Below are 72,089 nucleotides of genomic sequence, written 5' to 3'. Positions count from 1 at the left end.
CTTGATTAATCACGGGCCTCATTCAAGATTTATCTGTTTATGTCTGGCAAATGATCGTGACTCAGCAGAGGTGTTGCCTTTTGCAACTTGCTTGGACTGTTAGAGAACTACCAGAGGGTTGTACTAAGGCTACCAGACAAAAAAAAAAAATCTAGACAATCACTAGATGGCAGCAAAAACAGGAAAAACAAACTCCTCTTTTTGCCGCCTTCTAGTGATCTATATTTTGATAGTCTGGATCAGTTTGTCCCAAGCGTATGCAAACTGACTAAGAGATGCAGATTGTCTTTTGGCAGCATTTATTTTTATTTTATTTATTTATTTTGTCCAATACATAATACACATTGAAGAGAATAGATATGTAATAATATGAATAAAGAAAAGAATAGAAGAAAAGATATAAAAGTATAGGTGAACATATTTGAAAGGAAGAAAAGATAAATGAGATAAGGAGATACAATTGGACAGGGGACAGAAGGCACACTGGTGCACTTATGCACGCCCCTTACTGACCTCTAAGGAACCTGGAGAGGTCAATCGTGGATAGTCTAAGGGAAAAATGTTTGGGGTTAGGGGTTGACACTATTGAGTCAGGTAATGAGTTCCACGCTTCGACAACTTGGTTGCTAAAGTCATATTTTTTACAGTCAAGTTTGGAGCGGTTAATATTAAGTTTGAATCTGTTGCGTGCTCTTGTGTTGTTGCGATTGAAGCTGAAATAGTCATTTCTATGGTACCCTATCAAAACTCAGATCTATGTAATAGAGAACTATTATGGGTATTGATACAAGGTCCGCAGCAGCCATCTCTGCCTATCAAAAACATACTTCAAAAGCATAAACATGAATGCAAGTACAGCTGGAATCCAAGTGGGTGGGGGAAGACTCAGGATGCAAGCAACCCAGTAGGCTAGAGAACATTTCAAGCCCTATTTTTCAGTGGTGGAAGCAAAGGAAATGTACTTTTCTATGTATTTAAGGGTATCTGGGTAGCCATCTGTTAAAGCAGTTCTAAGACTGATTAACTGCATAAGGAAACGGGTTAAGTTAAACTAATCAAAGCTTTTGATGAGAATAACAAGTTCTAAAATCCAGTTTGAATGACATTCTTGTTATAGACAATGCTCCTGCTATTCCTATGATTTTTTTAAAATGTAAAAGTAGTTTTTGGACATAAAAATGGGTAAAAGACCTGTTTAGTTGGAGGAGGCAATGAATGTAAGTTGTGATAAGCTGTTTCCAGAGCAAAAGCTTTCTTTACACTTCTTGGCTTTTTTGGCAGTTAGTTGGAATTGCTGCCTCTGAAGAAGAGCTGTTCCCAGGTCCTTGTGTTAGCTGATGCTTAGCCTTGCTTCCCGTGGTGTTTTAAATCTACATGGAAACACTGGGCAAAGTCACTTAAGGACTTGAACTGCCATGCTGTAGGTGTGATGATAATTCTCAATTCTATTTTGTTTTCTTCCTTGGGTTCAGGTGTGGCCCAGATGTTTTGAGCAGGTGTCTGGAATCAGATGGGCTAAATGGCAGAGGAGTGTTGGAGGAGATCAGATTTTCCTCCTGAGTGCTGACACACCAAATACAACATCCCACCTGTAGGAAAAAAATATATAGTACACAAACCTGATGTGATCATTAGTATACTGTTAAGCATCTTAGCTTATTACTAAGGTCAACTTAGTAATATCAGGAACACATTCACATAGTTTCCTTCATAGCAGTGTGGAAATATTTTGCCATTGCCCCTCTGTGTGTGTGTGTTGCGTATACTCTACAAATCTACCCTACGAATCTAGACTTACAATCCTGGGTCTAGAAAGCTTACAACTACACCGCCTTAAACATGATCTAAGATCATATGCTGCAATGTCCTGCCTGTCAATGACTACTTCAGCTTCAACCACAACAACACAAGAGCACACAACAGATTCAAGCTTAATATTAACCGCTCCAAACTTGACTGTAAAAAATATGACTTTAGTAATCGAGTTGTCGAAGCATGGAACTCATTACCGGACTCTGTAGTGTCATGCCCTAACCCCTAACATTTTACCCTTAGGCTATCCACGGTTGACCTCTCCAGATTCCTAAGAGGTCAGTAAGAGGCGTGCATAAGTGCACTAGCGTGCCTTCTGTCCAGTCCTATAGTCTCTCCTATATCTCCTATGTCTTCTCTTCTATACTTATATCTTTTCTTCTATTCTCTCATTGATATATTTTATTCCTATATTTTCTCTTCTCTTCTTTCTTTGATATATTTTATTTCGAGTGTATCCTCTGTAACCTTCATTGTGTATTATTGTTTTGGAATGAATGAATAAATAAATTAATTAAAATATTTTACTTCTCATTCTTGCCCACAGCCCTGAAGCCTCCCATCTAAGTACCAACCACACCAAACTTTACTCCAACAAGGTCAGTCAGGTGCTGTTTCCCCTACATAGACATCTGAACTGGGCTTCTTTGAAAAGCATTCTAAAGTACTATAGAACTGATTTAGAAAACTGGAAAGAAGTCTTATTTCTCTGGCATGTTTTCTTTGCTAAACCTAGTTTGAAGTGCAGCGCCCCCTACCTTAGTCCCCCGGAATCTTTTGCAGATTACAGTACATTTGTGGGAGGATCAATTCTTCTCTCCTTTAACTGTGAACCCCCCTCCTCCCATGATATAATTAAACACCACAAATCCTCTACTGGAACTAATGGAAATCTTATTAATCCTATTTCTTGCAGGGGGTGGGGAAGAAGTCAAGCATGCAAGATGGGTAGTTCTTCCTTTCCGAGCAGTAAACCGCAAGACTGTGACTCCACAGAGCTGGGGGGGGTGGGTTGATTTAACAACTATATTAAGAGATGAAAGCCGAGAGCAAGCTCTGTAGGTAGAAAGTCTATACCTCTCTTATCTAAATAGTCTGCAGTCCTTTTTTAAAGTGTAAAAAAGGAAAAAAAATCCCATTTGGTCCCCAGTGATTACACATCCGTGTCCATACTGTTTTCTGGAAACAAGAGAAATGTGATTTGAGATTACCTTCTACCAAAATTTTGTTTTTAATTCCCACTCAGAATATTTGTGTGCATGTATGTGTTTATATGAGAAAATATTATTTTACTGAAAGAGTAGTAGATGCTTGGAACAAACTTCCAGCAGACGTGGTTGGTAAATCCACAGTAACTGAATTTAAACATGCCTGGGATAAACATATATCCATCCTAAGATAAAATACAGAAAATAGTATAAGGGCAGACTAGATGGACAATGAGGTCTTTTTCTGCCGTCAGACTTCTATGTTTCTATGTTTCTATATGTGCATGTGAGTCATGCCTCTATTATGTTTGTAAACTCAAGGTATTGGACATGCCTAATAATCTTTCCTCATCTTACTTTTCCCATAACCACCAACCTGTCAGCTGAATTGAGCTGAGAGAGTGGCTGGCCCAAGGTCACACCCAGATGGTTTTCAAGCTAAAGTGGGATTAGAAATCATGATCTGCTTTTTTGCTTAAAGCATCAATCAATCAATCAATCAATCAATCAATCAATCAATCAATCAATCAACATAGAAGTGTATTTTCTTCCCCTCCTTTTAAAATAGAATAGAATAGAATTCTATGTTGGCCAAGTGTGATTGGACACACAAGGAATTTGTCTTTGGTGCATATGCTCTCAGTGTACATAAAAGAAAAGTTACATTTGTCAAGAATCATGAGGTACAACACTTAATGATTGTCATATGGTACAAACAAGCAATGAGGAAACAATATTAATAAAAATCTTAGGATACAAGCAACACGTTACAGTCATACATTCATAAGTGGGAGGAAAAGGGTGATAGGAATGATGAGAGAAAACTAGTAGTAATAGTAGTGCAGACTTAGTAAATAGTTTGACAGTGTTGAGGGAAAAAATTATTTAGCAGAGTGATGGCATTTGGGGAAAAAACTGTTTTTGTGTCTAGTTGTCTTGGTGTGCTGTGCTCTGTAGCAACAGTATGAAGGTAGGAGTTGAGTTTATGTCCAGGATCCATTGTCCAAGATCTATTGTCAGGTGGATGCACTATACATGGGGGTCCCAAATATAAGTCTATAGGGTTATGTGCTCATATAGAAGGTCTATTAATGGAAACTGTATCTTTCAAGAGATACCTCCACCTGCCCTCTGTTAAAAGGAAAACAAGTTGGTGCTGAGAAGGGGGCATAAAGAAACAAAGCAATGCTCTTATTGGAAGCTATGGAAAGAGTAGATTCATTACGGTAGGTCCAAAATATAGAAAGATTCCAGAAAGGAATTTCATTTCAAGGGCTTCACTTCTAGCGGGTTCATCCACATCTGGCCCTAGGGCTGTCCTTATCCAACCTGCAGCAGCATCAGTGTGTGGGGGGAGGGGCTCTCCACAACAGTCCCACATTCATATGTCGACCATTGAAAAAATTAATTCCTTGTGTGTCCAATCACATTTGGCCCATAAAGAATTATATTCCATTCCATTCTAATCCATTGTATTCAGTTTAAGTTTCTGTTTAAAATAAAATATATGGAGTTCCTCGCTTATAAGCACCACTGAGAATAAATTTGATGTGTAAGTGGCCTGCAAATTTAGACAGCAGCACATCTCTGATCTTGACTATCTTGAAAAAACTAAGTAGGGTCAGACTAGGATAGGAGACCACGAGGAAATTCCAAGAATGTGAAGTAGAACTTCTCTCCTCTATATATACCAATGACTGCATCTCTAATGATCCATCTGTTGAACTACTGAAGTTTGTAGATGACACAACAGTGATCAATCTCATTCAAGACAACGATGAACCCGTATATAGATGGGAGGTTGAACAACTAGCCTCATGGTGCGACTGGAACCTGGAACTAAACACACTCAAAACTGTAGAAATGGTGGTAGACTTTGAGAAACTCTCTCATACAAATCTAATAAGTAAATAAATAAATAAATAAATAAATAATACTACCACCACTTACAATACTATACAACACAGTAGCAAGAGTGTTGTCAAATTTCAAATTTCTAGGCTCTACCATATCTGAAGACTTAAAATGGACACCTAACATAAAAAATGTCATTAAAAAAGCACAACAAAGAATATTCTTCCTGTGCCAACTCAGAAAATTAAAATTGCCCAAGATGTTGCTGATACAGTTCTACAGAGGAATTGTTCAGTCTGTCATCTGCACCTCTATAACTGTCTGGTTTGGTTCTGCAACTCAGCAAGACTGTCACAGACTTCAGAGGATAATTAGAATTGCAAAAAAACCACACAACTAAGTTGCTACCATCCTGCCTGATCCTATTGAGATCTGTATACTGCAGGAGTCAAAAAGAGGGCTGTGAAAATATTTAGACTCCTTGCATCCTGGACACAAACTACTTCAACTCCTACCCTTAAAATGAGGCTATAGAATACTGCACAACAGAACAACTAGACACAAGAAGAGTTTTTCCCGAATGCATCACCCTGCTAAACAAATAATTCCCTCAAAACTATCAAACTATTTCTTAAGTCTGTACTACTATTAATCTTCTCATTGTTCCTATCACCCATCTCCACCCACTTATGACTGCATGACAGTAACATTGTTGTTTGTATCCTTAGGATTTATGGTGACTGTTTCCTAATGTGATTTGATTGCTTCTTTACACCCTATATGACTATCATTAAGTTGTACTTTGTGATTCCTGACAAGTGTATCTTTTCTTTTATGTACATTGAGAGCATATTCACCAAGACAAATTCCTTCTGTGTCCAATCACATTCAGCCAATAAAGAACTATATTTTATTTTATAACTAGAAGTCAAAAACTCATTCTGGAAAGCGGTGGCAAACAATTTCTATATCTTGCCAAGTAAAGAATGTGACATGTCCCTGTAAAGGGCAGGACCATCAGTTTGACCCAAATGTTTTTATCTTTTTGGAATACAAAAAACAAAAATCACATATTTTATTGAGGATGTAGTAGTCAGAAGATATATTTCTCTTTGTTTCATAGCTGGAATGAATGAACAGACTTCATTCACAGCTTTGCTTCTCTGTCTTTCTAGAAAAAGGCGGCTATTCTACCTTCTAAGAAGATTCTGAAGGAAACATGAACAAAATAGGCCCCAGGTGGCTAAAACATGAACACAATAGTGTTTCCTTGTTGCCTCTAGCTTCCAGTCTGAGCTTGATCAGTTCTGCCTCCAGACTATGCCTATCACTGTCCCTGAATTATCATATAAGAACATAAGAAGAGCCATGCTGAATCAGGCCAAAGCCCATCGAGTCCAGCATTTTGTGTCACACAGTGGCCCATAAATTGTCCATGGGGATCTTTATTATTATTATTATTATTATTATTATTATTATTATTATTATTATTATTATTTAGATTTGTATCCCGTCCCTCTCCGTAGACTCGGGGCGGCTCACAACAGTGATAAAAACAATACATGGTAACAAATCTAATAATTAAAATCTAAAATAACAGTTTTACATTAAAGTCTAAAAAGAAAAAAAAACACCAATAGATAAAATACATACAGTCATATCATGCACAAAATTACATAGGCAAGGGGGGGATGTCTCAGTTTCCCCAAGCCTGACGACAGAGGTGGGTTTTAAGGAGTTTACGAAAGGCAAGGAGCAGAAAGAGAAGGCAAGACCCTCCCTTTCCCTTGACCCCCAACAAGTGGTACTCAAGGGAATTCTGCCTGCCTCAACCAACATAGAGGCAGCACTTGGTGATCCGTTTCAATAACCATCTATATGCTTGGCATCCATGAATTTGTCTAATCCTGCCTTAAAGCTATCAAGGCTGACAGCTGTCATGACCTCTTTTGGAAGTGAATTCCATGAAGAAATATTTCCCTTGATTTGTCCTCACTTTCTTACCTATGAGCTTTAGGGAGTGCCCCCTAAAGCTCATAGCCCCAAAGACAAATAATCTGAACCAGAAATCCTTCTTTTGGCTTTCTCTTCATGGCTCAAAGTGCTATCTTCCTACTCTGGAGAGAATTATGCTGGCATTAAATTCATTCTATGCATTGCCCAATCCCTATCTGACTTTTACAGCCTCTGTTCTGGCTTGCCATTAGACAAGGCCATCCTGATTTAAGCTGTGCAGTATGCGCTAAACCAATGCATTGGTTCAATATTTTGGCTTTTGCTAGAAGAGCCTGATCTGAAAGAGTTGGACTTTCAGCTTTACAAAGAAGACTGCCACTAAAAGGGAACAGCCAGAGATTGCCAGGACAGCCTCTGGCCACACCAGCTTGAAATGTTAAAAGATGCCAGGTTTATCCCATCCCATTTCATTGCTAGCATCTGACAGGCATTATGTGCAGGCTTTGAGACTGACACAGGTTGCTATCATCGGACCAGAATATCTCCGAGACCACCTTCTGCTGCACGAATCCCAACGACTGATTAGGTCCCACTGTCGGTTGGGGGGCCCCAGGGGAAGAGCCTTCTCTGTGGTGGCCGCGACTCTCTGGAACCAGCTCCCCCCAGAGATTAAAACTGCCCCTACCCTCCTTGCCTTTTGTAAACTCCTCAAAACCCATCTTTGTCGTCAGGCATGGGGGAATTGAGATATCTCCCCTGGGCCTATACAATTTATGTATGGTATGTTTGTATGTATGTCTGCTTAAAAATGGGTTTTTAAAAATATTTTAAATTGTAAATTATTAGATTTGTTATGAACTGTTTTATCGTGTTGTGAGCTGCCCCGAGTCTACGGAGAGGGGCGGCATACAAATCTAATAAATAAATAAATAAATAAATAAATAAATAAATAAATAAATAAATAAATACATACATACAAACATACATACATACATACATACATACATACATACATACATACATACATACATACATACCAGGACAGTCAATGCTAGTGGCAGGATGAAGGCAAGATCACAGGGACGCAACAGAAAAAGGTTAGTCTTGCATTTTAATCCAAGTGGAGGAAGACCCTTCCCTTAGAGAGGGCTGCCAGGCATCCGTGTTTTCCGATACAGGACAAAATATTTTCTATTTTTTGATAACTGCCCCAATATGTAAAGTCTGTTTCAGCTATATTAATTAAATCTATCTCTTTTTTTTATTTTATTTTTTAAAACTAGGGCTGAGGAATTCCGAGAGCTAGTCAATTCGTTTATTATTTGACAGGCATTCCAAAAATGACCCTGAAAAACAACATTTCTAAAATATGCTGGGCTTAAATGAATTGGCGCCTGGAATTCCTCTTTCTTGGCGCTTGGGATTTCTCTTTCTTTCCTTGGTTCCCCATGGTGCTGGCCGGCCCCTCTTGTTCTTGTATTTTAATTTGCATTTTAATTTTATTGTGTAAGATTTAACCTACTTCATTTTATCAGAATTTTGTTACTGTCTGGCCTATATAAAAATAACTCTATCTCCGACCAAGCCTTGGCACATTTGAGCCAAACAGCTGCATATTCTTCTCCTGTTTATTCCTGCTGCCCCCAGTTTTTCTGCATGTTGAGGTTCAGATTGCAAGCTTCTTGGAACCCAAGGTTATCCTTCTACAGCCTATGAATTGTTAACACAAATTTAAAATGTCAATTTTGGGAAAAAAATTGTTAATTTATATGGCACCTTTCCTCTAGAAGCTCAACGGTGTTTCATATTTGTGATCTGTCTTCATTTTAAATAACAGCTATAGGCTGGGCTGAATGACTAGTTCAAAGTCAGAACCAAAACCAAGTTTCTGTGGTTGAAGATCAACTTGAATCAGTGTCTCCCTGATCCTTAAGCACCGTCTCTGAGCTTGGGAAGATGGGAGATAATCTAAAAACATATATTTTAAGAATTCCGCCTGCCCAGCTTAATAGATATGTTTTCAATACTAAGCAAAGCATGTATGTAAACACTGACAATTTATGTCTTTTAAAAATAGCAGTACATTCCTATCTAAATAGTTTACTTCACTTTAATTGGGGTCAGCAGGATGTTGGATCTTCTCACTGGAACGGTAGGGTATGTCTAATTCAAACATAATCTATAAAGATTTATGGTGGCAGAAGAGACATCTTGGTTAAATAAGTAAGAGCAGCAACAGAAGATAAATGTGGGGAGGGGGGGAGAAGAGAGAGAGCTCAGATTTGGAAGTCCTCTGATAGAGTCCAAGGATGGAATGATGTTTCATGAACAGCTCAACAGCATACCCTATTGGCTCATTTCTAGAGGTGCAAGTAAGTTTGAAAATACAAATTAAGCACAGAGGTGGGAGGTTTCCCCTAATTTTGGTGCACAGGTCACCTGCAAAGAAATTTAAAGTGACAGTGAGCTTTTTTCATTTTTCTTCTTCCTACCTTTTTCTTAAGTTTATAGTATCCACCACCCTTCTTTCTGCCCTGTTGGGGATAACCAAATGTACACTACAAGGTTTTCAGCTGCCTCTACTTTCTTGTGGAATTAAGTGTAAGTTTAATCTTCTCAAAACTCTAATGCTTTTTAGCAGGTCACTCTACATATATCGACCTTTTGAATTTTGCAAATTTTTAAGGTTTTGGAAAATTCAAATCACGCGTGAACTGACTTCAAACTAATCAGAAAATGCTAAGCTCCCCTAAATAGACAGCAAACATTTGAACAACTGCTATTGGATTTATGCCATTTATGCAAAATGTAGTGTACATTTGGCTATCCCCAACAGGACAGAAAGAAGGGTGGTGGATACTACAATGTCAATAAACCTAAGAAAAAGGCAAGAAAAGGAAAAATGAAAACAACCCACTGCCACCTTTTTAAATTTCTTCGCAGGTGACCTCCTCTGTACACCAAAATTAGGGGAAACCTCCCATCTGTGCTTCATTTGTATTTTAATAATTGTAGCTTGCTTCTTTAGAGATTCCTGGGAGACGTTTTAAGCAAACTCTGTCTAGATAGTTGCCTCACTAAAATAGCTTTATAAGGGTTGATTATTCCATTATCTTTACCAATTGAAGATGATAATGTGTACAGTACAAAGATACAAAGATCATCAAAAGATCTCACACGGGGCAATGTTTTCTTTCTGAATGGATCTGGAGAAGGTTTAAAAGAAGTACTAAGCCTCCTCCCAGGTCCATCTTTACAAGTGTTATTAAAATACCCATTTCCTCCCATTTATGACTGTAACTTGTTGCTTGTATCCTTAAGTTTTATTAATATTGTTTCCTCATGGCTTATTTGACCCCTATGACAATAATTAAGTGTTGTACCTCATGATTCTTGACAAATGTATATTTTCTTTTATGGACACTGAGTGCATATGCACCAAAGACAAATTCCTTGTGTGTCCAATCACACTTGGCCAATAAAGAATTCTATACTCTATACTGGTTGATCACTTTCACCATCAGAAAGTTCCTCCTTATTTCCACGTTGAATCTCTCCTTGATCAGTTTCCATCCATTATTCCTTGCCTGGCCTTCTGGAGCTTTGGAAAACAGCCTGACCCCTTCCTCTCTGTGGTAGCCCCTCAAGTATTGGAACAATGCTATCGGACCAGAATACCTCCGGGACCGCCTACTGCCGCACGAATCCCAGCGACTGATTAGGTCCCACAGAGTTGGCCTTCTCAGGGTCCCGTCGACAAAACAATGTCGTCTGGCGGGACCCAGGGGAAGAGCCTTCTCTGTGGCGGCCCTGGCCCTCTGGAATCAACTCCTCCTGGAGATTCGAACTGCCCCCACCCTCCTTGTCTTTCGTAAACTCTAGAAAACTCACCTATGTCACTAGGCATGGGGATATTAATATACCTTTAGCTGTTTCTGTTTATGCATGGTTTTCTTGGGTTATATGATTGTCTTTTAATAAGGGTTTTTAAAACTGTTTTAATATTGGATTTGTGTACGATATTTTGCTTGTTGTGAGCCGCTCCGAGTCCTCAGAGAGGGACTGCATACAAATCTAAATTATTATTATTATTATTATTATTATTATTATTATTATTATTATTATCATCATCATCATCATCATCATCATGTCACCGCTGGTCCTTCTCTTCGCCAGACTGACCATGGTCAGTTCCTGCAACCGGTCACTGTGTGTTTTAGTTTCCAGTCTCTTTATCATCTTGATTGCTATTTTCTGCACTTTCTCTAGAGTTTTAATATATTTTTTGTAGTGTGGTGACCAAAACTGGATGCAGTATTCTTAAGTGTGGTCTAACGAAGGCTTTATAGAGTGGTATTAGTACCTCCCTAGTCCTAGATTGTATCCCTCTGTTAATGCACCTTAGGATTGCATTGGCTTTTTTGGCTGCTGTCAAAAGTCATATATAAACACTAGAATCAAGAGATTTTGAATTTGGAAAAATTACCGAAAGGAAATGAAGTATGAGAATGCTTTGATCTCAAAGACATTGAGAGCTTTGGAGAAAAACAATAAAATTGCCATGTGAATTCCTGTTAAATTCCTGTAAAAATGATTGTAGGGACAGACAACAAGGAGGGAAGAAACAAAGGCAACAAAGCTTGACTCCAGGCCTCAATTTTTAAGTGAATGATTACAAAAATAAAATCATATAAAAGGTGCAGAATCAACATGACTCGAAGTAGCATAGCATTAAATGAACTGTGGTAAATACATTTTTAACCATTAGATTTCTCTAACCTTACAACAAATGCTGCCCCCAGGACAAAGCAATGAGAGTGCTTAGCAATTCAAGGAAGGTTTTAAAATGTACCTAAATCAAGCATATCATACCTAAGGAAAGGGTCTCAAAAGATTTTGGCACTCTTTTTGTGCTGTTCCACTTATGCTAATGCTGCTTAGCCATTTGTTTGCATTAACAGCTAACAGTCTTCATGCCAGCTGGAATTTTCAGGAAAATTGGCATGTAAAAAAAAAACAACACATCTTTTTGTTGTAAACGGGATGAACAGAACCTCAGGAATCAGGAAGAAACCATCTGGGAACTCTCGCAACATCAACCCACCACCTTGGCATTAGCAGACAAGATTAGCACTACAGAAACAATACCACCGCTTGAGAAATAATACATTAATGGCACCCTTTACCTATGAGGTTTTCTTAGAAAGTACTTTTAAAAGCATGGTACATGGCATTTCTCCTTCATTGCACAGAAAGTAATTTGGAAGCACTTTCAGGTGGTCTTACAGGCAAAACAGAATTGAATGACAAGCCACCTTTAGCTTTCTACTTGTCCCAATAAAGTCACATTCATTCATATATATATAGATTCAGATTTCTATTTGTGTGCATGGAAATGATACCCCTTTTCATTTCTATTGCTTTCACATCAGAATCTACGTGCGTTACATCACATCTCCGAGTCTGCGTACATCCCATTGATTAGATAGTCCACTTGAGTGTAGTCCTTCTTTTTGTAGCTGTCATAGGCTTGTATGGCAAATAAGATGACAATTGTCACAAAAAACAGAACACCAAAAAGAAGCACTGCTACGAGCAAACTGACGTCGACTTGTGGAAAGCTATTTTCTCTTTCTGTATCTTTCTGGGTTTTGCTTTGTATTGTACTTGTTGGTTTGGTTAACATTTTTGGATTTGTACTTGGGAGCACTGACAAGGGCTGTGCAGAGGTTTCCCCCTTCATTGGTTGACTGGTAGACAATATCTGCTGTGAAGTGGCAATGCCAGCGGCTTTAGTAAAGGCAGGAGAAACTACCTTGTCGGAAGTAGGCTTTATCCTTTCTGCTGCAACTGTTGTGAATTCAGGTGACTTTATTATTACTGCAGAAGTTGCTGCCATGGTTGTACTTGCAACTGTGTGGATCGTGCTTTGGGCTGTTGATGCTGACGGTTTGAGGGTGGGTGCAACTGTAGATGAGTTTACCGCTAACTGAGAACCATTTCCAATGTTAACTGGTGCAGAACTGCTACTACTATGCAGCTTTTGGAGGGTTGTGGGAAGCGATGAATGAGTTGCTATTGTAGTCAAAGCAGTGGTTGACACACTCCTGGGAAGAGCTTCTGTTGATACTGTTTTCTCTGGCACACCCGATATTAATTTACTCTCTTGTGTCCCTTTTGCTTCTGTAGTATTTGCAATGTCATTAGTAGTGCTTGCTCCTTTTGTGGGAGTTATCCAAGGGTGGCTGCTTGGAATACTTACGGTGTTATTTAGGATGCTACCAGTAAAATTATTCTGGATTTTAATCGTGCTATTCCTAGTATTGATTATGGCTGTTGATCCTGAAACATGTTGAGAGACGCTAGTGTTCACAAGGCTGGCAGTGGTTGTTCTCAAACTGGAAGTATTTTGTTTTGCCAAACTGGCATTGTTGGTGGAGTTGACTGCAGGAGCTCCCGTTATAGTCCTTGATATTAATAAAAGAGGCACTTCTGTGGGTTTCTGAATTGATTCGGAACTGTTCAGCACGTCTAACTCTTTATTCACATTTCCTGTAGGGTTTATCTCAGGGAGTGCATCATGTTCTCTTCTTTTACGAGTCACAAATTCTTAAAAAGCAAAAAAAACAGACCCATAATCAGAACTTCAACAAAAATGTTCATGGACACAATTCAAGAATGGTACATACAAGATAACTGACTCGTTTCTAATTCGCTTACCGTGGATGAAAATCCCAGCCACTATACACCTACCTATCTATCTGGGTGTATGAACTTGGGCACAGCACTTTTAAATTGATTCCATAACTGGGCATGTAAACCATCTTTTTTACCTAAACAGGTGGCAAGGACTACTCTGCATTTACAAAAGTAAATAGCTTTGATTAAAAAAAACCACCCCAGCGGTATGCAAGCAGCGCCTATTCTAAAATTGGTTGTTTTCATCCACATCTGGCTGGCAGAACATTCAATAGGTTGAAGGCAAACAATGAACAGGGACAACCAGCTGATTCTTGCCCTAGGCACAGCACAGGACAATAGAACTTTAAAAGTCCTTGTGTTGAGTTGTTGAGAGCTGGATGGCATACAAGTTTAATAATGATAGTATTTTGGGAGTTCTCCCTACAAATATGGTTGCGCCCTCCCTGTTTGCAAAACACTTCTCAAACACAAGAGAAGTCCCTTTGGAGCAATGCCTCTGTAGTTCCTAGTGTATCTTTTTTCAAATACATTTACTGAGGGTTTGGAACAAAGGGATATCTTTGATACTTCATAGGGACTCATTTTGGGGACATCAGTTGCTTTTCTTTCAGCTCTTCATGCTTAAAGCACATATAATGTGAAAACCATAATTCAGTGCATTTAAATATTTGAGAGAAAGACATTTTAAAAGAACAAACTGGGAGGAATATACTTAAACAGACGGGAGGGAAAAGGTTTATACTACTGACAGTTGCATTCAGAAATCTATTCCATCTAACAGAATTGACTAAAATGCAGGAAATGTTTTGAGGATCAACACAACCTATGCAGTCCTGAACATTAGAAACATATGGACATGTAGAGCAGTAGTATCCAACCTTTCCAGCTTGGTGGCCCGGCCTGGAGTGTGTATGTGATTGGCAGGTGCGCACTCTGCTGGAACTACTTTTAAACTCCAAAAATACAGTATATGAATGGTAAATGTAAGAGTCTTGTGAAATTATCGTTTGCTTATTATAAATTATTTTTAAAACCAAAAATATTCTGCTAAATCCACATTACCTCCCATTAGCTTTTTAATATCTTGTCTGCTAGTATTCTGACATGCACTTAGCTCAGGACAGTGTAGAAGGATGCAGTGGCTCTGATACAGCACTGACCAGCAGTAAGGATTATCTGGTGAATCGTAAAGAAATAACATTTGGAGTAAGTCAAACAATGTATAGAAAAACAAATAACAGCCAACTTAGACCCTCCCAGATGCTTTGAGATACAGTACCAATTACTCAGCCAGCTTAAAAAGGATCAGGGATGATAGATAAAGGCTAAAAGTAAAGTCAATTTAGAATGGCTGAATTCCTGAAACAAGGATTTATTTATACTTTAGCAAAGTTAAATAACCACAATCCATTTCTGCTTCAGTTTTTCATTTGTTTCCTCCCCACAAATCTTTTGTGACCTTTTTGTTTCAACAATCACTTGGAACTACAATTAAAATGGAGCTCCCAGAAATATGTTATGTATTTATCCACTAAACATCTTCCTTACAATTAAGATTTTATATACACTTATTTATAAGCAAATGCTATTCAGGAAAATGTCCACTTCAATATTAGTTAAAACATTTCAGTAAGAATTCCATATTAAATAATGCAAGGAATTTGCTACTGAATAACTATTTAATTTCCCACCTAATTACTGTACGGTATCTAACTAAGGAGAGGAAAATAGACAAAAAATGTATCGAAAAGGACATATCTGTTCTGTACTTCAGCCAGGGCTAAAATGATCACAATTTTATTTTGTGCAAATTTTCCTAGAATCTTTTACTGATAAACTTGAAAAATGTGATGGAAACAGGTAACATTGGACTAACTAGACTGAACAGTTGCCTGCAGAAGAACGTATCTTGGGGTGGAAAAATTCAATGGTTAAGGGCAACTGAATTAGAACAAGAGCAAGAATTAAAGATATGAAGAGTGACTGGAGACATTGCTATAAGATTGTGAGGAGACTATTGCCTATCTGTGGGCTACTGGGCTAAATTACAGCAGGGGATATGAACTTAACAATATGTCAACATCTTCTTCCCAAAGACTTTATAGAAAGAGGAAAAAGAAGCTAAATCTCTGTCAGGCTTGATTTAACTCTAGAAGTCCTTGCTTTACATGGTATTGGATGGAATGATTTCTGAACCCAAGATCTATTTTCATTTTAAGGGCTTTACAGGTTCCAAAGCATAGTAAATATGGTGAAAGGGAGACAGAAAATATGAATTTTTATCAAAGTTTGAAACATCTGGTTAGAGAGCAGGTTAAGCAATGTTAACACAACAAACTAGTGGAATGCACACAAGTTGCACTAGATTTGAGATCTTGTAGAATCATTATTCCCTGGGAAAATAATGGCTTGTTTCCAATCTAACTAATGCAGTAAAACAATCTAGCTATCATTTATGGAAACCATAATTACAACAATGGAAAGTGGCGAGGACATTACATCTTCCAAGAAAAACATTTAAGATGAACATTGGTAGACTGACCTGCATCTGTTGAGCCTTTACAAGCTTGTTCACAATGCTTTTCATTACTGAGCGGGTATATATGTGCTATTTCAGCACCACTTTCTTTTAAAATGGAATTCCCACGATCAGACAAACATAAAGAAAGCAACAGGGAAAACACAACCCCGGTCCTCATCTTCAAGGCTGGATTTGGAAGGGAACTTGGAAATAGTTTTCCAGATTTGCCAGCCACTCTTGGACACTGAGTGACGCAATCTGCCAAATGAAAAACACACATTGTGCACTTAATGTGGCATAGTTAGGCTTCTTTAACTGTTTTGCTTTTTCCTTTCTAGTTCTTTTAAAAAGTTTTTGCAACTGTTAAAAATCAGCGAACACTGTAAGTCAAATGATGCACCCGCTTCAACAGCAGCAGATTTAGAATACAGGTAGTCCTTGTATTAGTCCCTAGCAATCATTTGAAGTTCCAACAAACACCTTCCCCACACCCAAAAAAGATATTATGACCCCGATTCAAAGTTCCAATAATCCCATTCCATGGTCACGTGATTACTCAACAACCACCCCACATTTTATGTCTGTATGCAGGGCCTCACAGTCGCAATTTATGATATCGCTTGCCAATACTTGTGGACGATGGGTTTGCTTGACAACTACTGCAAAAAAATTCAGAAAATTGAATCAGTCATGAGGGTTACTTGACTTACAACTATCATGACTAGTGTTGGGCGAATCCAACGAAGTTCGGGTTTGGTGAACTTACCCAAACTTGGCGGCGGAGTTCGGGTAAGTTTGCCAAACCCGAACACTTCTCCATCAAAGCCCTGCCCCAGGAATCCCATCGTGGGATTCCCCACCTCCTTTTCCTTGCAGCACCATTCCCGAGAGGCGCTGCAAGCAAAAGGAGGTGGGGAATCCCACGATGGGATTCTGGGAGCGGGGTTTTGATGTCACGGAGACTCCTTCCTGGCTCAACTCCCCATTTAGGCCGGCCAGAAAGAAGTCTCTGTGATGTCAAAGCTCTGCCCCTGGAATCCCATTGTGGGATTCACCGCCTCCTTTTGCGCCTCCCGACCAGCCGACAGCTCCTTGATGTTCGCCTTCCTCTGCCGCCACCAGCACCCGGCTCCTCCTCCTCTTTTCAGAGCCCTCCCCCCTCCCGCCCACTGCAGTGTTCGAGCAAACGCTGAATCCAAACTTTGCAAGTTCGGTTCGCCCAACACTAATTATGACATCTGACAGGAATTCCAGGCTCCATTATTATTGTAAATTGAGGACTACCTGCATCAGAGGTGGGTTCCTACCAGTTCTAGCCAGTTCTTTAGAATCGTTAATAATTTGGTGATGATGTCACGGAGCCAGTTCTGTTGGTGTCTCCATGGGCGCCGCCATCTTGGATTTTGCTTCTGCACAGAGGCCATCATTTGATTGCTGCGTGCATGGCACAACCCTAAGCAAACCAGCAGCAAAAGGATCCAAACCCACCCCGGACCTGCATTCTGTATCTTTCCAACCAATGAAATTGGTGAATAGTCTTAAAGCTTGCACATGGCCCTGAATCCCTCCCTACCTCTTTCTCTGCTGTTCAACTCTGCTGTGTAAAAGCTGGGAGTGAGGAAGAACGTATGGGGAAGAACAAATTACTTGTGTGGGGGAAATAAAGTAAATGGAAAATCCTTAGGCACTTTCCTATTCTCTCCCTCATTAAGTTGCATATCTAGATAGTTAGGACAGTGTTTCCCAACCTTGGCAACTGGAAGATATCTGGACTTCAACTCCCAGAATTCCCCAGCCAGCTGGGGACTTCTGGGAGTTGAAGTCCAGATATCTTCCAGTTGCCAAGGTTGGGAAACACTGAGTTAGGAACATTGATTAATAAGATGGACAACTAAGAACTATGGAAATTCTGAATTTGCAAGGGTGAGCTCCCATTTCATACTATGGGATGTAGTTCATGTCCGGGGGTGGATTCCACTTACCTTCGCCACCAGTTTGCATTGTGACACTGTGCGTGCAAGCACTTGCTCCGCTCCCGTGCGTGCCATCCCTTTGTGCATTTTTGCTTTCGTGCATTGTCCTTAGTCCCATAAGAGCCCAAAACACAGCTGAGGAGCTGGTCAGCTATGCTTCGGGCAAAGAACTAAAGCTCAGGATTAACCCGTAGGTGGGTGGGCAGGAGAGTTTTTTTTCAAGTAGAAGAAAAGAAAAAGCCATCCGAAGATGGAAAAATTCACCAAAAATTCTAAAAAAAAAACTGAACCGGATCCGTGACGCCATTGTCACGTCACCAGTGGTTGTGGGATCTGGTCCAAACCCGGAGGAACCCACCCCTGTTCATGACCCACAGCCACTGGCTATATTGAACAGCACTTTTAGTGATTTTGTTTTGGTTTTGAGAAGGATGGGGAACCTGCATGCTTGCCACCAGCAGGGAATCCTTACAATAGGCTATCTTGAGCGGTAATTATTTGCTCTTGTTTCAAACACTTAACTTATCCAAAATATAATCCTATATTTAAGAAGCCCACTTAGCCTACCAGTCATTTCTTTATCATTTCTATTGTACGCCATCCAGAGTCCCTCCATGAAAGAAATGGGCAGTTAATAAATATGACACACAAACAAAAATATTCTCGACAAATCTATGATGATTTTAAGTGTAAATTGTTTCCATTCAGATAAAAAAATCAGCAATACCTATCTCAAAGCATCTTATGCTATTGACCTGTCCAGTTTGGATTTTGTATTATGTTTTGGAAAATAGATAATAATATTGTAACTATCTGATATACAAGTAGTCCTCAACTTACAACCACATTTGAGCCCAAATTGCTAAGGGAGACATTTGTTAAGTGAGTTTTGGTCCACTTTACGACCTTTCCTTGCCACATTTGTTAAGTGAATCACTGAAGTTGTTAAGTTAGTAACAGAGTTTTTAACTGAACTTGGCTTCTCCATTAACTTTGTTTGTTGGGAGGTCAAAAAAGGAGATCACATGACCCTGGGACAATGCTTTCAAACGGCGCTTGGGGTTATTCCAGAGGCACTCGTCCACAGTTCGGCGGAGTCTCTCGCGGAGGCCTGGAACAGGGCTGCGGCGGGGGCTCTTGACCGGATTGCGCCTTTGCGACCTCTCCGTGGTGCTAGACCCCGTAGAGCCCCATGGTTCAACGAGGAGCTCCGGGAGTTGAAACGCCAAAAGAGACGTCTAGAGAAGCGATGGAGGAAGAGTAGGTCTGAATCCGACCGAACACTTGTAAGAGCTTTTATTAAGACTTACAAAGTGGCGCTCAAGGCGGCAAGATGCGCGTATCATGCCGCCTTGATTGCATCAGCGGAATCCCGCCCGGCCGCTCTGTTTAGGGTGATCCGCTCCCTTCTTAACCAGGGGGGAGTTGGGGAGCCCTTACAGAGTAGTGCCGAGGATTTTAACACGTTTTTCGCTGATAAAGTCGCTCGGATCCGGGCCGACCTCGACTCCAATTGTAAAACAGAGTCGACTGACAACGAGTCAGTCGAGGTGACTGGGGCACGTACTTGTCCACCTGTCTGGGAAGAATTTGATCTGGTGACACCTGATGAAGTGGACAAGGCCATTGGAGCTGTGAGTTCCGCCACCTGTTTACTGGATCCGTGTCCCTCCTGGCTGGTTTCGGCCAGCAGGGAGGTGATGCGGAGCTGGGCCCAGGAGATTACCAACGCTTCCTTGGGGAGGGGAGTTTTTCCATCACTCTATAAAGAAGCGCTCGTGCGCCCCCTCCTCAAGAAGCCCTCCCTGGACCCAGCTGTGCTTAACAACTATCGTCCAGTCTCCAACCTTCCCTTTATGGGGAAGGTTGTCGAGAAGGTGGTGGCGCTCCAGCTCCAGCGGTCCTTGGAAGAAGCCGATTATCTAGGTCCCCAGCAGTCGGGTTTCAGGCCCGGTTACAGCACGGAAACCGCTGTGGTCGCGTTGATGGATGATCTCTGGCGGGCCCGGGACAGGGGTTTATCCTCTGTCCTGGTGCTCCTTGACCTCTCAGCGGCTTTCGATACCATCGACCATGGTATCCTTCTGCACCGGCTGGAGGGGTTGGGGGTGGGAGGCACTGTTCTTCAGTGGTTCTCCTCCTACCTCTCTGGCCAGTCGCAGTCGGTGTTAGTGGGGGGTCAGAGGTCGACTCCTAGGTCTCTCCCTTGTGGGGTGCCTCAGGGGTTGGTCCTCTCCCCCCTGCTATTCAACATCTACATGAAACCGCTGGGCGAGATCATCCAAGGACATGGGGTGAGGTATCATCAATATGCGGATGATACCCAGCTTTACATCTCCACCCCATGCCCAGTCAACGAAGCGGTGGAAGTGATGTGCCGGTGCCTGGAGGCTGTTGGGGCCTGGATGGGTGTCAACAGACTCAAGCTCAACCCGGATAAGACGGAGTGGCTGTGGGTTTTGCCTCCCAAGGACAATCCCATCTGTCCGTCCATTACCCTGGGGGGGGGAATTATTGACCCCCTCAGAGAGGGTCCGCAACTTGGGCGTCCTCCTCGATCCACAGCTCACATTAGAAAAACATCTCTCAGCTGTGGCGAGGGGGGCGTTTGCCCAGGTTCGCCTGGTGCACCAGTTGCAGCCCTATCTGGACCGGGACTCATTACTCACAGTCACTCATGCCCTCATCACCTCATCACCTCGAGGTTCGACTACTGTAATGCTCTCTACATGGGGCTACCTTTGAAAAGTGTTCGGAAACTTCAGATCGTGCAGAATGCAGCTGCGAGAGCAGTCATGGGCTTACCTAGGTATGCCCATGTTTCACCATCACTCTGCAGTCTGCATTGGTTGCCGATCAGTTTCCGGTCACAATTCAAAGTGTCGGTTATGACCTTTAAAGCCCTTCATGGCATTGGACCAGAATATCTCCGAGACCGCCTCCTGCCACACGAATCCCAGCAACCGATAAGGTCCCACAGAGTGGGCCTTCTCCGGGTCCCGTCAACTAAACAATGTCGGTTGGCGGGCCCCAGGTGAAGAGCCTTCTCTGTGGCGGCACCGGCCCTCTGGAACCAACTCCCCCCGGAGATTAGAACCGCCCCTACTCTTCCTGCCTTCCGTAAACTCCTTAAAACCCACCTTTGCCGTCAGGCATGGGGGAACTGAAACATCTTCTCCTGGGCATGTTTAATTTATATATGGTATGCCTGTGTGTATGTCTGTTAGTATATGGGGTCTTTTAAATCTTTTAATTTTAAATTTGTTAGATTATTTATAATTTGTTTCCACGTGTTGTGAGCCGCCCCGAGACTTCGGAGAGGGGCGGCATACAAATCTAAGTAATAAATAAATAAATAAATGCAATGGTCATAAATATGAGTCAGCTTTGAAGCGTCTGAATTTTTATCATGGTCATAAGTGTGAAAAAATAGTTATACATCACTTTTTTCCAGTGCTGTTGTAACTTTGAGCAGTCACTAAATGAACTGTTTAAAGGCAAGGACTTCCTGCACTGGCAGCAATAGTCACAGAGAATACTTCGTAATGCTTTTCAGATTATCTATTGTCCTAATTTAACAGGTTGGCTTGAATTCTTCAATTGCAATATGTAACCACCTGATTAAGTCAGCAAGAAAAAATAAAATTCAAAATGTTTAGTAATTTTCATTCCACTGTTTTGGAAATTTGTACTTACCAACACAGGGTTAGGAGGCATTTGAATCGCTAGTTAACTATGTTGACCGAAATATTGCAAGAAGAATTTTGATGCATTCATGCAGGACAAAATGATCTCACAATGTGAAAAGCAGCTCCAAAGCACCTAAAAGATATAAGCAGAACCAAGAAGCAATAATAAATTCTCTGAAACTTTAATGACTCTTTCTTCAGTCAATTTGAAAAACTTTATGCAAGGCAAAAGCAAGTTGGCAGGCTTCATTCTTTTTCAAAACATAAGAAAAGGAAGGTAACATTTCCAACTGTTTTATTCTGGTACTTGACATCTGGCAAACTGGCATAGCACAATATGCCTGAAAGAAAAAAGATGCTTGAAATAGCAGTAATTGGCATTTGTATCTACAGGTGCAGTAAATGCAGTAAAATTCCAGTGCCTTCAAATGCACTAAGCATTTGTATGCATTTTCACTTTATGCTGCACGAATCCCAGCGACCAGTTAGGTCCCACAGAGTGGGTCTTCTCTGGGTCCCGTCAACTAAACAATGTCGCTTGGCGGGACCCAGGGGAAGAGCCTTCTCTGTGGCGGCCCCGGCCCTCTGGAACCAACTCCCCCCAGAGATTAGAATTGCCCCCACCCTCCATGCCTTTCGTAAGCTACTTAAAACCCACCTCTGCCGCCAGGCATGGGGGAATTGAGATACCCTTTCCCCCTAGGCCTTTATAATTTTATGCATGGTATGTCTGTATGTATGTTTGGTTTTTTATTATAATGGGTTTTAACTGTTTTTAGTATTGGATTATTGTTATACGCTGTCTTATTATTGCTGTTAGCCGCCCTGAGTCTCTGGAGAGGGGCGGCATAAAAATCCAATAAATAAATAAAATAAAATAAGTGTGCATTTTCATCTGCCTCTTGCATCAGAATGAGGCTTTTTTTTAAAAAAAAATTGAGACAATACATCATGAAAGAGATTGTTTTAGGTCTCCCAGTAGATCTGCTACTGTAGAATCCATCAGGCCAAAGTTTTTAAAACAGCAATCATTATAGAATTCATTATGCATTTTCAATGACAGAAATATTCCCATAGAACAGGCAAAATAATTTTGCCTTCGAGCTGAGGAACAGGCAAAATAATTTTGCCTTCGAGCTGAGGAACAGGCAAACATTTTCTTCCCAAGGAAGCAAAAAGAATCCTTTGGGATGCCAAGTACTATGGAAAAGGAAAAGGTCTGTAAGAATTTGAATCCTTGCTTACAATCTCATTTCAATACAAAATATTTCAAGCCTGAATATGAAGTATTAAAACATTGTGATAGAGATGAGCCTAGTATGCAATATATTAATGTGGAAGGTGTCATTCTTAAGAACTACATTTCAGAATATCTTTCCAAAACATTTCAGTCTTAGCAGCAATCTTCTAATTCACAGCAACAACCACTCATTCAGCAAGCATTTGAACGTGCAATGCTTCCAAACGCGTGGCAGTTGTAACTGGACCTCATACGTACATCTATTATGGCTTCCCTGCAATCAGACTGTTGTGATTTCTGACCTTTCCTGCAGGCTTCCCACAAGCAAAGTCAATGGAGAAGCCATCAGGAAGTCAGAAGTCATGGTCACATGACATCATCACTTTCCAACCTGCACAGGCCTCTTTTAAATGATGACAACTGGGCTTCCAGAAGTATTGTTGCTATGCTACCCTGTTTCCCCGATAGTAAGACACCCCCGATTGTAAGACGTATCGGGGGCTTCAGGGGGTCGGCTAATATAAGCCGTACCCCGAAAGTAAGACATATTACTTTCGGGGAAACACGGGGGTATTGCCGCCTCCCTCTCATCTAGCTGCGCGCCGCCTCCTGCCCACGTCCGCACCGTCCCCCCTCCATACATCACCGCGTCTGCCACCTCCCTCTGATCTTAATGAGCGCCGCCTCCTGCCCACTTCCGCGCCACCCCCCTCCATACGTCACCGCGTCTAAATGTTAATTTTATGGTTAAAACAAAAAATTCGACAATTTTTTTCCAATATAAGACATACCCCGAAAGTAAGACATAGTGGGGCTTTTGGGGATAAAAAGAAAGTAAGACACTGTCTTACTTTAGGGGAAACACGGTAGTAACAGGTTAATATGATTTCTTGATTTATGACTGCATTGCTTAAATACTGAGTTTCCACTCTCAATTAGCATCGTCAAACCAAGACTGTATGTATCTAGTGACAGACGATCACAAATCAATTTCATAAAATGCATGCCAACAAAAAGAGCTCGCAAAGTTGCATCTTAAAATAGCTTCCCCCTAACTGGTGCCCGTGCCCTTAAGAGGTGCTTTCAAGCCACAACTTCCAAAATTTCTAATCACCAGTTAAGATGGCTAGGAATCAAAATAACTCCAATTGATTAAGCACATCTGAGAATCTATCTATTTTTTATGAAACAAAGTCCAAGACACAGAACATCTGAGAAAACTTTATCTTTCCCTAAGAAAGATTATCTCAGAAAAAAGAGCAATAAACACACTTGTAGTAGAATGGTAGATGCCTTCCATCCATCCATCCATCCATCCATCCATCCATCCATCCATCCATCCATCCATCTATTGGATTTATATGTTGCCCTTCTCCGAGGACTCGGGCGGCTTACAATATATATCAAAATCAAATTAATCAAAGTTAAGAATTGTTGCCATGTAGGGTTTTATAGGTCATAACCAACATTTTGAATTGAGTCCAGAAGCCAGTACAGACCATGGAGTGTTGGAGAAATATGGGCATGTCTGGGTAGGCCCATGACTGCTCGTGGGGCTGCATTTTGCACAATTTGTAGTTTCTGAACACTCTTCAAAGGTAGCCCCACGTAGAGATATCAAATCAAGCTCAAAATAAATCATACCATCTGTGTATAAAACCTGTGGTTTACTGCACCAAACCACCAAAACATTCTAGATGTTTCTAGGCTCCATTGCACTTTGATAATTTCCAGCAAAAAAATGACAGGTGTACAGTTCGGATGTGATGTGACTTGGTTTGGAATATCTGAAATAATTCAGTGTAATACTGTGTAAAGAAAAATGAATTGCTAAACACCATGACATTAATAAGCAGAATTAGACAATAAATCTATCAATGCAAACATCAGCAAGAAATTTTTAAAAACCCACTTTGAAACCACACTGTCGTCCTGCACGGCCTAAACAAAGACTCAAAGGCACACATGAAATTAAAATGCACAGTAACCATCAGGGAACACATACTTTGCTTTTCATACCCTGTTGCGGTACTTGAAAGAGCTACAATGCAAAGCTCAGCACACGAGGGACTCCTAGTTGACATCTGCATTCGGGCAGAAAGTGATCTCCCAATTACAGCTGTGATCTTTCTTTCGTTCTTTCTTTCTTTCTCTTTCTTTCTTTCTCTCTCTCTCTCTCTTTCTTTCTCTCTCTCTCTCTCTCTTTCTTTGGCATGCTTTACAGGCTTGCCTTGCTTCTGCTGAAATGCTCTAAATGTCTTGTGGTTTTCCTTTGGCTCTAATTTATCCCAGAGGTACAAACTGGTTGAAAAATGAGGGTTATATTAAGATATTACCTTAATAATATCTATGCTGTCTACATTCACTAGCAATAAGTTAATAACAAGTAAGGATCCCATGATGGGTAAATCATAGTCATAGTCATAAATTGAAGAACTGTCAGATGTTTTCAAATGATTTTCGCATAATGATAAAATAAGGTTCTAGTTGATCTTTCATGAAGATCTAGATTCATTGACAGGTACTTTTCACAGCAATTGATATCTACTGTTACATAGAAACATAGAAGACTGATGGCAGAAAAAGACCTCATGGTCCATCTAGTCTGCCCTTATACTATTTTCTGTATTTTATCTTAGGATGGATATATGTTTATCCCAGGCATGTTTAAATTCAGTTATTGTGGATTTACCAACCACGTCTGCTGGAAGTTTGTTCCAAGGATCTACTACTCTTTCAGTAAAATAATATTTTCTCATGTTGCTTTTGATCTTTCCCCCAACTAACTTCAGATTGTGTCCCCTTGTTCTTGTGTTCACTTTCCTATTAAAAACACTTCCCTCCTGAATCTTATTTAACCCTTTGACATATTTAAATGTTTCGATCATGTCCCCCCTTTTCCTTCTGTCCTCCAGACTATACAGATTGAGTTCATTAAGTCTTTCCTGATATGTTTTATGCTTAAGACCTTCCACCATTCTTGTAGCCCATCTTTGGACCTGTTCAATTTTGTCAATATCTTTTTGTAGGTGAGGTCTCCAGAACTGAACACAGTATTCCAAATGTGGTCTCACCAGCGCTCTATATAGCGGGATCACAATCTCCCTCTTCCTGCTTGTTATACCTCTTGGAGGAAGATCTTAAAATTTAGATCTTGTTCCAACAGTAAAGGCAAGGCAGAATGGAAACGGTACCATTTCTGACAGCACTTTAAGGCTCCGATGACTGAAAACCTTTGAATACCTAAAAACTCTTCCTGTACATATAACACTAAACATTTTAGCAAGTATTTCTCACAATAGCTCCTAATTTTGTACATAGGGTACTTTGATTTCTTATTAACAATTAGACATTACCACCTGTTTGCAGTAATCCAATTGGAATATATTATAAGGCATTAGAAAAATAACATTTAAAAATAGTAAACTTTACCACATTTTTCTCAGGTGATTAAATATAATTTACAAAATAATGTAAGAAGGTAAAAAACACAATACTAATTTATTTAAGAAAATTTACATGGCTGCCCAACTCACAATGATTCTGGGAGGTTTACAAAGATAAATATCCAATATGCAAATATTAAAAAACCAATAACTCCTCACAATATTATAACACCACTGATGTATGCATTTTGCTGTCTAATGAACAAAAGAACTATGTTCAAACTGGTGTCTTAGTTTTTGTTCATTGAAATAATGTCCATAAGTTTTAATGTTTAAGCAGATATTTTCTATATGTTCTGTGTAGCGTCTCTAATATGAATATGGAAGCAGTGTTTATATCACACTTTAATAATTACAGAATGCTGATACGTTGTTGCATATAAAATATAAGAATATGAAAAGGAGGAAACTGAACAACTGCAGAAGTCTGAACAAGAATTTATGTTGGGGGAAGACGACTTAATATATGTTAGTAAAATATAATTGCTATCCCTAAACCAAGCCATATACAGTAGTTAGCAATGAGAGAAGCTGGGTATTTACCTATAGCAGGTTGAAAGAATTAAACCAATGAGCACCCACATCACTGTTCAAATTCAGGGTACAACCATCAAGCCATTGGGCGACCTTTCCCAACTCAGAGCCTCCAGATGTGTTGGACTGACAATCTTACCGTCATCAGCCATCACAGTCTAAATATGTCTCAAGTGTACCAAATTAAGCAGCCTGCTTTGCAGCATTTTTCTAACTGTTATTAAAAACACAAGATTGGTCACAATCAAATTTATCCAGACAGTTTTTTTCTACTTCAGATTTCTGACATTAGCTCTGGAGAGGAAGAACATCTGTCCTCAGGTATGGATTTCTTGCAGAGTCATAAGCAAGCTGTTATTTTAGCACCAACTTTCTCACTGTACTGCTAAAAGGTAAATGCAAATGCATTTCATGAACCACGTTAGGACAAATCAACATTTCCAACATGTAACTTTTGTTTTTCAATTATTTATTCTTCACTTTTTTTAAAGCATTTAATTATTAGTATATTGGGCATATTAAGAAGCAAATCGTATTTTAAAAATTAAAATATATTGCACACATGAAACATGTTTTTGAGCAACCAATCAAGGAACAGAAATGGAATGATTGTCAGGGCCAAGAGACTTAAAAAATACAGTGGTACCTCTACTTACGAACTTAATTCGTTCCGTGACCAGGTTCTTGGTAGAAAAGTTTGTAAGAAGCAGCAATTTTCCCCATAGGAATCAACGTAAAAGCAAATAATGTGTGCGATTGGGGAAACCAAAGGGAGGGTGAAGGGCCTGTTTCCTCCCAGGCCAGGAGATTCCTAGAGAGGCTCCACAGAGGCTTATCCCCGCCTTTTCTGGCCCTGTTTCCTCCCAGGAGATTCCTAGAGAGGCCCCACAGAGGCTTCTCCCCGTCTTTTCCGGCCCTGTTTCCTCCCAGGAGATTTCTTGACCACTCAGTTACAACAGTGAGGATAAAGTCCTCACGTTTGTGAATTTAGCAGTATATTTTCCAATATTTGGGTGCAATGCTCTTCTCAAAAGCATAAACTGGTTTATCAGTTCCTGTTCCTTCCATTCTGATTCAGTCAGCACAGCAACAGAACAATGACGCCTATCAGAGTTCTTCTTTATATCGTTTTTCATTAAGCTCTTTGTTTCAAAACTTATAGTTTCCTTAGCAAAGTTTTGTAATAGGATCCAGCTGCAGCTGTGCTTGGTTGCATCATTTATTCCCATGTAAACAGCAATAAGAGGCTGTTATCAAAGCATATGTTCACAGTAGTTCTGTCACGTTTCTCAGAGAGAGTTTCACAGTCCAAAGGATTGGGATGACAAATCATTAGTCCATCATTACCACCATCCAGTCTTGCTACAGGAAGTTATCCTTCCTCTATTTTTCAAGGCCTCAGCTGCACAATTTCTGCCCGGTGAAGTCTGTTGGTCTTCCAGTGGCATTTGAAAGTCGGACTCCTCTATTAGTGCCAGGTACGGTAATTCTTCATTTTAGTAGTTCAGAGTACAGTGGAACCTCTACCTACAAACGCCTCTACTTACAAATTTTTCTAGATAAGAATCGGGTGTTCAAGATTTGTTTCCCCTCTTCTCAAGAACCATTTTTCATTTACAAACCCGAGCCTCTGAAACTGTAACTGGAAAAGGCAGGGAGAAGCCTCCGTGGGGCCTCTCTAGGAATCTCCTGGGAGGAAACAGGGTCGGAAAAGGTAGGGAGAAGCCTCTGTGAGGCCTCTCTAATAATCTACTGGGAGGAAACAGGACCAGAAAAGGCAGGAAGAAGTCTCCATGGGCCCTCTCTAGGAATCTCCTAGGAGGAAACAGGGTCTCTACCCTCCCTGTGGTTTCTCCAATCGCACACATTATTTGCTTTTACATTGATTCCTATGGGAAAAATTGCTTCTTCTTACAAACTTTTCTACTTAAGAACCTGGTCATAGAACGAATTAAGTTCATAAGTAGAGGTACCACTGTACATAACAACTGGATGCTTCCCCCCAAAAAAGCCCTTGTCATATATTAATAAAATATAAATGACTTTATTGTGCTAGTCCCATGCATATATCATCTTTCCAACATTCTTTGATTGTAATTGTTTATAAAACAAACAAAACCTAACATCAATACACACACTTATTTCTCGTGGTTATGCATAAACAGAGTATGATGCAAGAAGTCCCAAAAATGCACACTCTCTTTTTGTCACACATCAATAGTCTCAACTCACGTGTGTCAAAAACAGGAAGGAACTGGATAAGATCTTCATCTACAAATAATGCTTGTTAATACACCGGCTGGACCTGAATTATGATACTGGAGTAGAGTAATGATACAAGTTGACAGTAACTGAATTTAAACATGCCTGGGATAAACATATATCCATCCTAAGATAAAATACAGGGAATAGTATAAGGACAGACTAGATGGACCATGAGGTCTTTTTCTGCCGTCAATCTTCTATGTTTCTATGACTTTTGCTTAAACAGAAGATAATTCAATACACAATCATGGCTAGGCCTCTAGACATTCAGGAATCTAGGTAAGTCTCCCAGTGTTACCTATAAGCATCATATTATAATGCTCCAAATTACTGTAAGAGGTCACAAAAAACAAATAGCGTAGTAAAATATTGGAACCAAAAGGTCACAAAATGCAAGTAAGAGATACACATTTACTGGTAATTAACTATTCACGGGAACTGCAAATAGAGCAACTACTTACAATTAAAGATTTACATGTGAATGGAAAATATATTTGAATGTTTAGCCACTTGCAAAAAAAATGAATTGGTTTGAGAGCACAAGAAACATTTCTTATCAAACAAACTGGAATCAAAGTACATGTGAATTAGTATCACATAAAAGATACTTTCCTAGACTGGGAGCGAAGCTGGGATGTTCCCAAGCGCGCGCGCTTTCCCCAGCAACGCGCGCGCGGTGGGGACTCCCTAGATCCGCTCCCCAGCTGGGAGCGAAGCTGGGATGTTCCCAAGCGCGCGCGCTTTCCCCAGCAACGCGCGCGCGGTGGGGACTCCCTAGATCCGCTTCCCAGCTGGGGAGCGAAGCTGGGATGTTCCCAAGCGAGCGGGCACCCAGGGAAGCCGTTGCGTGAGCAACGGGGTGGGCGGGCGAAGGGCGGGCGGCAGTAGAAGCAAAAACACCATCTGCGCAAGCGCAGATGGTGTTTTTACTTCCGCACCGCTACTTCGCTAAAAATCGATCATTGTGTGGGGTCCTGGAACGGAACCCTCGCGATGATCGAGGGTTCACTGTATATCTATATACACATAGTAAAATACACGATGAAGGTTATAGAGGAGATACTCATAGTAAAATATATCTAAGAAAGAATAGAAAAGAAGGTATAGTAATAGAACATATCAATGAAAGAATAGAAGAGATATAGGAATAGAAGAAAGGAACAGGAGATATAGGAGAGCAATAGGACAGGGGACGGAAGGCACTCTAGTGCACTTGTACTCGCCCCTTACTGACCTCTTAGGAATCTGGATAGGTCAACCGTAGATAATCTAAGGGTAGATAATTACATTGTAATAATCTAGATAATTACAATGTCTTGTAATTCTTGTTACCGGAGTAAGAAGCTGACCATGCTGGCTGGGAATTGCACAAGTTATAGAAGTCCAACACGCAACACTACACTTGGACAGGAAAGTATGTAAGCTCTCAACTCTAACCAATGTCATTACATCTGGAATTCTTATAAGCAGCAGTCTGATCACAGGAAATTCCTGCTTGGAGAAAATGAGACAGCCTTCAGAGATGAGCATGGGTTACGGAAGAAGTTGCCAAGAAATATTGCAAACTATGCAAGAATATTCTCTGTTCTTCTTTTATTCCAGAGAAAAAGCCTCCACTGAACCTTGCCTCTTAACATGAAATAAAGGACTCCATTGACATGTGGGTAAAATCCAATACATCCGCATATATTTGAACACATGCAAATCATTGTGGCGTACCAAGAACTAATGCTGTCAGTGGTTGCCCTGTTGAATATGCAGGATGTGAAGCAATTTATCTTCTTCACTGCAATCTTTCTTCTCTCTGGACAAGTAGCTATTCCAGCCAGCAAACCTGAATAATGTTCCTAGAAATTACATGCTTGATTTCAAACTTTTCCAAGTTTAAATTCCCTGCTAAATTTAAGTTTCAACATTTAAGCAACCCCCTTTAATAAAAAAACAACCGCTACTGCAGAAACCCACACCGAAACGACAGCAACAAAATTTACTGTAGCAGCATTTGTAAAATGCAAAATACCTTTCCAGTTGCCAGTGGAGCACCTGTATCAGAACAAAATAACAAAAACCAGAAACCAAGCAAATTTATCTTTACTGAGGGTTTTCAATTTAATTTTTTTATTTATTTGTTTATTTGTTTGTTTATTCTTTATTATTGTGTAGAGTCTCTTTCTTGAGCAGGGAGTTGGACTAGATGACCTCCAAGTTCCCGTCCAACTCTGTTATTCTATTAACCTTTCAGATACTTGAAGACAACTTCGGCACCGTCTTCGGCCGCACGAATCCCAGCGACTGATAAGGTCCCACAGAGTTGGCCTTCTCCGGATCCCGTCAACAAAACAATGTCGTCTGGCGGGCCCCAGGGGAAGAGCCTTCTCTGTGGAGGCCCCGGCCCTCTGGAATCGACTCCCCCCGGAGATTAGAACCTCCCCCACCCTCCTTGCCTTTCGTAAGTTACTAAAGACTCACTTATGTCGCCAGGCTTGGGTGAACTGAGATACCCCCCAGGATTGTTCATTTTATGCGTGGTATGATTGTGTTGTATGGTTCCAATGTTGGTTTTAGAATGTTTTTAATATTAGATTTGCTATACTGTCACTATTTTGTTGTGAGCTGCCCCGAGTCCACGGAGAGGGGCAGCATACAAGTCTAATAAATTAAATTAAATTAAAATTAATTATTTGATTAGACTTCTATGTCGCCCAATCCCAATGGGACTCAGGGCAGCTTACAACAATATAAAAATACAATACAGTAATAAAAAGAAGTCAAATATTAAATACGAGGGTCACCCAGAAGGTAATGTACCACATTTTTTTTCTCAATCTACGGTAAAGGTATGAATGCGAAACTTTAGATATACATTATTTGAATTGTCAGGAATGGTGTGTAAATTTTGCATTTCTTCAGACAGATAGCACAGTTGCAGCAGTGTTTCAAAATGGTATCTGTAATTGATATACGTTACAAGCAGTGTGTCGTCATTGAATTTGTCATTGCGGAGAAAGAAACTGTTGGGAATATTCACAAACGTTTGTGTACAGTTTATGGAGAATCTGCAGTCGACAGAAGTACGGTTAGTCGCGGGAGACATTTTGAGGATGATGAAGAGGTGATTCGCACAATGCAGAAATGGCTTCGTGACCAGAACAAGGAGTGGTACCTACAGGGCATACATGCCCTTTTGCAGTGATAGCGAACCTATAGCACGGGTGCCACAGGTGGCACGCAGAGCCACATCTGCTGGCACGCAAGCTGTTGCCCTAGCTTAGCTCCAACGTGCATGTATGTTGGCCAACTGATTTTTGGCTCAGAGGCTCTGGGAGGGCATTTTTGGCTTCCAAAGAGCCTCCAGGGGGATGGGGGAGGGTGTTTTTACCCCTTTCCACACTCCATAAAAACCTTTGGAGCCTGGGGAGGGCGAAACATGAGCCTACTGGGCCCACCAGAAGTTGGGACAGCAGGCTGTTTCTGGCCTTCAGGGGGGTGGGGGAAGCTGTTTTCATGCCCCCCCAGGCATTGGATTATGGGTATGAGCACTCACGCATGCACGATAGTGCACGCCCACACTCTTTCGGCATTCAAGGAAAAAAGATTTACCATCACTGCCCTTGTGTCTCGGGAACGCCATAGAACGGGACAGAGATTACGTGGAAAAATAAGGAGTGTAGAAGAAACAGCATTCTTTCTTGTGTGTAGGTTTCATTGTGTTCAATAAATACCGTAATTGTTGAAGAAAAAAAGGTGGTGCATTACTTTCTGGGCAACCCTCGTACTAAAACAATAGAAACCCTATTACAAAACCCATACTGCAAAGTAATGCAATCAAATCAACCTGCATACCAAATAAACACAACCAATCTCTGGTAATCTATGTAAAAAAAGGTTTGGGGGGGCAGGGGAGATGGGAAGGAAACCTAACACGAATAGATTCCAGAGTTGTATATTAATAGATAATGATACCAATAAAGGATAATATTTATAGATGGTGCTCTCTAAGCTTGCTTATTTTCTGTAAACATTTCATTACCCTAACTAGGTAACTTCATCAGTGCTAGTAAAGAGTGCTGATTGCTGTCAGTTTATAGGCACCGGAATATAAACTGACAGCAAACAGCACTCCTTACTAGAATTGACGAAGTTACCTAGTTAGGGTAATGAAATATTTGCAAGAAAACAAGCAAACTCAGAGAGCATCAAGGACGCCCTCAATAGATAATCAGTTATATCCGTTTCAGCTTAAATACAAAAAATACAAATCTCCCCCACCCACCAGCTATTTTTCAACAAAAAAGACAACTATGGGGTGGGGGATGGGAAGTGATATTCCATAGCCAGATAGAGAACAAAGCTGGCATGCCGCCTAGACATCCAATCACTTACGCTCCACCAGGATCAGAGTTGCATCATTAATGTGAATCATAGCTGAATGGCTAGACAGTTATCAAAACAATGCTGGGTGGGAGTATTGGAGAAGCAATCAGTAAATTAACTATGGATCCAGTGAAGGGCTGCAAAAATTTTTACTATCACATTGTAGGTGTGGCTTATTTTGTGGGTGTGGCTTGCCAGCCATGTGATCAGGTGGGAGTGGCTTGGTGATCATGTGACCTAGGGGTGGCTTAAAGGTCATATGACTGGCTTAAAGGTGGCCAACTTGACATCACTCACGTCAAGGGTTTGAGAGGGTTCGGGGGGCTGGCCTTTCTTCGCCTCAAAGAGATACAATTTCCCTATCTATTTACTATTACTGAACATCCAAAATATACTACTTATTTAATTCTAAGTATATATGCCATATGTGTACGTACATATGAAACACAGGCACACAAAAACATACTGTACATTATCTACTATATAAACTGTATGTGTATGTACACACACACACATGCATGCACAGCTCTTCTAAAATTATATACATTCAACTTCATTTACTGTGATAAGAAAAACATACCCAGAGCCTAGAAGGGGGAAAAAAGAAAAAAATTCAAAATTATTCTACCGGTTCTGCGTACCTGACCAAAAGTTTTCTACCGGTTCTGTGTACCTGACCATACCTGTAGGAGCCCATCACTATATGGATCTTATACTCAAATAATTGCTATGTTAGCCCAGACACTCCAAAATGGTAACTGCTGGATGTATTCTCACTACAATTCCCAACTTATAAACTAGTTTGATCTGATATCCTCTAAAGTTATGTGGCAATTCAGGGGAATACAGTGGTACCTCTACTTATGTACTTCTAATTAGTTCCGGGACCAGGTTCTTAAGTAAAAAAGTTTATAAGAAGAAGCAATTTCCCCCATAGGAATCAATGTAAAAGCAAATAATGTGTGCGATTGGGGAAACCACAGGGAGATTCCTAGAGAGGCCCCACAGAGGCTTCTCCCCACCTTTTCCTGCCCTGTTTCCTCCCAGGAGATTCTTAGAGAGTCCCCACGGAGGCTTCTCCCCACCCTTTCAGGTCCTGTTTCCGCCCAGGAAATTCCTAGAGAGTCCCCACGGAGGCTTCTCCCCGCCATTTCTAGCCCCGTTTCCTCCCAGGAGATTCCTAGAGGCCCCATGGAGGCTTCTCCGTGCCTTTTCTGGTTATAGTTTCAGAGGCTTGGGTTTGTAAGTGGAAAATGGTTCTTGAGAAGAGGCAAAAAAATCTTGAACACCTCGTTCTTATCTAGAAAAGTAGAGGCTTTCTTAAGTAGAAGTACCACTGTATTAAAAACATGGAATGTGTCAAAAACAATTGATAACTGGAAAGGAGACGGAGATGATAAATAAGGTCCTGAGATACTCCGAGAATTGTCTCAGCTGTAGTCCAAAGATACTCTTAAACATGGATGAACATATCCAGAAGAAATAAACACACATGCATAGATAATTTTTTGTCTTGAAGCACAATTCACAATGATTAATAAAAGTTTCTGAAGTCGTTTCTGAAGTCTTACACGATTCAGATATAAATGGCTGGGTGATGCAGAGATTGACACTAATAACAAGAAAGGACCCAATAATCTTATGCAATGTAAAGAGTTTACTTAGAGAATTCACACGCTGCACTTTTTTTCATTCTAGTGAAGTGCTTTGCATTCAAATATGGCCTCCTGAAAAACAACGTCTTGCTTTTAATTTCACTGCTTATTGCTTTTTCTTTGTAACCAATGGAAGCCCAATTTGTCTAAGACAAGCAATATAGTTGTCCAATCTAACCAGGTGAGATAAGAATGGGATAAAGGGCTCAGATCAATCAAGGAGCTTTTGTATAAGGGAAGCTAGGAACAGCACTGAAGCAACAGCAATAAGCACTAAGAGAACCTAAGATAGGTAAAAGTCTCACCTTTTAAAACTGTTTCTCACAGTATTTTATAAGGCATATTCCTGAAGTCATTAGAAAATAAAGATATTACATTTTGTGAATAGTATAATGTCTGGTCCTCTGAAGAGGAACTACCATTGCACTTCTCTGGTTTTGCATACCAAAATGCAAACAAACTAGAGGAAGTATTAACATTGACGTTCTAACAAAAATGTTTTATGATGTTTATATATTTGAAAAAAGGGTGTGTTAGCTTTTGGAGGCCACAGAATTTTTCCTTATTCTTATGGCAGAGCACCAAATGTTTTATTATGATGTTGGGGGGAAATCTCTGAAAGAACCTTTGATGTGCCTTAACAGAATGAAATACTTGTCCGTTCTAAAGGATACACCAGGCAAAGAAATCAGTGCCAGGCTAAAACTACTTTTAGTGGGACAGTGATAATAGAAGAATCTTGAATGTGCTTTCTTCCTCCCTCATCATCACGTAAATTAGGAAGAGGCCTGGCTGAGATGTTTTCTCAAATTAATTTGTCGAAATGGACTTAAGCCATTCATCTCCGATTGTTGTCTGGATGGCCCTCTTTGGTCCTCCAAGACCATTCCTTGTATCCTCTACAAATTGCAACAAGTGGCTCCTCTCTACTCACGTTTTCTCACACCTTATCTTGCAAAGATTTTTCTATCAGCATCTACTCCCTCTGGCCAATGATACAACCCATAGTGTTCTGTTAAAATTACAAATAGTTATAATTTTATATACCAAAAAAATATATGAAAGATTGTATTTTGCAAACTGAACTTTACTTCACTGTTGGACTGAAGTGTAAATTATGCAATCAAAATATACAAGACGATTTTCAACCTTTCTCCCGGCTCCCCTGTGTTTAAAACTACTTTAAATAATCTGATAAAGGGTCCTTTTCTTAGCACTGATTTGCAGCAAGGATCTCTCAACTATCTCAATGCAAAAATAAACTGGCTTCTGAAAAACAGGCCTCACTGCTACAAACACCAGATGTGTGTGGGAGGAGAGAAACTGTTTTGAATGAAAGTACAGAGAAAAACCAAATTTTCTCTAGGATAATAATATTAACAATGAAAAGCCTGCTGTTAGTCACATTATCACTGTAGACTCTTTATTTCTGATTCCGTTCCATGAAGAAAAAGTAACCGTGAAACCACACATGAGTTAGGCACAAAGGAGTTCTTGTTGCAAGAAAGGCTTGTTGGCTTTTCAACTAGTGTTCAACTACTCACCATTAAACTACTACAACAATAGAGCAGTGATGGTGAACCTTTTTGGGTTCACGTGCCAAAAGGGGTGTGTGAGGGTGTGCTAGCATGCGTGCATATGCCCACACCCGTTCCCTGCCCTCTCACATATGTGCACCCCTTGCGCTACGCCCCCATGCATAGAAACATAGAAGTCTGACGGCAGAAAAAGACCTCATGGTCCATCTAGTCTGCCCTTATACTATTTTCTGTATTTCATCTTAGGATGGATATATGTTTATCCCAGGCATGTTTAAATTCAGTTACTGTGGATTTATCTACCACGTCTGCTGGAAGTTTGTTCCAAGGATCTACTACTCTTTCAGTAAAATAATATTTTCTCATGTTGCTTTTGATCTTTCCCCCAACTAACTTCAGATTGTGTCCCCTTGTTCTTGTGTTCACTTTCCTATTAAAAACACTTCCCTCCTGGACCTTATTTAACCCTTTAACATATTTAAATGGTTCGATCGTGTCCCCCCTTTTCCTTCTGTCCTCCAGACTATACAGATTGTGTTCATGAAGTCTTTCCTGATATGTTTTATGCTTAAGACCTTCCACCATTCTTGTAGCCCATCTTTGGACCTGTTCAATTTTGTCCAAAGATGGGCTACAAAAATGGTGGAAGGTCTTAAGCATGCACACAAGCCTTTCTGAAGCCTGGTAGGTGAAAAAAATCTCCAAACGGGCAAACTGAAAGTTCAGGAAATTGCACTTCCGGTTTGCTGTTGTGCAGTTTTTTTACACTCCGAGGGTTCAGGGAAGGTTTCTGAAGCTCCGGAGTGCAAAAAACAGCACAACGGCAAAGCGAAGTTCGGAAAACGCACTTCTGATTTGCCCATTGTGCTGTTTTTTGCAATCCGGGGCTTCAGGAAGCTTCCCTGAACCCTCCGGTGTGCAAAAAACAGCACAATGGCAAACCGGAAGTGTATTTTCTTGAACTTCCGGTTTCTCCATTGGGGATTTTTTTTTGCCTCCAGGGCTTCTGGGAAGCTTCTCGGAAGCGTCCAGCGGACGAAACAGCCTTACCCAAGGTTGAAAATATGGCAAAGTTTTGCATGCCCTCCAATAGAACTTTGTGTGCCACCTGTGGCACCCATGCACCCATTCCATAGGTTCACCAGAAGCAATAGCAATAGAGCAAGAAAGGGCCCCACAAGTAGTCCTTGACTTACAGCCATTCATTTTGAGACAGTTCAATTATAACACCACTGAGAAAAGGTAACTTATGATGGAGGAAATTATAGGAGAAAAAATACCACTAAAACCGGAACTCTTCCTTCTTGGGATAATTAGGCATAAAGTTACAATAAATGATAGACATCTGATTCTACACATAACGACCGCAGCAAGAATTATATACGCTCAAACATGGAAACTGGAAACCGTCCCGACATTGTTTAATTTAATAACAAAGACATATGAGGTAGTGGAAATGACAAAACTTACATATGAACTACAGGACAAAGATATTACAGAAGTTCACAATACTTGGGACAGGTGGTATATCTGGGTTACTAAAAATAAAATGAAATAAAAGAAAAGAAAAATGAGAATCATGATAAAGTTATTAAAGTTACTAATTTAAGAAAGAAAAATCAACTGTTGTTAAAAAGAAATACTGTTATTGCAAGGCACAATTATACCGTGGGGGGGGAGGAATATAGAGGAAATGAAAGTAATCACATAGAAATGGATTTGTTAATGGATAAGTTAATAAGATGTATGTGTAATAATAAACAAGAAAAAAAATATTGTTATAAATGAACAAGCTGCAAAAATCAATTATCCTGCAACCTAGCAGGTGTAAGTATTAAGCTCTGATACCAAAAACAACCTATGTATAAAGCATAAAGCTTTATTTTGTCCTGTATATATGTTGTTCTTCCTTTTTTATATATATATATTTCTATGCATAAATAAGTATGTAATTTTATGTACTTTGTAATGTTGTGTTGTTGTTTTGTTTATCCTTTGTTTTAATGTAAATAATTAATAAAGTATTTATTAAAAAAAAGAGAGAAAAGGTAACTTAGAGCCGTTTTTCACACAACAGTTGCAGCATCCCCATGGTTAAGTGATCAAAATTCAGGCACTTGGCAACTGGCATTTATTTATGACCATTGCACGATCCCAGGGTCATGTGATCACTCCTTGCAACTTTTACAGCCGGCTTCTGACCAGCAAAGTCAATGGGGGAAGCCAGATTTCCTTAACAACTGCACAATTCCCTTAACAACAGCAGTGATCCCCTTAACAACTGCCAAAAAAAAAGGTCGTAAAATGAGATGCAGCTCACTCAACAACTGCCTTGCTCAGCAATGGGAATTTTGGGCTCAATTGGGGGTCATAAGTTGAGGACTAAGTGTATATTAAAAAGGGTTTCTTTATTCTCATGAAATTCCCAGAGAACCCCAAAAGTATCTTAGGACATAAAAAGAATTACACACATAACCACCTTGTTCTTGGAACAGTTTGAATGGCCTCTACCCTGACCTTTTTTTAAAGTGAGCATTGAAGACCTGGCTCATCCCCAAAGGCCTGGGTTAGGAAACATGACCAGTCCAGAAGTGAAATGTTCCCGTTTCACTCGTGCCTGTCAGTCATATCGGAGAGCTGGTCACAAAATGCTTTGTGCACGCAGAGGGTAAAAGAACCCAAATGGTGGTGTCCGGGCAGGTGGGCGGAGCCTCATCCTCCTTTCATGACTGGCTCTCTGATGACTGACAGCCACAAGCGAACCAGGAGCATTTCACCCCTGGACCAGTCTTTATGGGGAATATGGAAGTTGAGAATTATATTTTTATTGCTTTTTTCAAGATAACTTGGTTTTTATTGATTATATTATCATATTATTTAACATTACATGTTGCTCAGAGTAGTATAGATTGACAGTTTTGAAAATCCAACTGATGTATACACAAATAATAAGAGACATACATTTATTATTAATTACAAGAAATAACTATGACACCCATTTATTAACTGCAAGAAACTATTACAGAGGTGACAAAAACAAGAGAGATGCTTTAATAATTGTGATTACTAAGCTAATAGATTAATTCTTCTAAAAGCAGATGCAGTTGGTAGGTGCCAACAGAACAGTAGCCAATATAGGATCACAATGAGAACATTCTCTAGTTTCAAGCCATCCCCACCGCACGAATCCCAGCGACCGATTAGGTCCCACAGAGTTGGCCTTCTCCGGATCCCGTCGACTAAACGTCATCTAGTGGGTCCCAGGGGAAGAGCCTTCTGAGTGGTGGCCCCGACTCTCTGGAACCAGCTCCCCCCGGAGATTAGAACTGCCCCCACCCTCCTTGCTTTCCGTAAACTCCTTAAAACTCACCTCTGCCGTCAGGCATGGGGGAATTGAGGCATTCCCCCCTCCCCCGGGCCTATACAATTTATGTATGGTATGTCTGTGGTTTAATAATGGAGTCTTTTAATGTTTTTTAAATTTATTAGATTTGTTGTGAATTGTTCTATAGTATGTTGTGAGCCGCCCCGAGTCTACGGAGAGGGGCGGCATACAAATCTAATAAATGAATGAATGAATGAATGAATGAATGAATGAATGAATAAATAAATAAATAAATAAATGGAATTTCACCTTGAGAAATGGGAGACAGATATAATGTTCACTCATTCAAGGCCTGTCATTTGAAGTTTTTTTAAAACTTCACTCATATTTTAGTAATTTCAAAAGATTCTTAACAATTTGATTATTGTCATGGGACAGATCACCCCATTGGATGCATATCTCTGTGTGAAAGATTTCCATTTTGGGGCAGGCAGGGGGAAGAATCCTTTTTACTAAATGTTGCAATTCCATAGTCACATTCAGTGAAATGTCATAGCCATTATTCAACTTTCATAGATGTTCCATCTGCAGATTATCATTGCATTTGTTCTGGGCTTCATAGAATATTTTAAATAGTTAAAATATTTGAATGTGTCTTCCAAGCCAATGTTTTCGACTTTAAATGAAGTATTGCAAAGATACTATATTTAAAAAAGGGGAAGCTCTCCCTTTTTTCTTACCTTGTGACCCATATTCTCAGCAAAGAGGGTGTAATGAGGACAGCATGTCTTCAAAAGTTATACAATCAGCTGCTCAGTTCTTGTGAGACCAAGACTGGATAGAAAGAAGCAAAAAAAGAAGAAGAATTAATCACAAGCAACAGCATGATGTTTTGAATGCCTGATAGAATTCCTGAATATTTTAAAGCCTGAAATAAAAAGTAGAAAGGAAACATTAAGACTATTTATCAGTTTTTAAGAAAAGGACTTTATGTTATTGCAATACAGAATGCTTTTTTTAAAAAAACAACAACACTATTTTTGTGCCTTTCAGACAGAACAAAAGAGAGCAAAAATGCCTAATTTTGCAAGCTGATAGGCACCTTTAGAATATTAAGAATCTACAGTAGATCCCTTATAAAATGTTGGCTCTTCTATGACGTGGACTTCAACTCCCAGAATTCCTGAGCTAGCATGATTGGCTCAGGAATTCTGGGAATTGAAGTCCACAAGTCATAGAGGGGCCACCTTTGCCTACTCCTGCCTTACAAAATGACAACTTAGAAATACAGTACAGGATGATTTAACTTATTAACATTACATGTTACTGATCCAACACATGGAATCCGGCCTCAAGCATATCACAATCGAATAGCAAACACTATACAGTATATACTTGTTTCTGTCACTAAATAATTCAGAGAAACCCATGTACTGTTAAGAAAATCACAACTGATCCAATACTCAGAAATTCTTCTAGAGGCAACCAACATGCCTTGTCCTTGAATCCTAAAACTGAAACAGCCAGGATTTGGTTAAGAACTGGCCCAAATGATAAAACAGGCAGATAACAGCCCATTGTAAAGATACAGTTGTATGCTCTTTGTGCCCAGTTAACACAGGAACACTTGCTTTGCTATGCTACATACAGATTTGCCATGAGTCCAAACATCACTCTTTATATAGATTCAATCTGTACTGCAATTTAGATAGCTGAATGGATAGCTTATGTCAGCAGTTACTAGCAGTTCAAACATTTTCTAAGTAGATTAGCAATTTGAGCTAGTTATCAGCACAACACACCAAACAAATATACCGGTAAGTATCTTGCAGGAATTTCCAGTCCCAACAGCCTTTTCCAGCTGCAGCAAAGAAAGCATTGGGGGAGATTCAGATTATATTTCAGTATGTACAAATACTGAAAAATATTCTGTACTGTTAGATCACCAGGATAAGCATTAATCCCAATGCAGAATTTAATGCTGCATTTAGATGGCCAATACAGTCAGAAAATTATGTATTAGATTTGTATCACACCTTTATTTTTCAGAACTTTAACATACATTGCAAAGTAATACGGCATCAGAAAGCTTTAAAAACACCTTCGAAGTTCATCATGCTTCTGATAGCAAAGTAACTACATATAAAATAATAAAATGGACCTTAACTAAAAGTGCTATAACTTCAAGGAAATTATGCAAAAGGCAAAGCATGGACAAAAAGTGGATGAATTTAATTCAAACAGACAACAATGTACAGGACAGGATAAGCTTATGTTAATATGCTCCGAACTATTATAGAAATGTTAAGTCTGCATGTTTATCTATACATTACTCATGGTTCTATAAATGTCAATAAATTTCTGGTATACTGGTTTTTTTTTAAAAATATAGCATTTAAAGCAAAAACTCTCCAGGAAAAGAAGCCAAAGCATCCAGTATCAAATTATTAAACAGCATACTATAGCTCATTCACTTGTCAATGTCAAGATGTTTTCTCAACAGTATTGTGGATGTTTTGTAGTACATAAATATGACTGAAACAACCAGATTTGTCAGGGGAAAAGCTTCTGAAATTGGGTAACAGCACTGGGATTATCCAGAGGCCCTTTTTTAAAAACTTCTGTCTAGTTCTGCTGTTTCATGCTGGATCACACTGGATGCAAGTCATTTTCTTTTTCTCAAATTTTTTATTGCAATTAATAAAACACTTCCCCCGTGTACTATTATTGGCTCCGTATATCAGAACCTCAAAGCAGTTCGATGAAACAGCATCCCATCAGGAACAGGCAGTGCCGTGATTTAAAAATGCTACTTTTAGACTGGCGCTGACACTGAGGCAAAATGTGAGAAGAGCTAAGCAGCTCTAGGCAATCACTCCCCAATCGTTAGGATCGCGCTGTCTTCCCCGGGCTGCTGCCTTCAGAGCCCAGTGCCGTGGAGAATATGGGAAATTTTCTTTCTTTCCCTTCCTCCCTTCCTTTTTTCCTCTCTTCCTTCGTCCGTTGCTCCCTCCCTCTCTGAACTTGTATTGGCATATAGGTATGTTCTTACTATTTCCCCACTTACTTTTCATAATCAAGACTCATGATATTTGAGGATAAATGATCTTGGAATTACAGTAGGTCCCAATCAGAAAAGCTCTCTCTCTCTCTCCCTCCTTCCTTATTTCTTAGAGTTGGAAGGGACCTTGTAGGTCATCTAGTCCAACCCAACACCACCCTCGCTCCAACACAATAGGCCAGAACATCTAGGGCACATCAGCCTGGGGAAAGCAGCCTTAAGATCTATTTTTGCCTTTAAATTTTAAGGGGGGGAGGGGAGAAAAATAGAAGCTGTCTGTCTGTCTATCTATCTATCTACCTACAGTATCTATCTATCTATCTATCTATCTATCTATAGTATCTATCTATCTATCTATCGTATCTATCTATCTTCAGTATCTATCTATCTATCTATCTATAGTATCTATCTATCTATCTTCAGTATCTATCTATCTATCTATCTATCTATCTATCTATCTATCTATCTATCTATCTATCTATCTATCTATCTACAGTATCTATCTATCTTCAGTATCTATCTATCTATCTATCTATCTATCTATCTATCTATCTATCTATCTATCTATCTATCATCTATCTATCTAGGTTTAGAGAAAGCGAGACAGCGGCGAAGCCCCTGACAAAACCCAAACTTAGATCCCGCCCTTTGCCAGCGCACGATGAAACTGTGCAAACTCCAGGCACAACTCATCCCTCGCCGGGCGGGGAGTAGTAAGAACTGGGCAGCGCGGCGCCTGCGGTATTTCGCCAGCGGAGAAGGCTCTACTAACTCCAAAGAGGCTCCCTTGCAAAATATTTAGAAACCTCGCCACTGGCTTTGTCCTCAAAGGAAGCACCAAACGCGCTCCAGGTCTAGAGGAGCCGCAAGAACCCCTCGGCTCGCCCGCCCGCTTCCTTGCACCTCCGCTCCGTCCCAACAGGTGGCAAGGCCAGGGACTCCCACCGCCTAAGCCTGAGAAAGCACCGAAGAGATGAGTCCACCCGCCCCGGATTCATCTGCCGCAGCCCACCTCTGTCCGACGGGCCCGCCTGGGAAGGAGCGCGCGTTAGAAAGCGAAGGGTAAGAAATACAGCTTGGCCCCCCCTACCGCAGCACATGCCTTCGCGAAAGCCACGCCCCCTCGGCTTCTTCAACTCCGCCCAGAGCTCCATTCAGCATCGGCGCCACCTGGCAAAAAGGCCCGCCTTTCCTCCGCAGCCTCTCCCTCTGGCTCTCCGCCCCTCGTGCCACGCTTCTCAAACAAAACGTCATCGATGGGAACCCGGAAGTTATGGCTTCTCCTTGGCTTTCCCAGATTTGGGGGGGGGGGGGAGAGAGAAAAACAACCTCGCCTCAGCGGTCGCAGTGTGTGACGTCAGAACACACACATACACGAGAGTATGTTACATATAAATTATATAAATATCACTGGGGAACAGCAATTCTGTCTTAAACCTGTGACTTATTTTCCACTAAATTTGGCCTCTGAATCCAAAAATAACCACTGTTTTTGTCTATCACGTCAACTTTTAAAGCTACGGGATACCCTCAAAACTAATACACATTGTGCATGGAAAGAAAAGGAAAAACTTACCAAATATACTATTTACAAAGAATAATTTTATTCATACAAAGGCTATAATAGTTACTGCAAGTTAAATTGTGTTCGTGCAAATAGTAGTTGGTTTTTTTTAATCGGACGGTAATTATACATATTAAGGTAAAAAATTTCGCTTATAGCTTTTTTTGGAGTGTTTGATCTGTGGACGTTCTCCCTTGATGCTTCAAAGATAGTCAGCCATCATATGTACATCCCATCTACCTTGATACCATGCCTCCATAACCTTCAAATCTTGGAATCACACTCCCTGCTCATCACTCAGCACCAAGAAGTTAGCAAGATGGCTATGTAAAAAATGCAATTTGATGCTCTTGATGCCACTGAGATAGATAGATAGATAGATAGATAGATAGATAGATAGATAGATAGATAGATAACTTATTGGAAATAGATCTGTAACAGCGTACAATTGACAAGCAAATTGTTCAAAACAAGATTAAAAAGAAATCAAAACTAGACAAGCAAAAGAACAAAAGAAGGCTCCAGATTCACCCAGTCCACAAGACATGGGAGAAGAACCAGGTCTTCAAATGTTTTAGTCTTACCTAAAGGTGAACCATAAAAACCTTTTGGAGAAGATTATTCCAGAGGGTGGGAATTGCAACAAAGTAGGTATGCTTCGTGGTTCTCCTGTGATTTATTTATTTCATTTATTCATGTATTTATTTAATTACATTTCTATGCTGCCCAACTCCCTGGGACCCGGGGCGGCTCACAACAAAAATAAACATGGATAAATATAAAAACTTTTCAATTTAAAATAATTGCAGCCATAGTTCCCTCTAAGATGAGCAGTGAGCAATCGCTCACTTACAAATCATCATCAACTCAGAGTTTTCCAAACCTGCCCAGAAGCCGAGAGGGAAAGAGTGAGAGGGAAGGAGAGGAAGAGAGAGAAACAGATAGAAAAAAGAGAGGAAGGAAAAGAAAAAGAAAAAGAATGGGAGTAAGGAAGAGAGAAAGAAAATAAAAATCTAGTTTGAAACTAGCTCAACTATTTAAGTGGCATTTTGATATTGATAGAGTTGCCCTATTATGAGTTCACTGTAAAAGACACACAGAACAGTATTTTATTTTGAAATTCTCTGAGGCAAAACAGGGTGGGTTTTTTATTTGTTTGTTTATTTATTTATTATTTCTGTGCCGCCCAGTCCCGAAGGGACTGCTGCTCAGACACTATACTTTTCCGCCCACCCCCCAAAAAAATTAGAGGGAACTGATTGCAGCCATCCATACATTCATGGGCCAACCTCACTAGTAACCTCTCCCCCCACAAGGTCAATTGCCTCAGAATGATGACATTCTGTAATGGATGGGGCCCGGCACACCAGAGGAGCAGAGATAACAGAATAACAAAAGTTGGAAGGAACCATAGAGGTGTTCTAATTCAACCTCTGCTCAAGCAGGAGACCCTGGTTTATACTAGTTCAGACAAATGGTTGTCCAGTGTCTTCTTTAAAACATCCAGTGTTGGAGCACTGGTAACTTTTGGAGGCAAGCCATTCCCCTGATTCATTGTTCTAGCTATAAGGAAATTTCTTAGTTCTAGGTTGGATCTTTCCTTGATTAATTTCCATCCAGTGCTATTTCTGCCTTCAGATGCTTAGGAGAATAGGTTTGCCCTCTTCTTTATGGCAGCCCCTTAGATACCGTAACACTATCATGTCACCCTTAGTCGTTCTTTTCATTAAACTAGACCTACTCAATTCCTGAAACTGTTCTTTGTATGTTTTAGCTTCCAGGCTCCTAATTATCTTTGTTGCTCTTCTTTGCACTCTTTCTAGTGAAGGAAGTTAGCATCCACCCACTCCTAGAGGAATGAAATACAGTGGTACCTCAAGATACGAACCCCTCGTCTTATGAACAACTCATGATACGAACCCGGGGTTCAGAAAATTTTTGCCTCTTCTTACGAACTTTTTTCGAGTTACAAACCGGCGTTCGGAGACTGCTGGGAAGCCGCGCAGCTGTTTTAAAAGGTGACAGCCGGGCGGCGGGGCTTCCCAGCAGCCTCCCGAACGCCGGTTCATAACTCGAAAAAAGTTCGTAAGAAGAGGCAAAATTTTTCTGAACCCCGGGTTTGGTTCGGGAGGTTGCTGGGAAGCCCCCCAGCCCGGCTGTCACCTTTTAAAACAGCCCCACGGCTTCCCAGCAGTCGCCAAACGCCGAACGCGGAAGTTCGGGTTTGGCGTTCGGGTTTGGCGTTCGGCTTCGGGAAGCTGCTGGGAAGCCGCCCGGCTGTTTTAAAAGGTCACAGCCGGGCTGGGGGGCTTCCCAGCAACTTCCTGAACCCCGAACTTTTGCCGAACTTCCGGGTTCGGGAGGTTGCTGGGAAGCCCCCCAGCCCGGCTGTCACCTTTTAAAACAGCCCCACGGCTTCCCAGCAGTCGCCAAACGCCGAACGCGGAAGTTCGGGTTTGGCGTTCGGGTTTGGCGTTCGGCTTCGGGAAGCTGCTGGGAAGCCGCCCGGCTGTTTTAAAAGGTCACAGCCGGGCTGGGGGGCTTCCCAGCAACTTCCTGAGCCCCGAACTTTTGCCGAACTTCCGGGTTCGGGAGGTTGCTGGGAAGCCCCCCAGCCCGGCTGTCAGCTTTTAAAATAGCCGCGCGACTTCCCAGTAGTCGCCGAACGCCGGGTTTTTTGGGTTGCACGGATTAATTGACTTTACATTGTTTCCTATGGGAAACAATGTTTCGTCTTACGAACCTTTCGTCTTACGAACCTCCCCCTGGAACCAATTAGGTTCGTAAGACGAGGTATGACTGTACTTTAGGATATATTTAAAAGGCAGACTATTTCCGCTAAAAGAGAAGTAGAAACTCACAGAAACAGAAACACAGCCTCCCCCCCCCACACACACCTTTTTAATAGCCTGGACCAGTCTGTTCTACATAACAAAGATCTACCTCCTTCAGACAGAGCCATATTAGGACAGAGCCCTTTCGTTAAACCATCATACAGCAAGGCTGAGCCAAACTTTAACTCAAAAACACAGCCTACAGAGTTGCCCTTGTATGGCCCCATGGAAGTCTGGCCACCAATCAGAGTACAGGAAACTCTGGGGTGTGGCCCAACAGAGGATATAAAAACTCAGGAACTCTCACCAATGCCCTTCTCTTCTTCAACATCTTCAAAGCATGTGATTCCCCCTTTCCATGGAACCTCAGACCATGTAGTCCTGCTATCCACCATTAAACTGAGAGCCCCAAGTCTTCAGAAAGAGTGGCATATAAATCCAATAAATAAATGAACAAATGAATGAATGAATAAACCAACCAACCAACCAACCAACCAACCAACCAACCAACCAACCAACCAACCAACCAACCAACCAACCAACCAACCTTCTTTCCAAGCAACTTCCATGAATCCAGTGTCTTTTCCCCACTTGGAACTGAACCCAGAAGGACATTTCTTCCTACACTAGAGTCTCAACATCTATAGTTCCTCAGATATTTAGGGAAGTGAATTTCAAATGTCAGGAAGAAGATGAATAAAAACCTTTGAAGTGTTAATAAAGACCTCAATTTATTTTAGGATCAAAATCAAATCATCCCATCTGATTTTAAATAGCAACCCACAAGTGTGAAGATTTTGTGATGCCTAGCAATGAAAATATCAATTTTAGAATGTTCTATGAATGAATTTGAAAAGCCACCAAAAAACCCCAAACCTTTTGTTTTAAGAATTCCTAAATGGAGACTTTGTGGTACATCAGTCCTTTGTCTTCCACATTTATGGTGCAGGTGTTTGTGTTAAAACTGACAGGCTATTAAGCTAACATTTCTTCTATGCCAAAATTTCTACTGAGAACTGTGAAGGCAGCATGATATTGTGTCATCAGTCTTCCAGCCAAACATTTTCCCCAGATCTTCCAAAGTCACAATAGTGGCTGAAAGAGTAGAGGTTTTACCAGGCATGTATCAGAAACAAGATGGCAAATGTTTATTAATCCTTTGTTTATTTGACAAAATTTGTAAACTATTTCAATAAAAAAAGATAAATGGATTTTAAAAAGACAATACTTCAGTAACTATAATTCCATTTTCATCGCTCTCCATTTCACGTGTAAGAGCAAGAAGAAATTTCTCCTTGATCATGGACTGGGGTATCGCTGAAGATCAGATTGACAGTCTTGTCAATTTCATCTCAGTTTCCTTATTTTATTTATCAATTAGATTTTTATCCCTTTTTTATTATTTACAAGTAACACAATGTAGTGAACATACATAATACTTCTTCCTCTCCTCCCCCCACAACAACCTCTGTCAGGGTTGTGCTAAGAGCGAGTGACTGGCTCAAAGTCATCCAGCTAGCTTTCATGTTTAAAGTGAGACTTGAACTCACAGACTCCTGGTTTCTAGCCTGGTGCCTTAATCACTACACTAAAGTGGCTTCCTTGTACATGTGGCTGTGCAATAATAGTTGTAAGGCAACATGTTTTAACATGTTCTGAACTGTTTGACATAATAAAATGCATGCATACTGTTTATTTTTATTTTTTTTAAATAAATTTTTATTGATTTTTAAAAGTTTACATAAAACAAACATATAACAGTGCACAGTGCATGTGCCCATCACCTAACAACAACACACACCCCATCACCCCCACCACCCATACAGGAGGATTCAAAAAAAATTAATTGTTTATCTATTATTCTTTGGCTCTATCTTGATCAAGTATTATTAAAAGAGTGATTGCAATTTATTTTTCATATTTACATCACATATTCTACTTAACATATAATCTTTTACCTTGTTCCATCGCACCATCAGCTTCTCCAATTTATTCTTATCAAAATTATTTAATCTTATTTCCATAATTTCAAAATGTATGTGATCCACCATATACCAGTACCAATTTTGTAGTGTCCATTTTGTAGAATCTTTCCAACCTAATACCATCACCGCTTGAGCACTTTCCAATGCTGCGGTTTTAATTTCCTTAAATTCTCCTAGTTCTCTATATTTGATTCAAATTGCTATTTCTTTTGTAATAATCCAATTAATGTTTAACATTTTATTAATTTCATTCTGGACTACATTCCAGAATTTCTGAATTTCTGCACACTCCCAAATCATATGCATAAAAATCCCTTTTTTCTGGCATCCGTGCCAACATTTACCCTTCTCTTTCCCCTGGAAGTGTGCAATTTGCACAGGTGTATAGTACCATTTATGTAAGATTTTTCTTCTCATCTCTCTAACTCTCGTATTTTTAATCTTGTATATATTTTCTATTATTTCTTTCATTTCTCTTTCATCTATTTGTAAATCATCCTGCCAACATCTTGTTAAACTTTTTGTTACTTCTTCTTCCATTTGCAATAGCATTCTATATATACTACCGGCTTGTGCTTTACTTTCATTTGTCTTTTCACTTATTATTTTTTCTACACTATTTTCTTCCCGTAAGAAGGCTTCTTTATTCTCACTTTTGTTTAAGTATGTACATATTGCATTGATCTGCAACCATTTCTGTTTGCCAATCCACCATTCCAATCTAGTTCTACTAACTCTTCCATCTTTCTCATATAATTGCTCAATTCTCGTTATTCCTTTACTATTTAATATTTTAATAATTCCACTTAGATTAACGTCATCCCCTATATTCAATACATGTAACGTTGATAGCCTGGATACCTTTATCCCACTTGTCCTCTGCCATTTAAGCCATATTTCTAAACATGCTTTAAAAGGATCACTTAAGGTACTGGTTTCAATTCTACTCCAATTTTTAAATAATAGTTCTTTATTATTTATATTATTAATTTCTTTTTCTATTCGTACCCATTTCTTTTCCCCCCATAACTGTAGCTCCATTAACCTTTCCATTTGAAATGCATTTCTATATACAGTGATCCCCCGGTTATTGCGTTCCCGACCATTGCGAACAGGCTAATTTGCGATTTTTCAACCCGGAAGTAAACAACACCATCTGCGCATGCGCGCCCTTTTTTTCTATGGGCACGCATGCGTAGATGGTGCCGGGCAGATCAGCTGCTGGGCGGCTTCCCTAGGTCTTCCCCCTCTTGGCGGGCATCAGCGAGGAGTTTCCCCACCGCCCACGCAAACTCCTCGCTGCTGCCGCTTCGCTCGGCCGCTTCCCAGCTGAGTACTCAGCTGGGAAGCGGCCCGAGCGAACGGCTTGTCCGCAGCCTGCCTGCCCGCGCGCCCGCAGCTCGCGCGCCCTTCTCCCGCCCATGCCGTTCGCTCGGGCCGCTTCCCAGCTGAGTACTCAGCTGGGAAGTGGCCCGAGCAAACGGCTTGTCCACAGCCTGCCCACGCCGTTCGCTCCCCCTCTTGCTGGCGGGAGGGCGAGAAGCCCTCCCCAGCACCCGCTCGCCCGCCCTTCGCCGCTCGCCCGCCCTTCGCCCGGCCACCCGCCCTTCGCTCGCTGCTCGCCCGGCCACCCGGGTTCGGGGGGGTTCTGGCAAGCCGCCCATGCCGGCGGCGACGTTTTAAAACAGCCGCGCCACTTTCCAATGAGTCCCGAAGACAAACGCGGAAGTTTGACGTTTGTCTTCGGGACTCATTGGAAAGCGGCGCGGCTGTTTTAAAACGTCGCCGCCGGCATGGGCGGCTTCCTAGCAGCCCCCCAAACCCGGGTTGGGGGTCCGGGGGGGTGTTGGCAAGCCGCCCATGCCGGCGGCAACGTTTTAAAACAGGAACCCCAATCTTCGGCTCCTCGCTAGCGCTGCGGGAGTAAAAACACCATCTGCGCATGCGCAGATGGTGTTTTTACTTCCGCAGCGCTACTTCGCGAAAACCCGATCATTGCTAGGGGTCCTGGAACGGAACCCTCGCAATGATCGGGGGATCACTGTAATACTAGACATGGGCTGCCCCACCCCCCCTCTTTCTCTTGTGCATTCTGCCAATGTTTCCTTATTCTGGGTTTTTTATCTCCTTCAATCCAAAAATTTAGTCTGTTATCCCATTCTCTTAATTTTGCCTCAGGAAAACTACCAGGTAGAACCTGAAACAAATACATTATTTTTGGTATTATCATCATCTTAAGAGCCCTAATCTTAGCCATTCCTCCTAACTTTTTACCCTTCCAATTTTTAATCTGCTTCTGGAATTTTTTCCATATTAGGTTATAATTGGCCGTTGCTATTTTTATTGGATTCTTGAATAACCAAATTCCCAAGTATTTCATTTTTTTACAACCTAGTTTCAGTCCTGAAGTTTTTTGAATCTCGATTTGCTCTTTAGGGCCTGTATTTAAACATATTATCTCTGATTTGTCTATATTAACCTTCAGTCCAGATTGATCTTTAAATTCCTGAAGTAGTATCATTATTCTTTTCATCATTTCAATTGGGGTTTCAGACATCACTATAGCATCATCTGCAAATAAGTTTAATTTCAATTCCAATTCCCTTATTTGATAGCCTCTCCATTCCTTATCATTTCTAATTTTGTTTGCTAGGGTCTCAATTGCTAATGCAAATAACATTGGGGATAGTGGGCAACCCTGCTTAGTTCCATTTTGAATTTTAACTATTTCTGTTCTATTGCCATTTACTCTAATTTGAGCCACATTATCCTTATATATTGTTTCTATAACTCTACAAAATATGTTTCCCATATTTAAATCTTTACATAGTTGAAATAGGTAGTCATGGTTAACTTTATCAAAAGCCTTATAGACATCTAATTTTAAAATGCATAATTTTCTTTTGGTACTGGTAGCATGGTATAAAACATTGACCACGTTTCTTATTGGTTCATAAATTTTCCTTCCTTTCACAAATCCATATTGATCTTCTCCAATTATTTTTGGTAATATATTCTCCACCCTATTTGCCAATATTTTCATAAATATCTTATAATCTTGATTTAATAGGCTGATGGGGCGATAAGAACTCGGATCCATTAAATCACGATCTGGTTTTGGGACCGTTATAATTTCTAACATTTTCCACGTCTTTGGAGTTTCAAAAGTCTCCAATACATTATTGAACAATTTCTCCATATGCGGTAATAATTCATTCATATACACTTTATAATATTCAGCAGTAAAACCATCTGGACCAGGAGCTTTGGCCGGTTTCAATCCCTTAATAACTCTAGATATCTCCTCACTTGTAATTTTTGCATTTAACATTTGGGCATCTTCTTCTTCTAATTTCTTTTTAACCTCTGAGGTTTGCGAAACAACATACTCTTTTTTATATAATTCCCCATAGAATTCTCTCATTATTTTTTCCATTTCTACATTACTACGTTTTATTACACCATCCTTATCTTTTAAAGCAGAGATGTAAGATTTCTCTTTTCTTTTTTTCAAATAATGTACCATTTGCTTCATTGATTTGTGACTCCACCCTCTAATTCTATGTTTCATAATCATATTCATTTTATTCCATCTTTCTTCATCAAGTAATTGCAATTTCTTTTTCTTAAATGATAATAATAAATTCCATTCTCTATTTCTTGTAATTTTTAAAGTTTTTTGGATTAAATCTATTTCTTTTAATAAATTATTCCTCTTAACATCCCAGGATTTCTTAATAAAAGCTTCAGTACTAATGCAGTTGCCCCTCATTACTGCTTTATGTGTATCCCAAACTATTGTTTGTTTAACCTCACCTGTTGCATTAATACAAAAGAATCCATTAAGTTCCCTTTGTAATTTAATTCTACTCTCCTCATTTGCTGAAACAATGGGGTTATACCTCCAAATTCTTTGTTTACTACAAACCTCTATCTCTATCACAGCTAACAGAGGAGCATGGTCTGATAGCCAGATAGTTTTTACTTCTGCTTTCTTAAACTTTACCTTATCTGTTTTATTAATTAACATATAGTCTATACAGCTAAATTTATTATGTCTTGCAGAATAGAACGTATCTCTATTAGCTACGTTTTCATGAAGATCCATCATATTGAGTTTATTTAGATGTAATTTTTTCTTTTCCCCCTTCCCTGCTGTTAATTCCAGATTAAAGTCTCCTGCTAAAATCACAATACCTTCCGCAAATTCATCTAGTTTCCGTTTTACATTTATTATAAATTGTTTTGCATTTACATTGGGAGCATAAATTACCGCTAAGGTTACTAGCTTGTTACTTATTTTCCCCTTAATAAATAGCATTCTGCCATCTTTGTCCCTTTTAATATTACTTAACTGAAAATGCACTCTTCGGTGCAACAAGATGGCAACTCCTTTTGCCCTATTCGTTGCTCTCGACTCATAAACTTCCTTCCATTCTGCATTTGTGACTAATCTGTCTGTTTTTTCCCTTCCCTTATGAGTTTCAGATAAAAATAAAACATCTGCCTTACTGTCCTTTGCCAGCTTCATGATTCTATAACGTTTTTTCTGTGATGAGAGACCATTTGCATCCAGCGATAATAATCCTATATCACCCATTTACATAATTTAAATACATTTCCCCTTCCAACAAAACAGAGCCTACCGGAAAAATATTTTTTCATTACAATGAATCCCCACCCTGGTGCCCCTATCCTGGCCTCCACCCCCAGGGGGAGGCAACGAAAAAAACTTCCGTTACTAAGAGGCACTCCTGGATCTGCGTTCCCTCAGAAAGCCCCCCCTTCTTCCCCATTTTACAACATAATAAAAGATTCCCCCCTCCTTCCCTCCTCTCCCCCTGTTAACTAACGAGAACAACCAAACAAGAAATACAGAAAAAAGAATAATTGGTTGAAGAACTTGATACCATATTAGCAAGTCAACTCAGTTCAGTTTATTATTTTTTCTTCTGTCGAGTGACCCTTGGCTCGTCTTTCTTCTCTGCCTGGAGTGAGACCAGTTCTCTTTGAAGTGCTGCAATCTTTTCTCCCTTACTTTGCCCTGCATCACGGAACGGTTGGAGAAACAATTCTTCTTCTGCTGCGTCTGGTCGATCTACCGATGATTGACTCTGGGTTGCTCCCTCCGGATTTAACCCCAATTGAAAAAGCAGCTTTCTTCCCTCTTCTAACGATCTCGCCTGGAAAACCTTGGAATCTTTAAACACAATTATTGTAGCAGGATAGCGCCACGAAAATCTGATCCCATTTTCATGAAGTTGGGAGGATACTTCTCTCATCTGGCTTCTCATCTTGAGGGTTTCAGGAGACAAATCTTTTAAAACGCGTATTGGAGAAGCTTTGTAGCGTAAGTTTAAAATCTGTTTCAACTCTTTAAATATTTCTGCAGCTCTCCTCTCTGAGACAAATCTTACAACAATATCCTTTGAGTCCCCACGCTTGCGGGATCCAAAAGCCCAATGCGCTCTTTCGAATTCTTTCAACTCACATTTAACTTTGTTCTCGATGAGCCACTGAAGGATTTCTTGAACAAGTTGTTTGCTCTCCACAAAATCTTTGGGGAAACCTCTCAAACGAAGATTAGATCGGCGCTGTCTGTCCTCCAGATTTATGATGCGAAGTTCCTGGCGAGATTTTCCCACCTCCAGTTTCCCAATTCTTTGATCTTGTGTTTTGGATTGTTCTTTCAATTCTGTCATTCCAGTTCCCAATGCAGATAAATCTTTTTTCATTTCTTGGAGCAGTTTCCCCATGTCAGCAAAGCCTTTAAGTAGCGAATCCATCTTTCCCTCCAACTCCTCGGTAGACGCCATCTTCTCTTTGTTCTCTTTGTACTCGCTTCTTCACACAGGCACGTTAAAAACAGTCACTTGCTTCAATTTTTAACTCCTTCTAATAAAGTTTTTCCAGAGCTTGTTCAGTTCGCTCTCCTCTCAATCCACTTTCACCAAGCTAGAGAGGTTGTTAAGGGTTAACTTTTACTTTTACTTTTCCACATCTGGGAGCTTTCTTTCGGAGCGTTCAGCTATACGAACGCATGCGCAGAACTGCATGCATACTGTTTATTGTATACTGTTTTATTGTTGTTGTGAGCCGCCCCAAGTCTGCAGAGAGGGGCGGCATACACATCTAATAAATAAATAAATATAAATAAATAAATGTATCTGGTAAATGCAATAATATTTCAGCAATTGCTCTGGAGGGGATTAAAGGCAACAAGCCATCAACAAGGAATCTTTAGGTTCTTTAGGACCTAATACCAATATAAATGCCAAGATCACCACTCAAATATGGAAATAGAGACTGGTGGGAAGGAAGAAAACTTCAGATACAAAGTAGGAGGTAGAAGAAACAAAAAGAAAACCCAACCTATCAAAACCTGTAAAAGATAGACTAGGAATACTAATTAAAATAAGCAAGAAAATTGTAAGAGAATACCTGCCACTGTAGACAAATTCAAATCACCAGGTCCTAATCAATTGCATCCCAGAATTCTGAAGGAGGTGGTAGATGTCATCTTGGAACCATTGAACCTTACATTTCAAAGATCTTGGCACACCAGGGAACTACCAGAAGAATGGAAAAGATCTGGTGTGGTTTCCATCTTCCAAAAAGGGAAGAAAAACCTGATTCAGAAAACTACAGACCAATCAGCCTGATATCAATGCCTGGGGAGATCAAGGAAAAGATAATGAAGCAACAAAACTGCAAACACCTAGAAGGAAGCAGTTATAACCAGATGCCAACATGTGTTTGTCAAAAACTGATCATGCTAAAAAATCTTATTTCATTCTTTGACAAAATGACTAAATTAGTGGACCAGCAAAATGCTGTGGACGTAGTATACTTGGATTTCAGTAAAGCATTTGACAAAGTAGACCACAACCTTACTTTTCTAGCTTATTCTTGGTAAGATAGAAAAACTTGGGATAGATAGTATCACCTTTAGATGGATTTATAACTGGTTGACACTCAACGTACAGTATAGCCCTTAATGGAAGTACATCTATATGGAGGGAAGTAAGCAGTGGGATATACCAATGCTCTGTTTTAGGCCCTGTATTCTTCAGTATCTTCATAAACAATTTAGATTGAGGGAATAGAAGGGTCAAAATTTGCAAAAAACACCAAACTGACAGGACTAGCCAGAAGATAAGACACAAGATTGAGATGGATCTCGGCAGACTTGAACACAGGACTCTATTTTACAAAATAAAATTCAGTGGGGAGAAAAATAAGGTTTTATGCTCAGGAAAGAAAAATCATATTTAAACACACAGGGACAGATTAGGTGAAACTTGGCTCAACAGCAGTAACTGCAAGAGAGATCTTGGAGCCCTAGTGAATGGTCATTTAAATATGAGCCAGCAATGCACTTCAGCCTTAATAGGGCAATATTATCAAGATAATGTGAAGTGTTAATACTGCTTTATAATGCCTTGGTAAGACAACACTTGGAATACTGCAAAAGAAGCAATATAGAACTAAGGAGTAGTTACTGATGTGAGAACAATTACCAGTGGAACAGCTTGCCTTCAGAAGTTGTGGGCACTCCAACACTGGAGGCTTTGAAGAAGAAATTGGATAACCATTTGTCTGATATAGCTCTTGCAGGAGCAGAGGGTTGGACTAGAAGTTCTGCTAGGTACCTTCTCTGTTCTGATTTGCTTTTTCCCTGCATTTTGCGTTGTAGCTGAACCAAGAAATGAGCTCAGCTATTAAACAAATGATAACAAGTGAATCCAGAGATGCAGCACTAATCCAGGAAAGTTCCAAGAGCTCCTGTGCAAGTATTTTCAGTTAAAGCTTCGGTATAGTAATGTTTCCAAATGTATTTTTAAATTAATTTGTAAATTTTATATCCCATTCTTCCACCAAGGAACTGTACTTTGAGTCATCTTACAACTATGTTGCGTGGGAAACAAAACAAAAGAAATGAAGCATTTCAATGAATATCATGTTTAACTTCCTAACATAATTTCAGTTAAGAAGTTAATTTATTTCGCAACAAAGTGCTACCAAGTTGATCCTTGTGTCCAGCAGCAGTAAAATAAGACAAATGCTGCAAATCCTTGTAGCTGGTATTATTTATGGTAAGCCCTACGTACATTATATCAGCTACAGTTTCAAGAAGGCAAGAACGTGCCAGGTAGTTCTTAAGGTAGAGGATGTTGTGATTTCATTTATGTTGCCTTATGAATATTCTAGTAGATTTGGTGTGTCATATGTTCGTCAATTGGCATTCTCAGAATCTTTCCAGGCAAGTGGAGAAGTTATTACTACTTTCTGCAAGCTCTTATGGAGAGACAGGCTGTCTGAAGGAATTAGCATTATAGGGGGATTCTGAATTCAAAAGAACAAGCACAGTGTGTGCTTGTTAACTTTACAATGGAGCATTTAGAATCTGTGGTTTGGATTTTCCGGATTAGAACGGCTCTGGTGGAGCCATTTTATTCAGGTTTATTTTGCCGAATTTTGTGCCTCACACTTTTTAAGTTAAGAAGAACATATGCTGAAGTAGCTTTTCACTCCAAAATCGAGAAAAAAGCAGCAAAAAAGACAAGACAGTTACACGGAAACACTGTTTATCATCCCCTCTCTTCCTGCATATACTGTGTTTCCCTGAAAATAAGACTGGGTCTTATTTACTTTTGACCCCTGAAATAAGCGTGGAGCCTTATTTTCAGGGAGGTCTTATTTTTGCCCACATGTACCAGTAGGAGGAGTGTATGAGTGGCCCCTGGCGCCAGCTTCCCAACAGGGTCACAACACAAAGCAGCTGCTTCACGGGTACAGCTCAGGCTGCCACCTCCAGCAAACATGGCCACTTTTGCAGCCACTAAAGCAGCAGGAGGCCCAGTGACGCACCTTGTGCCCTCCTTACTTAACAGTGTGATCATCGCAGCAGGCCACCCCACCATCCACAAAGCAGGTGCCACTCAGGCTGCAAAAGCGGCAGGAGTCCACACATCGCTTGGCCTCCTTGTTGCTTGCTGTTCAGACAAGGTGAAGTATGGAGGCGGGGCTTGGAGGGTGGAGGGAGGAGGAACATGCCTCATGCACCCCCCATGCACCTCCCATCCACATTGAACAGCCTCGCCGTGGCCACTCCCAGAAACAAAGCCACTCCTTTTGCCTCACTTTACAACCTTTTCTGACAGTTGTCAAGGACATCACTGCAGTTGTTAAGCTACAACAGGGGTAGGCAAAGTTGGCTCTTCTATGACTTATGGACTTCAACTCCCAGAATTCCTGAGCCAATCATGCTAGCTTAGGAATTCTGGGAGTTGAAGTCCACATATCATAGAAGAGCCAACTTTGCCTACCCCTGGGCCAGAGGTAGGCAAAGTTGGCTCTTCTATGATAAGTGGACTTCAACTCCCAGAATTCCTGATGGCAGAATGATAGGCTCAGGAAATCTGGGAGTTGAAGTCCACAAGTCATGGAAGAGCCAACTTTGCCTACCCCTGAGCTACAACATGGATATTAAATCAATTTGGATTTCCTCATTGACTTTGCCTGTCAGGAGGTCGCAAAAGGGCATCACAAGACCCCAAATTATAACTGTCATAACTATCACATAGGTAAGGGTGTGTGAGGCAAGTTCCCTCCTCTCTGGCCTTGCCTCCTCACTTTATATTGTCTGCACAGCAAGCAACAAGGAGGCCAGTGACATGGATGCGTCACTGCACCTCCTGCTTTTGCAGCTGCAAAAGCGGCCATGTTTGCCAGATGCGGCACCACCGAAGCAGCTCTTTGGTGGTGGGATGGCCTGCTGTGACCATTGCACTGTTATTGGTAGGTGAGGGGGGCCTACCACTCTTTTTGCAGCCATCATGAACAGAAGAAGAGGCGCGGTGGCTAGTGTCGCGGGAGCGGCTTCCCTGAAGCTGTTCTGTTGGATGGCAAGTGCTTGAGGGCACTTGGGGTATGTCCCTACTCACTATGCCCCCACTCCAACCTTGCCTACTCACGTTGTGTTGTCTGCAGGGCAAGCAGCGAGTGGAAATGGCGGGGACCGGCTGCACAGGCGCTTAAATAGGTCTTATTTTGGGGGAAGTATTATTTTCGAGGAAACACAGAAGTGGGCCAACAGTGTTTAATTAGTTAGGAATACCTCTTGTCCATATATCTTTTACTTGAATTTCAAAACTGTACTTCCACCTCTGCTCACCAAATAGCCTTAAATTGACCTCTACTCTTGCATCCTTTCTCTATTGTTTTTAATTGCTCAGATTTCTTATCTAAAATGTGAAGCCTGTGTACTGTAGATTGTGATCTTTATCAAGCTTGGATATTAGATATAGTTTTCCTGCCTTTTGAATAGTTGCTCTGCTGCATTTCTGCCAATTTTAAAAACTGCTCATTCTCTACATTTGGCATTAGAATGATGAAGAGACTGAGGTAAATCGCTGTATAGAAATACTGGACGGAGTAGATCCCCCCCCCTCACCCTCCCAGAATAAGAAAAAACAGAATTTGTTGTAAGATTGATTTGGAAGCAATTCAAAAACCGTTCCAGCCCTCTATGATTCCACCAGTTCTGCTTGAGATCGAGAGCTGAGCTGATTTATTTCTGGATTAACTGCAGTGTATTTGAAATTGCAAGCCTTTAAAAAAGACCAGTAGACTGTGGAGCTTGTAAGTGGACTATTTCTCCATCTGCCGGAACTTTTTCCTCACAGTCCTCACAGTTCCAGGGCTTCAGGCCATTTTGATCCTCTTCATAGGAACTCCTGGGCTCCATTCTCTTCTTGGAAATGACAAATGAATGATATGAATCTTGAAAGAGGGATGAAAGCAATTCATTTTATTTCCCTTTTAAGTAGATTAGGCAATGATTCTTTGCTCCTTTCCCCAGTATGTTTATAATAGGTTATCTTCACACTGCCTTTTGAGGGATTTGTGTATGAAAATAATGATAGTGTGGAAAAACCTTAAATTTGCCAGCAATTAAGCTGGGATCTAAATACCTTTAGACAGAAGGATTTTAGAGACACGAGGATGTACACTATTTATTAAATGGAATAACAATCCAAGCTATTATAGGGCTTTCCCCACTGTTGAATTGAAGTGTTTTCCGCTCATCCTTGAGTCAGCAGAAACCTATACTAGCATGAAATTTGCTGTTCTCGTGGATGTTCCTTCTCCACCCCTCTTGCCTTCCTTTCGTGTTACTTCAGACTCCTTTTCCAAGATGAAGGAAGATAAAACCTAACAGACTTGACACACTTTGAGACTGCTGTTGGATGGAATAGAATAGAATAGGATAGGATACCATAGCATAGCATAGCATAGCATAGAATAGAATAGAATAGTTCTTTATTGGCCAAGTGTGATTGAACACACAAGGAATTCGTCTTTGGTGCATATGCTCTCAGTGTACATAAAAGAAAAGATACATTTGTCAAAAATCAGGAGGTACAACACTTAATGATTGTCATAGGGGTAAAACAAGCAATGAAGAAACAATCAATATTAATAGAAATATTAGGATACAAGTTACAGTCATACAGTCCTAAGTGGGAGGAAAAGGATGATAGGAATGATGAGAAAAAACTAGTAGTAATAGTAGTGCAGTCTTAGTAAATAGTGTGACAGTGTTGAGGGAATTATTTGTTTAGCAGAGTGGTGTCAAAGATGCCACTTTAAACCCTGTGTAGCTGAGGATACTATAATATATTTTACTCCTAGATTGTGTGTGATGGGGGGCTGAGATATAAGCAAGGTCAGGGAGACATAGGAAAAAGAAGATAATGACAAGACAGGTTTGTTCCCCTGCAAGTGGGAAAGACCCATCTTTTAATTGCTTTCTTTACCAGGTGCTATTGCCAAAGCAGACACGGTGTCAAATGCATCTTTGAGTAGGTACTTTGCATTACTCTCTCGACTCCACTAATGTAAATTTATATATTTGACCATTCCAATTAGTCTGGATCACGAGGGTGGAATTTATGAGGGTTTTGTTTCTTTTGTGTACCAACCCAAAAGACAAGTCTGTGCAGTTTTCTTGCCATTGTCTTCTTCCTGGGACTGCCCCCCTCACTTCACACCTAAGTGGCTCAAATTCAGAGTGTCCTGGTTTCTAGCCCTGAGTTTCTAATCGCTGTGCCAAACAGCCTCTCAAGAGAGTTATAATTTCTTCCAATCCACTTCCTGTCAGGAAATTGTCCTCCCTCCAAAAGCTTTACAGGCTGTTATTTGCTGGTAGCCAGCAAGATAATTGGTGATCTGAAGGATTATGCTATTTATGTGGTAATTGGACATTGCAATTTGGTTGAATGCTAACGGTGATCAATTTTGGGAAGAGACAAAACAACTTGCATTACTGAGAATACAGTTTGGCATCCTAAAGGTCAATTTTGTTCCTAGCAAATTTTTAGTTTTATTGCCACAAAAACAGTTAGAGCAAACTACTAAGAGGAAAATTTAGGAACCAGGATTATTTCAGTAAGATTTCTAAAGGCTGGACGTAGATGAAAAAAATACATATTTCTTCCAGTATTCTTAGGAAAGACAAACGAAATAAATATACAAATAAGAATTGTTTTAAGCATATTGACACTACTAATCTCCCTCCTTCCCTCTTCCTTTCTACAGCATTTGGCTTAATTTAAGACAGAACATATGCAAAACATCCAATGCGTAGAAGCCCAATTTACATTGTTATAAATAGGAGGAGGATAACACCATCTGAGTGATAACATTCAACACACATGTAAGTTTTTCTGCTTTGCATGTGTATATGTGTGCGGTGGCCATTTTAGATTTTGAACAATCTTCCATTTTCTTTGAACGCCACCTGTTCCAGAGTTTATTTTATTTACTTATTTGTTTGTTTATTTGTTTTTTCCAATACACAATAATACACAATGAGGGTTATAGAGGATATAATCAGGTAGAATGTATTAAAGGGGGAATAGAGGAGAAAATAAAGGAGTGAAATATAACTATATGAGAGAATAGCAGAAAAAGATATAGGTATAGAAGAGAAGATATAGGAGATATAGGAGAGACAATAGGACAGGGGACGGTAGGCACTCTGGTGCACTTATGTACGCCCCTTACTGACCTCTTAGGAACTTGGTGAGGTAACAAAAAGAAGAATTAAAAATGCATAATAGTAGTATGGTTAGGATTTAATTTTTGTGTTTGTACTTTGCTTAGATATGAAGTTTATGGGGGGTTTTTTCATAATAAGGTAACATAAAATCTCTTCTTTTCACTTAAAGTAATAGGTTGACTTAACATATTAATAATGTATTCTTTTTTCTGTAATGCAATTTGACTTCTTGAACAAGCGGGGTATCTGCAACCCCAATTTTATGTTAAATGTGTGTTTGTATGTTTGTCAATTTTAAGAAAATCAATAAAGTTTATTTTTTTAAAAAAAGGAACTTGGTGAGGTCAACTGTAGATAGTAAAATGTTGGGGGTTAGGGGATGATACTACAGAGTCTGGTAGTGAATTCCACGCTTCGACAACTCTATTACTAAAGTCGTATTTTTTACAGTCAAGTTTGGAGCGGTTAATATTAAGCTTGTATCTGTTGTGGGCTCTTGTGTTGTTGTGGTTGAAGCTGAAGTTGCATCAGGAAAGTGATGGAAAGTAATGGTGGGGAAAGAGGCAAGGTGGGGTGGTCTTTCAAAGGCAGCAGCGGCAGCTTTTTTCTTTCAGAAAGTGTCATGCCACTCTTGATGATTGTATAAAGCATTGCTAGCACTCCTTGTCTCCACTAGGGGGCAGGGAAGCAAGCACCGAGGCATGTGGTGCTCTGTAAAATAGCCAACAGAGGACTTTCGTTTTCCTAGGACTCAGCCTTTGTTTTCTGTTGGAGTGGGAAGCTTCTAGCTTGTAAATGTCAGCATGAGGTTTTAATATAAAAGTCAGTCAGTGTAAGAGATGCTTTGGCAGACGTAATTCTGGATGGTTTTGAAACTGTACTGTATGGCTATGTCAAACCAATAAATGAAAGCTACCTACTAGTTCAAAAAATACTAAGATTCAATAGGATTTAGATGTTAATCCACACAGTAGGCTTTCCAGCTTCATTGTCTGGGGGAACAAAGAATGTATACATGTTCCTGCTGAAGAAAGGAAGAGGGAAGGAGGGAGATTAGTAGTGTCAATATGCTTAAAACAATTCTTATTTGTATATTTATTTCGTTTGTTTTTCCTAAGAATACTGGAAGAAACAGCAATTAACTATATTTATTTTTTATTTATTTATTTGTTTTGTCCAATACACAATAATACACAATGAGGGTTATACATGATATATTCAGGTAGAATGCATTAAAGGGGAAATAGAGGAGAAAATAAAGGAGTGAAATATAACTATGAGAGAATAGCAGGAAAAGATATAGGGATAGAAGATATATGAGATATGGGAGAGACTATAGGACAGGGGATGGTAGGCACACTGATGCACTTATGTACGCCCCTTACTGACCTCTTAGGAACTTGGTGAGGTCAACCGTGGATAGTCTATGGGTAAAGTGTTGGGGGTTAGGGGATGATACTACAGAGTCCGGTAGTGAATTCCATGCTTTGACAACTCGATTACTAAAGTCATATTTTTTACAGTCAAGTTTGGAGCGGTTAATATTAAGCTTGAATCTGTTGTGGGCTCTTGTGCTGTTGTGCTTGAAGCTGAAGTAGTCTTTGACAGGCAGGACGTTGCAGCATATGATCTTGTGGGCAATACTTAGCTCATGTTTGAGGTGTCTTAGTTCTAAGCTTTCTAGACCCAGGATTGTAAGTCTAGTTTTGTAGGGTGTTCTGTTACGGGTGAGGTCAACCGTGGATAGTCTAAGGCAGGGGTCCCCAAACTTTTTACACAGGGGGCCAGTTCACTGTCCCTCAGACTGTTGGAGGGCCGGACTATAAAAAAACCCTATGAACAAATCCCTATGCACACTACACATACCTTATTTTAAATTAAAAAAACAAAATGGGAATGTACTATTTAGAGGAGGGGAAGAAGTCTGAAATTCATATATGTTTATGCTTTGTTTTTAATTTTCTTTTGTTAACATCTGATTGTAGGTTTTCTTGGCTTATAGAAAATGTATAAAGAAAGAAGGAAGCACTTTGGCATAATGGTTAATAAGTTAGAAATATAATTGGTGTACTTTTTGAAGGAACATTAAGGAGGGAATTTAATTAAAAGAAAATGAATATAACTGGATGACAAAATTAGAAAAAAAAACTTTTGCAACTTTTTTGATGATTGATATTAGTTACTAACAAAATACAGCATTTTATTCATAGAAAATTAGATGGAACACTGTGTTGTGTCACTCACCGATGGGCCAGATAAATGGCCTCAGTGGGCCGCATGCGGCCCGCGGGCCGTAGTTTGGGGACCGCTGGTCTAAGGGTAAAGTGTTGGGGGTTAGGGGATGATACTATATGATACTACATGATACTATAAAATATTGTAACATTTTTGAATGGCTTCAGAGCATATCATACCATGTACATTTTATTGATGCGCCTATTTACAGGGGCGGAATAGGTCAGTGGTTAAAGACGCTCAGTTTCAGTGATGGGCTCCTACAGGTATGGTCAGGTACGCAGAACCAGTAGAAAAATTGTGGTCAGGTACGCAAAACCGGTAGAAAAATTTTGAATTTTTTTTCTTTTTTTCCCCTTCTGGGTTCTGGGTATGTTTTTCCTATCATAGTAAATGAGGTTGAATGTGTAGAATTTTAGAAAAGCTATGCATGTGTGTGTGTGTGTGTGTACATACACATACAGTTTATAATAGTAGATAATGTATATTTTTGTGTGCCTGTGTGTAATATGTATGTACACATATGGCATATATACATAGAATTAAATAGTATATTTTGGATGTTCCGTAATGGTAAATAGATAGGGAAATTGTATCTCTTTGACGTGAGGAGAGGCCAGGGACCCTAATCCTAAAACAAATCCTTGACATGGATGACATCAAGTTGGCCAGTCACATGACCTTTAAGCCAACCCCAGTCACATGATTGTCAAGCCACCCCCACCTGGTCACATGGCCAGCAAGCCACACCCACAAAATAAGCCACGCCCACAATGTGGTAAAATTTTTGCAGCCCTTCACTGCTCTCTTTGTAAAGTGGAGCTGACAGCCCTGGTTCAAGACCTGAACCCGCACAATGAGAGCACCCATTACTTGTCCCTGCTCCTGCCCTTCGAGCAGTTCGAAAGCATGGCAAATCAAATTAACAGGCACCATTTTGGTGGGAAGGAAACAATGTTTCCTGTCCCTTTAGCTATAGCCATGCTGACCATATGACCAGGGAATTGTCTTCGGACAACACTGGCTCCCTCGGCCAAGAAACAAAAATGAGTGCTGTGCCTTGGAGTCAAACACGACTGGACAAAGAAACCTTTTCCTTTACTATGCTTCTGTTCTGATTTATACCAGATAATTTGCTTCTTTCCTGATACTTTTTCCATAGCATTATCTAGTACAGTAGTACCTCTAGATACGAGTTTAATTCGTTCCAGAAGGGAGCTTGTATGTTGAACAACTCATATCTGGAACAAATGGCTTTAGACTTTGTTTTTCCCCTCCGAGATAACCAGAAGCAAGGATTCTTGCGCCACCTAGTGGACGCTCGGCTCGTATCCCGAATTTGAGCTCGGGTCTCGAAAAGAAATTTCTCTCCACTCGTGGCTCGTATCTTGGAATACTTGCATGTGGAGCAGCTCGTATCTAGAGGTAATACTGTACCATATTTTTCAGAGTATAAGATGCAACTCCCCCTCACCAAAAGAGGGTGGAAATGTTGGTGCATCTTATACATCAAATACAGCCATTTTGCTGTCCTGAAGCCCCACCCCTGCATCCCATTTTTACAAAAAATGGACCCGTTTTTCGCAAAAATGTGTGTGTGTTTGCCTTCTAATTACCCCATCTAGTATGACTGGAGGAGGAATTCTGGGAGCTGAAGTCCACAAGTCTTAAAGCTGTCAAGTTTGAAGTTTGTAAAAGGTGTATATGGTTGTAAAAAATATACATGTTTGTAAAAAGTATTCTGCTACAACTGGTATTTTATTAAATAATATATTACTATGACATTTGGTTTGGAATTCATTTATCCTTGTTTTCCACCTCTTATACTCTGGTACGTTTTATAATCTGAAAAATGTGGTAATTTCTTATTTTACTGCTTTTCACTATACAGTGATACCTCGTCTTACGAACCCCTCGTCATACAAACTTTTCGAAATACGAACCTGGGGTTTAAGATTTTTTTTGCCTCTTCTTCCGAACTATTTTCACCTTACGAACTCACCGTCGCCGCTGGGATGCCCTGCCTCCGGACTTCCGTTGCCAGCCAAAACGCCCGTTTTCATGCTGGTGGGATTCCCCTGAGGCTCCCCTCCATGGGAAACCCCACCTCTGGATTTTGCGATGCTGCAGGGGAATCCCAGCAGGGGAATCCCAGCATTGCAAAAACGGGTGCTTCAGCTGGCAACGGAAGTCCAGAGGTGGGGTTTCCCAGTGAGGGAAGCCTCAGAGAAATTGCAGCATCGCAAATGCTGCGATTTCGCTGAGGCTTCCCTCACTCGGAAACCCCACCTCTGGACTTCCGTTGCCAGTGGAGTGGCCATTTTTGTGATGGTGGGATTCCCCTGCAGCATCGCAAAAACAAGTGTTTTGTGATTAGTGCCCACCACCAGACAAGGATTCACACCCCACCAACAAATCGGGGATGTTTCTTGTATACCATTTTAACTCAAGTTGCATGCTCATATCCTAATCCTTGTCAAATACAAATCAGCTGATTCCAAACATGTTTTTCCTGTTTCTTGCTCATGGAGAGCATTGTAGTTACTTTGTGTCTCACTTCCTGCACACCTTCAAAGACCAAAAAAACCCGACAAAGTTTTGAGCTAAGACACTAAAAGTAGCTCAGCGGATCTCACCAATTAGGTGGGATCGTAAGAATCTGTTGCACAGATAGTTTGGAAAGTCACAGGCAAAGAAGATACAGGAAAATGTGACAATAAACATGGACATTTATGTACTCGTGTATGAGTGAAAACTAAGAAGTTTTTGAAGCTGTGGAGACTACCGACCCACAGGCAAAGACACACACATACACAAATATTGAAAGCATTTCCTCTTGAAATGCTTTCCACTTGATCTCAGAATGAACTCTGGTCAACTGCAACTATTGATGAACCTAAATGAACCTAAACCAACCTAAGTTGCCCAAGCAAAACCTTTATTTATTTATTTATTTGTTTATTTGTTTATTTATTCTTTGTCCAATATACAATACATATGGAAGAGAATAGACATTGAGTAATATATATAAAGATAGTAAGTAAAAAAAAAGAGAAATACTGTATATGAGAGGGAGAGAATATATATGATATATGAGATAAGGAAAGACAATTGGACAGGGGACGTTAGGCACACCAGTGCACTTATGTACGCCCCTTACTGGCATCTTAGGAACTTGTCAATCGTGGAGAGTCAATCATGGAGAGTCTAAGGGAGAAATGTTGGGGGTTGGGGGTTGACACTATTGAGTCCGGTAATGAGTTCCACGCTTCAACAACTTGATTGTTAAAGTCATGTTTTTTACAGTCAAATTTAGAGTGGTTAATATTAAGTTTGAATCTGTTATGTGCTCTTGTGTTGTTGCGGTTGAAGCTGAAGTAGTCATTGACCGGAAGGACATTGCAGCATATGATCTTGTGGGCAATACTTAAATCGTGTTTTAGGCACCGCAGTTCTAAGCTTTCAAGACCCAGGATAGTTAGTCTATTTTCGTAGGATATTCTGTTTTGAGTGGAGGAGTGAAGGGCTCTTCTGGTGAAGTATCTTTGGATACTTATATACCTATGTCTGAATTCTGTAGGATTTATTCCAAGTGCTTGTATATGATCTACACTGCAGTTATATGTTAGGGTTACTGTTGTATAAAACTGAATGCTGATGACACCTAGTGCTTGAAGTCTAGAAATGTCTAGAATATTTAACTAGAGATGTAAATGGTAGAGTAGTATAAGAATAGGTGACAACAAAGAAAGGAAGAGTGTTTATGGCAAGTACCTTAAGTATCGATCTTGTTCCTTTTTTTGTCTCTAGAAAGAAGCCTTTTTTATTTTATATGGTGCTATATAAATTGTAACCTATCTATCTGTCTATCACAATTATTATGTACTGTGTACTATAAAGTGACTTCAGAATAAAGGCAATAAACAAAACAGCAATAAATAAAACAATTACACTCTCTAACACAACTCATAGGCATTTAAGCTCAGTATTGACAATTACAACATAGAAACTTAGAAACATAGAAGTCTGACGGCAGAAAAAGACCTCATGGTCCATCTAGTCTGCCCTTATACTATTTTCTGTATTTTATCTTAGGATGGATATATGTTTATCCCAGGCATGTTTAAATTCAGTTACTGTGGATTTATCTACCACGTCTGCTGGAAGTTTGTTCCAAGGATCTACTACTCTTTCAGTAAAATAATATTTTCTCATGTTGCTTTTGATCTTTCCCCCAACTAACTTCAGATTGTGTCCCCTTGTTCTTGTGTTCACTTTCCTATTAAAACACTTCCCTCTTGAACCTTATTTAACCCTTTAACATATTTAAATGTTTCGATCATGTCCCCCCCCTTTCCTTCTGTCCTCCAGACTATACAGATTGAGTTTATTAAGTCTTTCCTGATACGTTTTATGCTTAAGACCTTCCACCATTCTTGTAGCCCGTCTTTGGACCCGTTCAATTTTGTCAATATCTTTTTGTAGGTGAGGTCTCCAGAACTGAACACAGTATTCCAAATGTGGTCTCACCAGCATTCTATATAGCGGGATCATAATCTCCCTCTTCCTGCGTGTTATACCTCTAGCTATGCAGCCAAGCATCCTACTTGCTTTCCCTACCGCCTGACTGCACTGTTCACCCATTTTGTGACTGTCAGAAATCATTACCCCTAAATCCTTTTCTTTTGAAGTATTTGCTAACACAGAACTGCCAATACAATACTCAGACTGAGGATTCCTTTTCAGAGGTTCTTTGTACACTGCTCAAAAAAATAAACGAAACACTTAAACAACACAATATAACTCCAAGTAAATCAAACTTGTGTGAAATCAAACGGTCCACTTAGGAAGCAGCACTGATTGACAATCAATTTCACATGCTGTTGTGCACATTCAACTTTGTACAGAACAAAGTATTCAATGAGAATATTTCATTCATTCAGATCTAGGATGTATTTAGTGTTCCTTTTATTTATTTTTTTAGCAGTACAGTACAGTATTCTATTCATGTTCTTGCACTTTTGGATAGACACAGTTTGGATAGACGGACAAGGTGATACCACAGAAAGTAGACCAATTAGCCCTGGACTCATTTAGCACCTATCTGGACATTGAGAATTACTTTCTATTTTATGCTAGAGAACATGGAACTGGATGGAAAGTGAGTAAAAGCCTAAAATGACTTCATCAGAAGTGATAAATTAGAAAAGGGGAACTAAAAGGGGGGTAGGAATGGAATCTATAGCCAGATCACTGCAAATAGCTAATTACTTCTCCTTTGCAGCATCACCATTGTTCATTTGCCTCAAGTCAGCTTCCCTTCCTCATTTTAATAGCGGGAACTATAATGTGCCTTCAATAATATAAACAGCCACTTTGCCTCTGCCTGTATCCTATGTCCACATGTAGCTGAAGCAACCCAAGGCTGGCTTTAAATAATAATAATAATAATAATAATAATTATTATTATTATTATTATTATTATTTATTAGATTTGTATGCCGGCCCTCTCCTCAGACTCAGGCAGCTCACAACAATAATAATAACAATGTGACAATAACAAATCTAAATGATAGGGAAAGTATATAAATTTCTTATCGCTCACAAAAATATAGAGTTGACTTTAAAAGATACTATGATAAGATGGTGCAGAAATATAGGTAAGGAAATAGATATAGATACTTGGGAAAAAGTCTGGATTAATAATTGGAAAATGACCAAGTCAGTTTCATTAAAAGAAAACCAAATTAAAATGTTTTACAGATGGCACCTCCCACCAAACAGGATAGCAAAAATGTTTCCTAAAACATCCCCACTGTGTTGGAAATGCAAGAAAGATATAGGATCTTATTACCATCAATGGTGGACATGTGGTAAAGCTAAAATTTATTGGAAGATGATTGAGAAGATATTAAAAGAAATATTAAAGCATGATATAGATAACACCCCGGAATTTTACTTATTAGGAATTACCAATCAGACTTATAAGAAGGAAACTCTTTATTTAATCATACACATATTAACTGCGGCTAGAATAATATATGCGCAAAACTGGAAGGGGGAGGAAATCCCCAAGAAAGAAGAAGTTATAGTTAAAATATTAGATTGCGCCGAAATGGATATGATGACAAGACGATTAAACGATCAAGAAGATACAAAATTTTATGAAACATGGAATAACATATATAAATGGTTAGATAAGAAAAAATAAGAGATAGATCTGTTTTTATTTAGGTAATAACAATATTAAATGTATTTGTTGATGATTTTGATATAATAGTTCACTCACAAGCAACATATTAAAAATTTTGTTTTATGTATGTTTAGTAACTGAAATTTGTTTAAATGTTTGATTAGATGAATATATTACACATAAACAACATATTAAGCATTTTTACTTATACCGTACTAATATCGCATTTAAGATTTGAAAATTTTTTACTAGACTTTTTAACATTTAACAAATGTTTGATTATGTATTCTTTTTTCTATTTGAATGTATACTTTCAAAAGAAGCGGGGAAATACATCCCCATTTTATGTTTAATGTTTGTATGTCTGTATGTCTATTTTATGAAAATAATAAAAAAATTTGGAAAAAAAAACCAAATCTAATATTTAAAAGAAAGCATCTAAAAACCCATCATTTAAAAATCATACAACACAAGCACACCATACATAAAACTATATAAGCCTGGGGGAGATGTCTCAATTCCCCCATGCCTGGCGATATAGGTGGGTCTTAAGCAATTTACGAAAGCCAAGGAGGGTGGGGGAAGTTCTGATCTCTGGGGGAAGTTGGTTCCAGAGGGCCGGGGCCGCCACAGACAAGGCTCTTCTCCTGGGGCCCACCAGACAACATTGTTTAGTCGACGGGACCCGGAGAAGGCCAACTCTGTGGGACCTTATCGGCTGCTGGGATTCGTGCGATCTACTTCTCTCTCTCTCTCTCTTATTTTACCCCTCAACTTTCCATGCAGGCAATATGGAGCATGTGAGGGTGTTTTGATGCTGGCAAACTTTTCAGGTTTGATTGGTTTTCCCATTTTCTTGATGGGATCACCCATCCATGCAGCCCCTAATCTCTTCCTCTACTGCTCAATCTTCTTTTGGCTCTGAGAGGACTGGAATCTTGACTTCTACACCTTTATTTTAATGGGTCCGTCAGCCAATCTGCTGGTAAACCTAGATTGCAAAAGCCTTGAAATTTGCTTAATGCATATAATCGTAAGTGTAATTGAAAGGATCATTCC

General features: G+C 40.0%; 1 protein-coding gene across 4 annotated transcripts; it reads right to left on the bottom strand.

Annotated features, from left to right (window-relative positions):
- Positions 1–11,470: 11,470 nt before the first annotated feature.
- C1H11orf24 (chromosome 1 C11orf24 homolog) lies at positions 11,471–44,408 on the bottom strand. Of its 4 annotated transcripts, XM_070765865.1 has the most exons (7): positions 44,166–44,254; positions 40,833–40,926; positions 38,238–38,305; positions 21,723–21,848; positions 16,075–16,311; positions 14,595–14,708; positions 11,471–13,439 (listed from the first exon to the last, which is right to left on the bottom strand). In XM_070765865.1, exons 5-7 carry the CDS (start codon positions 16,229–16,231, stop codon positions 12,280–12,282), a joined length of 1,431 nt encoding a protein of 476 aa, XP_070621966.1. In that variant the 5' UTR covers positions 16,232–16,311; positions 21,723–21,848; positions 38,238–38,305; positions 40,833–40,926; positions 44,166–44,254; the 3' UTR covers positions 11,471–12,279. The 4 variants fall into 4 exon arrangements, with proteins under 4 accessions (XP_070621966.1, XP_070621958.1, XP_070621949.1 ...); XM_070765857.1 differs by lacking the exons at positions 38,238–38,305; positions 44,166–44,254 and adding an exon at positions 44,256–44,408; XM_070765848.1 differs by lacking the exon at positions 38,238–38,305 and having other exon boundaries at positions 44,166–44,305.
- Between the last annotated feature and the right edge of the window lie 27,681 nt (positions 44,409–72,089).

Source organism: Erythrolamprus reginae, chromosome 1 (assembly GCF_031021105.1).
Source record: "Erythrolamprus reginae isolate rEryReg1 chromosome 1, rEryReg1.hap1, whole genome shotgun sequence".
In the NCBI taxonomy this organism is placed as follows: Eukaryota; Metazoa; Chordata; class Lepidosauria; order Squamata; family Dipsadidae; genus Erythrolamprus; species Erythrolamprus reginae.
The sequence above is the reverse complement of the archived record's forward strand: the minus strand, read 5'-3'. Positions and strand labels throughout refer to the sequence as shown.

Bases quoted from the DNA above. Each gene is read 5' to 3' on its own strand.
- C1H11orf24 (XM_070765857.1), bottom strand. From the start codon at position 16,231: ATGAGGACCGGGGTTGTGTTTTCCCTGTTGCTTTCTTTATGTTTGTCT. The intron at 14,709-16,074 runs GTCAGTCTACCA...ACGATTCACCAG, and splicing joins TAAAGGCTCAACAGATGCAG to ATAATCCTTACTGCTGGTCA. The intron at 13,440-14,594 runs GTAATGTGGATT...TTGCTTTTTAAG, and splicing joins TATTAAAAAGCTAATGGGAG to AATTTGTGACTCGTAAAAGA.